The 65,232-nt window shown below is 39.3% G+C and overlaps 3 protein-coding genes across 5 annotated transcripts in view; 1 reads left to right on the forward strand and 2 right to left on the reverse strand.

Moving 5' to 3' along the window:
• The window catches only part of LOC106873055 (uncharacterized), a 10,711-nt gene extending 2,995 nt beyond the window's left edge, over nt 1–7,716 (forward strand). For 2 of the 3 annotated variants that reach the window (XM_014920269.3, XM_089345590.1), the window contains 9 exons: nt 187–238; nt 572–728; nt 1,489–1,591; nt 2,506–2,578; nt 2,774–2,822; nt 3,899–4,020; nt 4,651–5,042; nt 5,535–5,852; nt 6,675–7,716. In XM_014920269.3, coding sequence (XP_014775755.2) covers nt 187–238; nt 572–728; nt 1,489–1,591; nt 2,506–2,578; nt 2,774–2,822; nt 3,899–4,020; nt 4,651–5,042; nt 5,535–5,852; nt 6,675–6,926 — 1,518 coding nt within the window. In that variant the 3' untranslated portion in view covers nt 6,927–7,716. The remainder of the gene's footprint in view (nt 1–186; nt 239–571; nt 729–1,488; nt 1,592–2,505; nt 2,579–2,773; nt 2,823–3,898; nt 4,021–4,650; nt 5,043–5,534; nt 5,853–6,674) is intronic. The other variant, XM_089345591.1, reaches the window with a different exon arrangement.
• A 3,202-nt stretch (nt 7,717–10,918) lies between these two features.
• Nucleotides 10,919–24,601, reverse strand: LOC106873054 (uncharacterized). The gene is made up of 6 exons (XM_089345594.1): nt 24,493–24,601; nt 22,540–22,581; nt 21,358–21,637; nt 20,633–20,803; nt 12,401–12,484; nt 10,919–11,415 (listed from the first exon to the last, which is right to left on the reverse strand). The coding sequence occupies exons 3-6, from the start codon at nt 21,630–21,632 to the stop codon at nt 11,052–11,054; spliced, it is 894 nt and encodes a 297-aa protein (XP_089201720.1). The 5' UTR covers nt 21,633–21,637; nt 22,540–22,581; nt 24,493–24,601; the 3' UTR covers nt 10,919–11,051.
• A 9,377-nt stretch (nt 24,602–33,978) lies between these two features.
• LOC149130273 (uncharacterized) lies at nt 33,979–40,021 on the reverse strand. Its single transcript, XM_089345592.1, has 3 exons — nt 39,843–40,021; nt 36,523–36,952; nt 33,979–35,818 (listed from the first exon to the last, which is right to left on the reverse strand). The coding sequence occupies exons 1-3, from the start codon at nt 39,922–39,924 to the stop codon at nt 34,630–34,632; spliced, it is 1,701 nt and encodes a 566-aa protein (XP_089201718.1). The 5' UTR covers nt 39,925–40,021; the 3' UTR covers nt 33,979–34,629.
• Between the last annotated feature and the right edge of the window lie 25,211 nt (nt 40,022–65,232).

The raw sequence follows: 65,232 nt of genomic DNA on the forward strand, positions 1-65,232 counted from the left end.
CAATATATACAATGCCCAATGCGTCCTTCCTGTTTTAAGTAGGGCTGTTGTGATTTGAGGGAATTTAGCTGCTATTTCTAGCAAGTTAAAGTCATTGCATAGTGGCTCCTTTCCTATGTTGGTTCACTCCTTTTGTTTACTGCTGTTGTTGTTGTAATAATTAATCTTACTGTTGTTCTCTTCTAGAAATACCTGGGTATCTTCAACAGAGGAAGGAAATCGGAGAGGATTGCACGCGGTAATTATCCGCTTCTCAATTTATTGTTGTTGTTGTTGTTGTTGTTATTGTTGAGGCAGTGAAGGCAGAATCGTTAGCACACTGGATTAATTGCTAAGTGGTATTTTCTCTGTCTTCATGCTCTGAACTCGGAACTATGTGGTCAGGAAGCAAGCTTCTTACCACACAGCCACTCCAGCACCTATATATATATATATATATATATATATATATATATATGTATATGTATGTGTGTGTGTATGTGAGTGTGTGTCTGTGTGTGTGTGTGTGTGTGTGTGTGTGTGTGTACATGCAAACCCATGTTTGTTTATTTCTGGCCCTTTCTTTCTTCAGTTTATCCGCCGATACCAAAGTCTGTCCAAGACAAAGCTGACTCTGATCTCAAGAAGATTCTCAACATCACTTCCGACTCACAGGATGTCATCACCATCACAGAGAGCGATGGCAGTGGCCGGCATGGTTACCATGGTAACAGAGAGATGAGTCAGGGGTGAGTTGATACACATACCTCCACCTCACGCTTACACATAGAATCACACATACGTACCTTTTAGTCTTTTACTTGTCTGCGGCCATGCTGGGGCAATGCTTTGCAAAATTTTAGTCAAATGAACCAACCCTGGTACTTACTTTTTTTACTGAACCATTAAGTTGTGGGGATGTAAACATACCAACACCGGTTGCCAAAACAGACTCAGAAGCATGGTGCAGCTTCCCGTCTGGCCAGCTCCTGTCAAACTGTTCAACCCATGGCAGCATGGAAAGCAGACATAGATACACACATATATATGCACGCGTATATGTATCTATGTAGAAAAGGGCCTGTTGTCTCAAGTACAATACTCGTCCCTAAATCTAAGGTGATCCATCGGAGACCATCATGTCTTTTTGTATATCTAGAACCTCATTGCCCAATGAGTCCTTCATTTTCTTCTTTTTAAACAGTAGGATGTCCTTTAGGAGATATTTAGTTGCTATTTCTAACAGGTCTGGCCACCATGTAGAGGCCTCCCTCATTGATTCATACATATATCCATAGATAAGAGAGTAGGGTGTGATTTGAGGGAGATTTGGTTGCTATTTCTAGCAGGTCTAGCTACCATGTAGAGGCCTCCCTCATTGGCTCATACATATATCCATAGATAAGAGAGTAGGGTGTGATTTGAGGGAGATTTGGCTGCTATTTCTAGCAGTTGAATATCTTGCTTCATGCATTCAACTCTTATTCCATTCTTTTGTTGACTTTTCAGTGCCATGACAATCCAGTTTGCCCAGAAAGCCATGACGCCCACCACTGAGGGTGCAACTAATACCTCCAATCATTTACCCGAAGAGAAAAATGATTTACCACAGGTAAATACTATAGTTGTTGTTTAACCCTGGGTCAGTCCTGATCCAGGCAGACCAATGACGTTCCACCTGTAACCACCCCATCTTTTATTCAGGAATAGTGTATCTAGGACTACATTATGCAGTGTGTGTATATATATTTGTGTGTCACAGAATCTCTCAAAACATCAATATTTAAGCATTGCAACATGGTGAGCTGTCAGAATCATTACTGCCTTCCAAATGTTCTGAGTTCAAATTCCACCCAGGCCAACTTTACTTTTCATCCTCTTGGGGTTGACAAAATAAGTACCTGCTTAACACTGGAGTCGATACAATTGATTTACCTCCCTCCCAAAATTGCTGGCTTGGTGCTAAAATTTGAAATCAATATTTAGCCCTTTAGCATTTAAAGTGGCCCTCTCCGGCCCAAATATTCTATCTGTTTTATGTTCACCCCTACCCAACAATATGTACCTATTCTTTAGCAAGACATCTGTTTCTGCCTCTCCGTCACACTCTAACCTTTCGTCATCTGACACAAAACCACCTCCTCCAATGCCCCCTGCCCTCTCAAAGGATCTTTGTGACCCTGCCAGTGCTGGTGCCACTTCAAAAGCATCCAGTCTACACTGTGAAGTGGTTGGTGTTTGGAAGGGCATCCAGCTGTAAAAACCATGCCAAAACTGACCTTGCCTGTGCTTGTGCCATGTCAAAAGCCCTCAGTCGACTCTGCAGAGTGGTTGGGGCTGGGAAGGGAATCCAGCCGAAAACCCTATGCTAAAACAGAAGCCTGGTGCAGTCTTTTAACTAGCCAGCTCCTGTCAAACCATCCAACCCATGCCAGCATGGAAGGCAGACGCTAAACGTTGATGAAGACGACAACACAGGTATATATATGTATGTATGTTTATTAACCTATCTGCTCTAAATTACAGCAAACACCATACAAAGAAGTTGCCCAAGATCTCCTCTCAACACTCCATGAGAAAAAGAAACTTTTCAATCAAGGTAAATCAACGCCATGATACTTCAGAGATTATTTACCATTCTGCCAACAGAGTATGCCTGCTATTTCAAGCAGCATTGAATTAATATATTTTACATTTAACAGAGTAATCAGAATGCTCTAAACAGTTATACATACATATTCAGACATGTATATAAATAAATATATATGAAAGAAGCATTGTTTTATATTTCTAGACCTCCGACTCACCATCTCCACCCAACTGTACAACCTTCTGAGGCAAAGGTTAGTGAAAATCTTTTATCTTTATCAAACTTTCCCATCAATAGTTAACAGTAGTCCCCGTTTTTAAATATAGCTTACGACAGCAACCCTTACATTTGCAGAACTGGAAAGATTCCCATAAAAGAGCTCTAATTATTGTAGCTGTTGTATTAAGGTCATGTGATTATATGGAAGCTCTCTCATGAGTTTACGTGGTCCCTATTTTGAAGGCAGAAGGGAGTTTGTTGAGGAGACATTTTTGCTTCTACATTAAAGTCAAGTGACTACATAGAAGCTCTCTCACTGGGTCCTGTGACCCCTAGTGGCTACTTAGAAGTGCACTCACTTGATTACATGGCCCCTAGCAGCTTCATAAAACTCCCTCACTGATTCATCCGGTCCCTATTTTAAAGCTGATAGGAGTTTTGTTGGGGGTAGAATTCGATTCAGTTGCTATGTTAAGCAGCTCAAACATCTCTGTACAAGTTCCCTCATTAGCAGAAAAGGGATTAAAAGTAGATCCGTCATCATTTAATGTCTGCTTTCCATGCTGGCATGGGGTGGATGGTTTAACTGAAAAACCGGTAAGCTGGAGAGCTGCACCAGGTTCCAATCTGGCATGGTTTTCTACAGCTGGACACCCTTCTGAATGCCAACCACCCCAAGGGTGTAATGGGTGTTATGTGACACCAGCACTGGCCACGACCACGACTTCACTTGGCCTGACTAACCCTTAAATTTGCAAAACTGGAAGGATTCACCTAGAAGCTCTTGTAATTGTGTGTTTGATCCTTATTTTAAAGACGCTATTGAAATTACTGTAAGTTCTGGTGGCTTTGTTGTGATACAACCCCAGGTTGACCCCGGTTCATATAGGTATCACTGCAACAAATATGATCCACAAATCCAGTCTCCTAGATAAACCGTAATTCCACAAAGTCCACTTTGCCATATTTGTATGGGTCTGACCCAAGGAAATCTGCTCCATAGAATATTTCCTGACCCAAACAATCTTAGAACATTGACGGTAGTGGTGGGGGAGATGTTTACCTTTTCGACTTCATATGTGTCTGTCTGTTTGTCTGTTGCCCTGCCAGCATCCAGCGCAGCCCGGTGTCAAAGCGAGAGACTGCGACAAAGTGCAACAGAACAACCAGCGAGACAACACCCCCGTCTGCACTCAACAAAGAGAAATCACTGCCATCTTCCACCCAACATGGTAAGTGAAACGGTGTGTGTGTGTGGGGGGGGGGGAAGAGCCATTGCACAATACACACACACACACATATATATGCATGCATGCACACACACACACACACACACACAGAGCCAATGAGGGAAACCTTTCTGAGTTGGCTACACCTAGAAAAAGCACAACCTGCTATCTTAAGAAAGAGAATTGAATAATGTAGCTACTCTTTTACTCGTTTCAGTCATTTGACTGTGGCCATGCTGGAGCACCGCCTTTAGTTGAACAAATTAACTCCAGAACTTATTCTTTTGCAGAACCGCTAAGTTACGGGGACATAAACACACCAACATCGATAGTCAAGCGATGATTGGCAGACAAACACAGACACGCACAAATATGAACGTATATATATATATATATATATATATATATATATATATATACCAAATCCACTCTCACGGTTTTGGTTGACCCAAAGCTATAGTAGAAGACATATCCCAAGGTGCCACATAGTGGGACTGAACCCAGAACCATGTGGTTGGGAAGCAAGCTTCTTAGCACATGGCCACACCTGTGCCTTACCAAGCAAATCACCTTTTTCTCTTGAATTCCATATATTGGACTGTATTATTTGTTTCTCTGTTGTTATTTATTTAGGGCACAGTAAAACCCCTGCCCAGAAATCCCCCTGCATTGACCAGATTTTACTGAACGCTTGTCCCCAGGACGATGGCAGATATCTGCTGATGAAAAACGACTACGTGATCAAGATCGATGAAAACATGAATGGCAGTAAGAAGAGGATCTATCAGGCCAGCAGCATTTTACCCTCCAGGGACAGACACGAGGATGGCAGCTCAATGCGTAGCACTGGTAATAGCAAGAGTCACTCCTGCTACTTGGACCCCAAGTATGTAAGGACTCAAACCGAATCCTACAAAAGTGTGAAGAGCTCTGTACCCTGGGACAAAGGGCTGAAGTCAGAGTTTAATGTTCAGAAGATTTGGAAGTCGAAAAAGCTTGTCGCAGACGTCGGTTTGGATTATGAGGTAATTATTGTAACGTGTGTCTATGTGTGTGGTTTGGACTATGATATTGTTGGTGTGCGCAGGTGGCCAGTTGGCAGTGTTGTTAGCATGCTGGGTAGAATGTTTGGTGGTGTTTAGTCCAGTTTTGTGTTCTGAGTTCAAATTCCACTGAAGTCTGCTTTGCCCTTCATCCTTTCGGGGTTGATTAAATAAGTACCAATTAAGCACTGGGGTTGATTGTAATTGACTTACCCCTCCCCTGAAATCGTTGGCCCTGTGCCAAAATTCAGAATCATCATTATTATTATTATCAAACAATAGTGAACCGGCAGAATTGTGAGCATGCCAGACATCCTTTTAAGTTGATAAAATAAGTACGAGCTGAGCATTGGGGGGTTGATGTGATCAACTAGTACCCTCAACCCCTAAACTGCTAGCCTTGTGCCAAAATTGGAAATCAGTATTGTGTGTCCCAAGATGGTACTTTATTTTACTTTTTATTTTTTACCCCAGTGTGGTCAGAGTTATGAAGGTATGGAGTCAAGAGAAGGCAGTGGTCACCCTGGACACCAGTGCACAGAGACAGATATTTTCTCTCTCTACCCACAGAAATTCGCAGAAGCAGGCAGCTACCCAGAGCAGAGTGGCGAGGGAGGCAGCTACCCCTGTCACCTGCACCAACCTACAAAGACAGACAGTTACCCACAGCAGAAATCAGAAGTCAGCAGCTACCGTTGTCACGTGCACAAGTCTACAGAGGCAGACAGCTACCTACAGCAGTGTACGAAGACAGATGAACACACACATCCCACTCACATAGGGTGTACAGAGGTAAGCAGCTTCCTGCATTGGTTTGCTAAGGCATGCAGGGATGTAACGAAAAGAAAATTGGACAATGGCTTTGTGGTTTCGAAGCTCTCTTTTACATTTCATGGTTCCAGGTTCAGTCCCACTGCATGACACCTTGGGCAAGTGGCTTCAGCTATAGCCGCAGGCTGACTGAAGCCTTCTGAGCAGATTTAGTAGATGGAAACTGAAAGAAGCCCATTGTGTGTGTGTGTGTAAATATATTGGATCAGCCAATACATCTTTCAAACATCACTTCCACAACCATCATTCATTCTTCAGAGTCCCAGAAAGATGGTTTGTCCCTTCCCCGGCCCACCTAAAAGATCAAGGTGATATCAGGTGGAAAGTAATAGAGCATTCAGGCCCAATATATTAATGGAAGTGACCATTGCGGAGAGGGCCAAAATCCTCAAGGACTATACTAAACCTGGCGTGTTAAATAGTTGTAAAGAGGTTTTTTCTAAATGTGTCCAATTCAAACACTACCTACTGGAAAAAAGGGACCTCCTCGTTTGCTTGTTAGACTTTTCGGGTCTAAAAAAGGGTTGTTTTATCCTTTGGCTCAGGGGAGACAACCCATCCTCATTAACACACTTATTGCAGTGCCCTTCAGGTTTTTAAACCCCAGTAAAAGAACTCAACAGACTGGACCTCTAACCCAGACTTTTGCGATACCCTTAAGGTCAGGAACTTTTCAGCAACCCCCTCGTGTATTTCTGTGTGTATAAGGATTCAGTTGTGTGAACTATAATACATCCATGGGCCTCACTCTGTATAACACAAACATGTCTCTTCCTATTGCAGGGGCCTGACTTCCTACAATATCTCGAACAGACCAGCCAAGGGACCATATCACCAGAGAGCATTGCCACGACAGTCAACTACCAACTCCCGAAATTAAAATGGAACACCACAATATTCAAGGCTCCCACACCAGATTCAGACTTGTCCCCTTTCTGGCTGTCAGAGCCCTCTCTTCCCCCTTTACCTACAAAACCCTCTTTAGACAACGTGGTCAGTCCTCCAGGTAAACTCTACCCGAGGAAGCTGTATTGATGTTGGCCTGGGGTCTGGGCAGATGGTTTGTAAATAAATAAGATTTAAATATGTGGTGGATGGTGGGCAGATATGGAATGTAGGCGAATATGAAATGTGGGCAAGTACAGAATGTGGACAGATATGGAATATTTATAAATATGAAATGTGAGCAAATAAGGAATGTGTTTATGTTCTGAGTTCAAATTCCACTGAGGTTGACTTTGCCTTTCATTCTGGTCCCCCTTCCCAGAAACTGCTGGCTTTGTGCTAAAATGGGAAACCAATATAGATAAACACAGTGGTAGTGCTAAGGGGCACGGCTAGGGTAAATGGTGCCCAGGGCCTCCACCAAAACGCAGCACATGCATTTTGTGAGGTCAAGAAAGAACACTCATTCGGTCAAGTGGTGCGGATGGCAACAAGCATAACAAACGAAGCCTGCAAAGCTTTAAAAAATTTTTGTTAATGGCTTAATTAGAAAATAACGGTGGCCAAAATTGCATGGGCCCCGCTTTCCCCACTTAAACACCCCCCCACACACATTATATATATGTATATATATTCTTTGAGGAATTTGTTTGATTTGTCTTCTCTTTTTCCTTCCTTCCATCTTCCTCTTTCTTTCATATTTTTGCTATTTCTCCTCCATCCTCTCTCTCTCTCACTCATTCAGTTAACCCCTAACACACAGACACCCATGTATATTTACACACACACACAAGACACTGCATTAAAAACTTCAAATTGATTTCTTGACAGTTGTATCTAATCAATAATAAATGTGGATCGTCTTTAATGCATCAGGTTTGATATGGTGTTGTTGTTGCTGTTTAGCCCTAGGCAGACATATACAGGGTGTTTGGGCTAAATTTGATGCTCTTTTGTGTCTCCAGTTTCCAGAAACAGCTTGAGGTGTTGGAGAGAGTAAAGATTCCAGTCATGGTCAAGGAAAACTTAGCTGACGTGGAGGACTGGATGCCATCTGAATATTGGCAAAGAGTCACCTGTATTATGGGGGACAGCAGCCTGAAAAAGTTTGGGAACCACTGGTTTAGCTGACATTTTCTGGGTTTTAAAAATACTTTTAGTTTGCGATGGGATGTTGTTTTCTTTCCCTTTAATGCAAACTGTCAAATTTAGCCAAAATACCCTGTACATATACAAGGGTGCGGAAAAGTTCCTGGCTTTGGGTAAAAGAAAATACATAAAGATGAGTTAATTACCATTTTACTGAACATATTCCCCTTTCAAATTCACACATTTATTGCAGCGGTCCTTCAGTTTTTCTAAGCCCTGTAAAAGAACTCAGACAGCTGGGCCTCCAAGCAGGCCTTTTGCGACACCCTTGAAACCAAGAATTTTCAGCATCCCCTTGTATATGCAAGTAGTATAAGATGTGGGTTCAGAAATCTGTGCAGCTATCACAGTAAGCTCCTCTTACAGACTTGACTATCAGTCCACACAGTAAGCAATTTGCATGAGAATGTAATGTAAAGTATCCGTGTTGCTTAAAATCCAGAAAATCTGAGCAATAAATTAATTATTCTGTGAGGAGTGTATGAAACCATAGAAACCAGGTGGGGCCTCTCGGATGCAATGACCAACACTTTTGGCATGACTGCAATTTTGCTCGCCTCAATGGGTCTTCTTCTCAAAGATGACATAATGCCACAGGTTTTGGTCATTGCCTCTGTGAGGACCAACACTCGAAAGGAACTCGGCCACTTTGCTTCCGTGAGGTCCAACACTCGAAAGGAACTCGGCCACTTTGCTTCCGTGAGGTCCAACACTCGAAAGGAACTCGGCCACTTTGCTTCCGTGAGGTCCAACACTCGAAAGGAACTCGGCCACTTTGCTTCCGTGAGGTCCAACACTCGAAAGGAACTCGGCCACTTTGCTTCCGTGAGCCCCAAAAAACAAATAAAGAGATTTATACAATCAAACAGACTCCATAACGAGCAGGTGTGTTTATTCTTTTATTCGAAGCAGACGCTTCATTTTTATGCTACTCTTAGTTTTATAAGTGACACAATATAGAGTAACTGAATAGATTTAGAACAGACTACATATACACACAGGATAACATATATATATATATATATGTGTGTGTGTGTGTGTGTATATATATATTAAGACAGAGAATATATTTACATGTATAGATATAAATCCACACATACACATCTGTACGTATAAGTATATACATACAGACAGAAGACAGACATGCACACATACGTACATACATAGGATGTATATATTAAATGATTCTACATGAAATATTCAAGTTCTCAACACACAGAAAGAATGTAGAATTAGCTGTTTTTGTGCGTGTGTATATTATTGTGTGGACATCTTTCAGATATATATATCTGGTTATTAGTATACAATATAGTGTGTATATGTACGTGTATGTATGTATGTATATACGCATATATAAACATATATATAGCATATATATATATATATTGTGTATGTGTATATCACTATATCAGTGTATATATATTTGTGTATACATATATATTATATATGTATGCATGTGTGTATATACATGTGTGTGTATGTGTATGTGTATGTATGTATAATATGTGAAACTGAGTGAGAAGAGATGGAGTAAATGAATTGTCACAATGAGCAATGTCCCTTCAACACACTGCTGTAAACCATGTGTGTGTGTGTATGATGTATGTATAAGCAGATATTAGTGTTTGCATATATATATATATATATATATGAATAGTGTGTGTGTGTATGCAATATATGAATATGGAAAAAGACAGAATGACTCATGGCTGTGTATAAATGAGAAATACATTAAGTGAACTGTTCCCAGCTGAAGGTAAACATCCCTCTGACACACAAACAGACATAAGATATGTGTCTAGAGTGAGGCATAGGTAGCTGTCCTTTTAATCTTTTATACTTGTTTCAGTCATTTGACTGCAGCCATGCTGGAGCACCACCTTGAAGGGGTTTAGTTGAATCCCAGGACTTTATTTGGGAAAGAATTACACTTATGTGTATATATATATATATATATATATATATATATATATATATATATAAAGGATTACCAATAAACTGCACTTCATATTCAAGGCTCTGGTGAAGCTGTAATATATTACTCAAGTACTCAGCTCTGAGTCCACAGCATCTTATAGATAGCAGAAAAAGCTGTAAGCCAAAGAAGTTCATAAGACATCTATATATATATATATATATAAATATATATATAATTTAAGTGTGTATCTACACATGTGATGCCTTAGGAAAAAGTGAACTCGTCAACTCCAGGGACTAAAAAGGAACAAGAACCACAGCATGGATCCCTAGAGATTTAAGATCAGGGTCTGTCAGCATGGTGAAACCCTGCCGTCTGTGTGTGCATGTGACAAGAGGTCAACATAGAAGGGCACCCTGGCCACCCTCCAGCTCTAAGCTGGGTCTTGAAGCAGCGACAATCCAATTCAAAGGCACACAGACCCAATTCACTTCTTTTGTATTAGTGAGGTGTCAGTTTTGATGGAGGGGAGGGGAGGTGTGTGAGTGTGAACACTTTTACAGGTCCCAGTTCCTGAACCGTGACCGTGCTGGAGCACTGCGTGCCACTGTCCATCTAATTTTACCCCAACCCTTGGTTCAGAGCTGGTATTCGTTTAATCAAATTGATATATTACAGACGTAACTTCAGCAAACACAAAAAAATACGTGTGTATATATATATATATATAAATATAAACACACATACACATATTTATATACATACATACACATATGTATTACACACATCTCGCTATATACATCTACAATCATTTTTACTCTGTGTGCTTGTGTGTGTGTGTGTATATATGTATATAGTAATCTGTGCCTATATATATGTGTATGTAAATAAGAGATAGCAATGAGTGTGTATACATATGTAGGTGTGTGTATGTGTAAATAATATATAGTAATGCGTGTGTGTACATATAGATATAATATGGGTGTGTGTGTGTTGATAAGACACAGGAGAGAGAGGAGAGAAAAAAAGATACTTTTAAAAATAAAAAAATATTCCCCACCCATGCCCACCACCCCCTACATTCTCTGCTCTCTTCATCCTCCAAGGGAGAGAGAGAGGGAGACAAAGTCATTACCATAGCAACATGCCTAGTCCATATCGTCATCGTCGTCGTCATCATCCCCGCCTCGACCTCGTCGTCCCCGGTCGCTGTTGTCCTCCGATGACCGTTTGGTCATTGGCGGTGGTGATGGCGTGATGCTACGATCTCTGTACGACCTCTCAGGGGACGGCGACCTCTTGTGGTTCATCTTGGGGCCGTCCCCAGCACCCATCATCTCGGCATGCGACAGCATCTTGCTGCCGCCACTGCTGCTGCTGCCCTTCTTCTCCGGGGACGAACTGCGTTGCCGGCTGCGGGAGCGGCGACGGGGTTCCGGGCTGCGACTCACAGACTTCTTCTTGGACGATGACGAGATTCGCTTTGGGGAGCGACTCTGCGACCGAGATGGACTGTGGAGAGAGGAAGACAGAAAAGAAAAGATGCATCAGTAGGTTGGGGAGTGGGGGGACGATAGATGGCAAACAATATGGAGATGGGTCATGTGATGGACACAGGAGAAAGATATTACAAATATATATATATGTGGATGCGCAATGGCCCAGTAGTTAGGGCAGCGGACTCGCGGTCATAGGATCGCAGTTTCGATTCCCAGACCGGCCGTTGTGAGTGTTTATTGAGCGAAAACACCTTAAAGCCCCAGGAGGCTCCGGCAGGGGACGGTGGCGATCCCTGCTGTACTCTTCCACCACAACTTTCTCTCGCTCTTACTTCCTGTTTCTGTTGTGCCTGTAATTCAAAGGGTCAGCCTTGTCACACTCTGTGTCACGCTGAATGTCCCCGAGAACTACGTTAAGGGTACATGTGTCTGTGGAATACTCAGCCACTTGCGAATCAGAGGTGAGAACACAGTAAGCAGGATCCCTCTGGGCCAAACAGTCTGCCTCCCAGTGTCTCAGTAGAGTCGTTGGTTGGGTACAAAATCCGACCAATGGGAACCCATAATCCTGCTGAGAGTCCAGATCCCAAAGGACCTTCCTAAAGGCCCTGGATTGTCCAAGTCTCCCAACTACAGACAAAGGAGGATCAGTGACCTAGGGACCCGAACATTTGTCCTCCTGCTCAGATATCAGCAGGGCCACACACCCCTGTCCAGAAAGTCCACAACACATCCAAGTCTTTCCAAGACTTCAGACTCAAAAGGCTGATGCTTCTGACATAAGTGAAGCTGTCGACACACAAGAAAGAGTTCTCCAAGAAGTCAACGAAAGACTAGATTTTTGCATTGACCCAAGAAACTCTAAGAGCAAGTGGTTTTACTTCCTCAAACAGTGAAAGGAGGACTTGCAGCTTATGACAACAGCCACAAGGCATTTGATTTGGCTCACTTGGCAAACATACACGTGCATTGTTAAAAATAACGTAATGTCCCTCTACCTTCCTCGGTTTCTGTATTTGTCGTTCTTCGGACGTCGGCCACGGGATCGAGATCTTGACCTCGAGTAGGAACGAGAGGAAGACCTAAAAGATGGAAGGACAAAAGGAAGAGAAAAAAAAAAGAACAGGCATATGAGATCTCATTACGTGGAAGTCACGAGAAAAAAAAAAAGACCAATTAGATATTAGATAAAATATGGTAGATACAGGACACACAGACAGACATACACAGAATATAATGCATACTGTACATATATTCATAGAGAAGAATTAGAAATGATAGCTTATGTTAAAATATCACATCTTGTTATATATAATGATGCTAATGTAAGTACATCTATATATATGTAACCAAAACTCATTTTGCATCCAGCTAAAATTATAGGGAAAAAATCTTAAAATTTCCATTTTAATAATGTTACTTTTCTTGTTCGTTTTAAACATTGTCTTTGCTTGAAAGGACCAGTAGCCCCCATCATTCACTGCACCCAACTCTTCATCGACTTCCTGCATTCCTTTTTAAACCTAGCTTCACTTGTCCGCCACATCTGCACCTCCACCATCTCCAGCCTAATTTATGCTGTCTTTTGCTATTATCACAACATTCTTAGGGCAATGGTACCATCAACCGGTTTTCATACCACGTCTGCCTGACTCTGCCCTTCAATCTATCATCCAAACTCCCGCTTTCAAAGTGATCAAAATACCATCTACCATCAAAATTTCATATCAATTTATGTCCCAAACACCAGATTAATTAACAATAAACTTATTTGACTAAATTCTTCATTATTTTCAAAATTAATCAAAACAAAACCTGTGTATTTCAACAGAAATATAACAATATGTCTTTACCCTAAAGACATTTAGAGAGATTTAAGGGGCCAGGAGTACCACAGTGGTGTTCCTTCACTGCTTACTGAGCATGCAGTATAATGTGTATATAACATGGATATAGGTTTCATGTATGTATACAGTAACATGTACAAAGTATATATAATTATACAGTAATACATGTAGCTATGTGTGTGTGTGTGTGCAAAAGCGTTCATATGTATGGGTTAGCAGCAGGGGAAAGTATCAATAATATATTAACCTAACTTATGCTAGCATAGAAAACAAATGTGTGTGTGTGTGTGTGTACAATATCTCTTGATGTCACATGACTGACCAGACTATCAGATGTGTTACACATCACTGGTCACAATGCACTTTGCATAATTTCAGCCACTGAATGATGGTTAGGCAAGTGGGCCAACGTCCCTACCTGATCAGAAGTGGGATTGGAGCATTGTGAAATGGAATATTTTGCTCAACAGCACAACACACCACCCAGCCTGGGAATCAAACCCACCATCTGGTGATCATGAGTACAAAAGCCTAACCACCAGGTCACGCACCTATTTGTTTGCTGAAGGTGCATGGCTCACTGGTTAGAGAGTCATGGCTAGTGAGTTCAATTCCTGGACAGGGCTGTGTCTTGTGTTCTTGAGCAAAATTATATTCCACGTTGTTCTCGTTCACTCATCAGTAGAAATGAGAGGGGACATGACTGGTGCCAAGCTGTATTGGCCCCTTTGCCCCCTTTGCCTTTCCCTTGGACAACATCAGTGGCATGGAGAGGGGAGGCTGGCATGCATGGGCAAACGTTGGTCTTCCACAAACAACCTTGCCTGAACTTGTGCCTCAAGGGGAACTAATCCCATGGCCCTTTATCCTTTACTCAATGTACATACAATGGCATGGCGAAGGGAAGCTGGTCTTCCACAAACCTTGCCTGGACTTGTGCCTTGGAGGGGAACTTTCTAGGTTCAATCCCATGGTCATTCATGACCGAAGTGGGAGGGGGGGGGGGGGTCTTTACTTTTTTATAGATGTTTGAGTGTGAGGTGACTATATGATTGCAAAAGTATGTTCGTGTGTGTGTGTGTAAATGTATGCAACTAAACAGAGATGCACAATGTAAGTATATGTAGCTTCAAAGATATACATGTGTGTGTGTGTGTGTGTGTGTGTATGAACAGTGTTGATGTATACGTAAGTAGTCTCAAGTATGGCAGTGACCACTTAAAATCATAAAGCTATACATGCGCATATATATATATATATGTGTGTGTGTGTGTGTGTATATATACAATAAAGGTATAAACAAAAACCAAGTCTTCATGGCCACAGGTTGCGATAAAAACAATTTAAATTAAATTAGAATTAATAATAATAATAATAATGGTTTCGGATTTTAGCACAGGGTCAACAGTTTTTTGTGGGGAGGGGGTAAGCCAATTACATTGACCCCCGACTGGTACTTATTTTATCGACACTCCCCCCGCAAAGGAGGAAAGGCAAAGTCGACCTTGGCAGAATTTGAACTCACAACGCAAAGACAGATGAAATGCCACTAAGCGTTTTGCCTGGCCTGCTAACGATTCTGCCAGCTCACCGCCTTAATAATAATAATAATAATGATTTTATATTAATAATAACAAAAATATTTTTATATTAATAAGAACAATAATAACTTTTATAATAATAATAATAATAATAATAATTTTATAGTAAAAATTAAATATATATTGTTAACAAAGACGTATGCAGTTCCTGAAAAATTAAGAATATAAATAAAGAAAATTATATGAAAAAAAAAAAATATAAGCACCGTTTGAATAAAGGCATTTTAATTTAATAAGAATTGGCATGAGGAAAATATAAATTTGTCAATTAAAAATGAAGCGTTAATTATTTTAAATATAAAAGACGAGGTTTGTCGATGGAATTTGTTTTGTTTGTGTTTTTAGTCATTTATTTTTTGTCTTTTTTATTTTGTTGATTTTTTTTTTTTTTTGCTTTTAGAGAAAAATAAAAGATAGATTTTGTTATTTTGGAGTTATTAGGAATGGTTTCTTTTACAGAAGGTAGAAATAGGGAGGGAGGTAGGTTGGCGGGGGGGGGGATTTGAGAGGTGTAGGGGAAAGGGGCCGACAGTTTCATCAAAGTTACTAACAGCTCCATGACATCAGGAATGATTAAAACACACAAAAAAAAAAAAAAAGACTGCAGACATTATTTTAAAAAAACATAACCCACTTCATTATTATTAATAATAATAATAATAGTAGAAAACAAAAAACTACAATCCCTTAACATTTGAAATTGCAAGAATTTGGAATATGGAAATTGTAAAGGTCTTTTGCTTGTAAGAATTGGTTGATTGGGAAAAGTAAGGAAAGGTACAGAGAAACGGTTGTGTAGAGATTCTAGAGAAAGTTTGCCTCTTCGGAAAACCAGGAAAGATTATCAGGAGGGTTCTAAGCACTATTGTGGATGTCTAAGGTTACCTAGGTTGTAACCTGCTACCCACATAAATTCTACCAGGAATTAGAACAAACCCAAGTTAAAATCAATAATAATAATAATAATAATAATCCTTTCTAATATAGGCACAAGGCCTGAAATTTTTGGGAGGGAGAGGGGACTAGTTGACTACATCATCCCCAGTTCTCAAATGGTACTTAATTTATTGACCCCATAAGGATGAAAAGCAAAGTAGATTTTGGCAAAATTTGAACTCAGAACCTAGCGGCAGATGAAATACTGCTAAGCTTTTCGCCTGGCAAACTATTCTGCCAGCTCACCACCTTCATAATAATCTTTTCCTCCTAAAAGCACAAAGCCTGAAATTTTGAGGGAGGGGGGACTAGTTGATTACATCGACCTCAGTGCTTCACTGGCACTTAATTTATTGACCCCTAAAGAGATGAAAAACAAAGTCAACCTCGGCAGAATTTGAACTCAAGAACGTAGGCATTTTGCCCAGCATGCTAACGAATCCACCAGTTCACCACTTTATGTAATAATAATAATATCTTATTGAAAATGCCTATAGGAAACCCTTAATGATTACTTTGAACAACAATAAACCTAAGAAATATGAATATAAAAATAAAAGAAAGACTCTTTTCCCCCCCAGATTAATTCTACTTAACTCTTTTCTTGTTTCAGCCACTTGACTGTGGCCATGCTGGAACACCGCCTTTAGTCGAACAAATTGACTCCAAGACTTATTCTTTGTAAACCTAGTGCTTATTCTATCGGTCTCTTTTGCTGAACCAAGATGTAAACAAACATACACACACACACATGTAATATATACGACAGGCTTCTTTTAGTTTGTCTACTAAATCTGCTCACAAGGCTTTGGTCGGCCTGAGGCTATAGTAGAGAACACTTGTCCTCGGTGAAACTAGATAGTTGGAAAGCAAGCCCCTTACCATGCAGCCACTCCTTCACTCCATAGAAATTAAATATAAAACTGTAGGAGTTATAGAGAACCTATGTGTGTGTGTGTGTGTGCGTGTGTACTATTAAATATTTTGAAATCCTGAATAATTTTTTTTGAATGCATTGAATAAAGAAACCTGGTTACATTATCAATTCTATTCCGTTATTATTGTTGTTTGTTTTGATCAATGCAAGCCCCAGTTTTTGTGGTTTATTTCATCTTTTGATTTGCATAGTCCTCAGTGTCTTGGGCACACAACGCAAAAAAAAAAAAAACTATTATTATTATTACTAGTATTAAATAGAGTGACTATAGCCCTATTTTTTATTTTATTTTATTAAGAAAGAACAATGCAGGTAGCTAACGACAAGATATTGTATCTTTACCAATTCTCATTAGTTCAGTCAACAGAAGACAGCAAGATCACCTTACACATGACACTATACTATATATATATATATATATATATATATATATATATATATATATATATATATATATATATATAAAGTAGTTGTATACTGCCAACTTAACGTGACAGTCCCAATAAGGGAATATACTACACATGTGCCCTTCGTAAGGATAAGGGCACAAAAAGTGTGTCAAGGCCTAATAGGAAGCGGTCCAGCTTCCTAGGGCTAAACAGCAGTAGTATATTCCCTTATTGGGACTGTCACGTTAAGTTGGCAGTATACAACTACTTTATCGCATCACTACTGCTTAAGTCTCTCTGAGAGATTTAGAAATTCGTTATTTCTAATATATATATATATATATATATATATATATATATAGTATAGTGGTTTTTAAGACACCAAAATATTCACCACAGGAAATCAAAATAAACAGGCTATACAATTTAAGTCTATCAGCTGTGAGATTTACCAGATTTTTCCCCTTTTTTCCCAAATTCATCATCATCGTTTTAACGTCCGCTTTCCATGCTAGCATGGGTTGGACAATTTGACTGAGGACTGGTGAACCAGATGGCTACACCAGGCTCCAATCTGATTTGGCAGAGTTTCTACAGCTGGATGCCTTTCCTAACGCCAACCACTCAGAGAGTGTAGTGGGTGCTTTTACGTGTCACCCGCACGAAGGCCAGTCAGGCGGTACTGGCAACGGCCACGCTCAAAATGGTGTCTTTTATGTGCCACCCGCACAAGCCAGTCCAGGGGCACTGGCAACGATCTCACTCGAAAATCCTATATATACATATTTTTCATTATTTATAAATTTTATGATTATCATTTCTTAAAATTGATTTCTTATTGGAGAGTCTTTGTTGAAGTGTGTCCATAGTAATGTAAATGTAAAACACAAATATACCAGCTCCATACTTCAGTAGGAAACGAGTACCTACCATTTACATACACAGACATATATATATATACATATAAACCTATAAATTAGATAAACAGTCCTAATTTAGTTATTTCTCTGCAGAATGAAAAACTGATGAAGAACCTTAACTGATTTTCGAGTCTTATTGAACTCTTATCAGAGGTAGATACATCAGTTTGATCAATCCTAGAGAAACAAGCAGCCATTCATAAACGCACACGCACGTATACAAATGGAGATTTGATAAAAAAAGAAAAGTGATCAATTTTGAAAAATACAAAAACAAGAAGTCGTTGAGTTTTAATTAGCTAAGAAAAATTAATTAGCTAGGATGCTAAATGACGAAATATCTAATCGTAGTCATACATACATACGTACATACCTGAAACAACTGCAGCTGGATCGTGCATCACCGACAGTAATCTTTTTTTTGTTTATTTTTTTTTTGTTTGTCTCATTGTGATTAATTTATTTCTCAAAAAGCTTTCCAAAAAACTGACCACCATGCATCCACCACTAGCCATATTATTTCCTTCCAGTTGCCATTTGGGTTCCGGTAACATAACCATCATCATCATCATCATCATCACCACCTTGTACACATTTTTCTATCATATACCATGCTCCACAAAACCATCATGGCACCTTGTCGGGAGAGAGCTTGGAGGACCAGTTTCCTCCTATCACCATCAGTTGCAGCAGCAGCATCAGGAAGACAGCGTTTCCATCACAACATGCCCAAACTAACCACCAGAATCGTTTCGCCGTCATTTTCCTCCATTTTTTTTTCCTTCCATTTACAATCGATTCACATTTTTTTTGTGATATTTTTGATACTTTTCCTCTAGAGACCACCAGACGAGATGAGACGAGAACCAGGCGAAGGGGAGGCCCCCCGCGCACGCCAACAACGGCGGGGGGGCCCCCAGCCAGCCAGCCAGCCAAGCCAAGGGGGGCACCACATACCAGAACAAAAACCAGACCAGACCAGTTTTATATTTGAGACCAAAACCATCACCATCACCAAAAACCATTCACAGAACCATACCATAGCCATTAACCACATCCCTGATAAAAATAGGTAAGACTGTGAAAGAATCGGTTGTCTGCTAACAGCAATATGGTTTGTTAAAAACACACAGAGAACAAAAATAATAAGGAACGGAGAGAAAAGGAAAGAGAGAAAGAGAGAGAATTGTTTTTTTTTTTTTAATACAGGGGGGAGAAAAAATATATCTAAATTAAACAACATAAACAGTATTGAGACAAATCTACATACACACGTGTACGTATATGTGTATGTATATATATAAAAATATATATATGTATATGTACACACACATACACAACATGTGCATATCCTCATCATCAATATATATGCACACACACACACATGTATATATATGTATACATATACACACATATAAACAAATATACGTTTATATATGTATACATGTGTGTGTGTGTGTATATACACATAGATTATATATATGAATACATTTATATATATATATATATATATATATATATATATATATATATATATAATCTTCACAATTCACAGTTGAATAAAAAGAAGGATTTAAAAAAAGTTAATTACAGAGAATAAACAAATTAAACTGAAAAAAATAATTACACACTCACGCATACAGATACACACATAAATTTATACAAACGCCAACGTGCATACAAATATGAATACACAGTCATACACACACACACACACACACATTCATACACATTACAGACACACATATTTACATATGTAAATAAAGAATTTGTATGATTAATTCCTGAAAATTGAAGAAATTATGGAATAATTTTAAAATAAATAAAACAAAATTAAAAAGGAAAAAATATTTTTTTAAATATCGGTTACAAAGAAAAATAGTATAATTATAATAATAATAATAATAATAATAATACCCAATTTGGGAACCACTGGTGTACATTGCTTTGTCTTAGTATAAAAGATGAGCTACAGCAAATATTCTGCTCAATACCACAGATTTGCTTGTCAGTCGTTTGACCTTAACCAGCTGAGCATGTCCCTCGGTGGCTGACGATATGTGCATCTCTATCACGAGCAGAAGTAGTGGGGGAGCATCAGAGCCATGTGTTGAGAGGAATTCTTTGGGGTTTGAATAATTTTACCTCTGGAAACATGGGTGTTTCGTTCAACATCCTTAAACAACCCTTATTCAGGGACCTTTTGAGTGGGACGGGCTAATCGACCTGAAGGAAATTCTAATCGGGCCGCACCTGCAAGGTCATGCACTGTTTAACTTGGTGTGAAGTCACCATGTCACGCACATATGGTTGTGAGGCATGTGCCTGGTGTACCCTTATCAGACGGGTAGTCACGATGGGTATACTGGGCTTCGTATATTTTACCCCAGGGTCACTTTGATGACATGTGCTGCTCTCTCACTCAATAATAATAATAGTAATGATCAAATAGTACGAAAATACTTAAAAAATCAAAAAGTGAAAATGCAATGGAGAAAAATGAAAAGAACATACATACAATGTATGCAATAGAAATACATGTGGATACACATACACACAATGTACACAAAAGGAAAGGAAAATATGATGGTGGTAGATACCTGCTGACGTAGCGGCGTCTGGGGTAGCGTCTGGAGTCGTCACAGTCACGGAAGAAGTGTCCCTTGCGTCCGCACTGGTAGCAACGTAGGTTGGGGTCAAACACACGCCGGCGCCTCCCCCTTGTGCGGGGCCGTGCCAATGAGACGCGGATCCGACCACCACTCAACAATCTGGAGAGGCAACGTCAATGCAGCCATCAAATTGAATTGGTAAATGGAGAGACGTGACCATCAAGATGGAGTGAAGATTCGGCAAGAGGTTTTGAAAGAAAAAAAGGAAAGAAAGAAAAGAAAAAAAATGACAAAATTACTAATGACGAAGTTTTTTTTTTTAATAATCAACAAATCAACATAAATGAAGACATGGCAGCATGATTAAGAAGCTTGTCTTGCAATCTCGTGATCCTGGGTTCAATCCCAGACTACAGATTACTGAATTATCAGAAAGGGTGGGACGATTTGTGAGCTCCTCGTACTGCAGATTTCTGCTGGTGCTTCAGGACAAAAATTCACATGAGTCTCAGCTCGCACAGCAAATTACTCGTACAATGGGGCACTTATACTGTAAGGTCCTACTGTATGTGACTGTCGATAGCAGATATGAAGGGGATCCTGAAGATGTAGCTCAGAGGAGAGGGAGAGACAAGTGGGGGGTGGGGGTGATGCCCACACTGACACACTCCCCCCCCACACACACACACACGAAAACAGTAAACAGCCCTTACTTGCCATCCATCTCTTTGATGGCTGCATCAGCATCTTCGCGATATTTATAAACGATGAAAGCAAAGCAAGGGGGGCTCTTGGCCACCCACACCTCCAGCAGCTTGCCAAACTTCTCAAACACGCACTCCAGCTCCCTCTTTGAGGGATCCTCGCCCAAGTCAGCCACGTGGACCCGGACTCCGTCTTCTGAAGGGCTGCGACTCCGACTACGGCTGTGGCTGTAACTGTAGCTGTACCAACGCCTCTCCTGTGACCGGGAGCGTGAACGGCCCATGGTGGCTGCAAATGAAAGAAAAGCGACAAAAATTATTGCAACAGAAAATTTTTTCCAAAAATATGTAAAAAGCTTGCTTCCCAACCACATGATTTCAAGTTCAGTCCCACTGCATGGCACCATAGTGTCTTCTGCAACAACCTCAGGCTGACCAGAGCTTTGTGAGTAAATTTGGTAGACGGAAACTAGAAGAATCCCATCACATATATATACACACATCATATATTGGCATGGATGAGTGGTAAGAAGTTTGCTTCTGAAGCACATACTTCTTGGCTCTGTCCCATTGCATGGCACCTTAGGCAAGTGTCTTCTACCATAGCCCCAGGCTGACCACAACCTGGAGAGTTGATTTGATATAGAGGGAAACTGAAAGAAGCACGTCCTGTACATATATATCTATGTGCGTGTTCCTTTATGTCTCTGTGCCCAACCACTGCTTGACAACTGGTGTTGGTGTGTTTACATCCCTGTAACTTAGCAGTACCGGGGATGATTCATTAAACTAAAAATTCTCTTAGGCAGTGCTCCAGCATGGTCCCCAGTCAAATGACTGAAACAAATGAAAGGTAACATTGTTTAGTTGTTGGCCAGTCCTGATGGAGTCTTGTAGTATAGCACTGGGCTAACCAAAGCCTGGTGAGTGGACCTGGCAGGTGGAAACTGAAAGGAGTCTACTGGTTATACAAATATAGGTGAAAGTTAATGACAGCAAGGGCATCCAGTTGTTGAAAAATATGCCTCAACGCATTCAATCCAATCCATGCAAGCATGGAAAAGTGGATGTCGAAACAATGCCGGTGATGATTCACAATAGAAGATTAAATGCGAACTCAGTCATGTTTGAAAGATAAACAAATTTATGCAACAGAAATTATAAATCACATTCTATAGACCTCAAACTTACATGTCTGTTTCCCTGTTGATTAGTTTTCCTGTTTATGGTAAGCTGGAAAGAGAAAGCAGTGGCTGTGTTGAGAGAGATGCAGTGGAGGGTTAGGGTTAGGGTTAGCGTTGATGATAATGGAATGGCCAAAATGGAAGGACAGGTGTAAAAAATAAATATCAATCAGCGAATTAGGTTTAAGTTTTATTTGTGAAATGCAGCCGTTTTGAATCTGCTGTAGAAAGTGGTCTATATTTGTGGTGTGGAGGCTCGTGGGGGGTGGGGGTGGGAGTGGAGTCTCGTGGGGTGGGGGTGGGGGCTACGGATGTGGACTGGGTGCCAGAGAGGAGGCAGTTTGGGAACTGCTGATCTAAGAGGATAGGTACGCTGAGTGTTACAACTGGTCGGACCGTCGGGTTCCAAGTCCACAGCTGAGGCTGGATCTGGGGATCCGTATTAGGGTTCCGTTATACCTGGTATTATATGAGAAGAAAGAGCCAATCGAAGGCAGAACAAATATCTCAAGTCATCTAGAATAATCCAATTAGGGTAAGTGTTACAGCAGGGATAACCCGTCATCAGAGACAAGGTATGAAGGTTTTAGAAATATATAAGGGAAAAGTTACAGTTTACAAAGAATAAAATCTATTCAGTTTATAAGGAATACAAGTCATATAATGAACATGCATATGGTTTACACGCGTGCGCCTGTCGAAGTGTATATATATGTATATATATATATAACGAGCTTATATCATCAGCGTATTTCCAAGGAGTTTCCACTCCACGACGTGTCTACATAAGTGTATATATCTCTACGCGCACACAGGCATATATATACACACATATAAAAGCACAGACGCAAGGATGGTTATATACATATCAAGGTCTAAATGTCTTGACATACTTTCTCGCCGATCAAGTAAATTAGTTTTTCCGATTTCGTGCAGATTTTCATAATTGAAAATCCTAGATTAATTAATTACCACAGGTCTGCATTAATTAATATATAATTAAAATGAAATTGTTTTATAAAAGAATTACAATTAACAATCCTCTAAATACCAACGTAGGAAAAGAGGCAAAAGAAACTATACACACACATCTATACACGTACACACGTATATATATATATATACATATACACGTATGTGTGTGTGTGTGTGTATATATATATATACACACAAACATCTATATATACTTCGTATGTGTATTTCGTGTGCAAGATTCTTGATGTGGATACGTGTGTTTAATTGTATCTATATATACGTACACACGCATATATATATACATATACACGTGTGTATATATACATACACACACCAATCATCGAAGGACACATCTTCTACATATACGTAAATATACATTATATATACGTGCACACATATACACTAACAGATATTCGTATATGTATATATGCATACACATCCCATCAACATAGACACATCAATTATATCCATGCATACATTACGTATACACACCGTATAACCATAACACAATCGCCATATATACACACAAACAGCAATCTATATACACTCATCTACCAATCTCTCTCTATGTATATGTATATATACGCATACATTATATGTACACACAAACAGCAATCTATATACACTCATCAATCTCTCTATGTGTATATATACACATACATTATATGTACACATACACACACACACACACACACATATATATATATATATATATATATATATATACACACACACACACACACACACACACGTATTAACATTTAAAATGTCGTCTGATAGGAAACGTAGTCATATATGTGGATATATAAAGAGCTCGTTTTATGGTTTCAAAGGACGAATAAAGACAAATCAATGCTTCAAAAGAAAGTCGAAAGGTTGCATTGTAAAGATGACCATAATAAAAGATCAGATGGTGAAGGAGAGATGCCAAATGAGGGCGGATAAAAAAGAGAAGCAAGAGGCAGAGATCGTTAGCCATACATACTGAACAAGTTCCTTCTTGGTATTAACGATACATACGTCACGACTTTAAGTTTCGTAGCATTCGGCAGTTTCCGGTAAACTTCGGAGACACTCATAGTTGTACACTACACACACACACACACAGATAGATAAGTCTATATATTCTGCGAGAGATAGGCAAATATATATATATATATATAATAATAATAATTAATTTGTGCGTGCACATGTGTATGTGTGTGTGTATGGATCGATGTATGTACGCAAGGATGTGTATGCGTGCATATTATAAAGTGTGGGGGGGGGAGATAACTTTTAAAATTGGCTTCTAATATTTTTTCATCTAATTATAAATGATCGTTGTTTTGCTTGCAAAAACTTTCAGTTATATGCTATAAAAAAAAAACATTAATTAATTTCCAGTATTTAATTTTTTTAAACGTTGTCGTAATATTGTCATCACGCACAAAATGCCAGCTTCTAAATGCTGTTCTCTGATTGGATAAAAATAATCAAATTTTAATCATCTCTAACATTTTTCTGAAATTTTCCTGAAATAAATAAATAATATCGTCAGATTCAGCGTGGATAATTATATCAATACACCAAACACAAAAGTTTTCTGGAGGAGAAACGAAACGTAACGCATCATTCGCCGACTTCGTTTTTGTATGAGTCCGACCCGTTCACCATAAAGACTCGATTTTCTCTCAAATTTAATCTTTTTGGGGGTTTATTTTGGATCCTAAAATTGGTAAGTCTTTTTTTCATCCTTAATCGTACGATATAGAGTTTATAGAATACAAATTCGGAGGAACTTTCCGAGAATGCCAAAAACGGAACGACTTACGACTGGATGAAACGATGACATTCTAAGATGTCTTTTTTTCGTCCAACCTCCGATAATAATGTTCAGCTATTTAACGATGGTATTTTTATGAACCTAAACATGATATTAAAGCCTTCATTTCCTCTAGCAATTTGTCCTGTGTCGCCTTTGATAATAGCAACGTTGTATCTGTTATTCATTCATATATTCCGGTCAATAGACTGTGGCCACGCTGGGGCACCGCCTTGCGGAATGAGTCAATCCCAGTAATTATTATCTTTTTTTATAGTACTTGTTCAGTCTTTGCTGAACTGCGAAGTTACGGGGACGTAAACACACCAACACCTGTTGTCAAAGGGTGATGGAAGCGGTGGTGGGGACAAACACACGCACACACATCCAGCTGATCCAATGACAGTTCTGCAAGTCAAGGCGAAAGATTGCCCCTATATAATACTTAGCTCCTGTGGAGGGCACTTTTGAGGTCTTCGGCCCCACTATCGGGCAGCTAAGAATTTTGCCAGCTGGTTTGCACACTACGGCAGCACCATTGTCTTGTTTATTCTGTGTAACGTCCTTTCTTTTTTTTATTTCAGATGCTTCAGCGTTTGGGTGAACCACTCTGATAGTGTTTCTCCTCTCTAAGAACAATGGGACGTGGAAAAGGCCTTAACAAGGAAGAGAAATCTATCATCATGAAGGAAAGTACCAAAGGCACCTCTCTTCATGTCATTGCGGAGAAGTTAGGCCGTCATGTGGACACGGTTAGACGATTCCTGAAGGACCCTTCACCAAGGAAGAAACGATCCGATTGTGGGACCTCCAAAACTGTGACAGCTAGGGATTTAAGGAATATTGGCCACAAGTTACGTGAGAAACCTGGACAAACAAGCAAAGACATTTTCGCTGCCTCCGGACTCCCTCATGTACCGAAAACCACCAGAAATCGCATCCTTGGGACCATGGCTTCTGTTGTTCAAGAACCCCTGAAACTGCCTCCTTTAATGCCACATCGAAAATCTTTGGTCCATCATTAAACAAGATGTTTATGCCGATGGATGCCAATTTACATCGAAAGATGTCTTATGGGTGACCATCAAAACTGCCACAGAGGCAATCCAACCTGCTACTATTAAGAAATTGACAGATTCCATGATTAATAAGGTTTTTGAAGTTATCCGTTGAAACGGCACTCATGTGGCTAAATAATTCATTATGTCAATAAATGTTATAATACGATCATGGTTTTCTGTTAAATATACTCAATGTATGCTTGATATATATCATCACACTTCATTTTCTGAAAGAAAAAAAACATGTCTAGATGGGCTATTTTCATACAAAAGCTATTAATGTGGTTCACCCCAAAACTGAAGAATCTGAAATGATAAAAAAAAGGACATTACCAAGAATATTGAAAGCATGAGAATGGTGTTGCCATATTGTGGGAAATAGCTGGCAAAAGTCTTATCAAAATCAATTCACAGAAAACTGAGAAATCCTAAATTTCACTTTTAAGCTATTAGCATGGTTCCGGGTGTGTATATATTATATATATATACATGCTTTCCCTGATGAGAAGGTTACAATTTTAATATCAAAGATCCCTATGGAGCACACAGGTTGTAATCCTTTGAAACATATGTAGGAATAAAGTATGCAATTATAACATGCGTTTTCTCCAATCCTTAAATTCTTAAATATACTCAAATACCCAAAATTTCAAGGAGTTCCTGCCTTAAAAACAGGAACTAAACCACAGTTATTTTGTGTTCTTTGCTACATTGGTTTCTATTAACCCATTTATTCTATCAGAAGAATTTTTATTCATTAAGATAGAAGAAATACACATAATTATATATATATATATATGAATAATTAATGAGCTTTTAAAGAGAGTGGAGGATAAAGGGAGGTTTTTATATATGAGGGGGTACTAAAAAGTTCTTAGCTTTACGGGTATCATGAAAGGATAGAGGTGTTACCTTTACAGGGGAGGTAGGACAACTGTTGAAGAGAAAATACGCAAAAAATCCTGATGGTATACAATATATCTTTCTCTTTTTTGCAGATTTAACGCATGATGGCAACTCCTGCAGTGGATTTTGGTAAAGTTGAAGCACGGGCAATCATGAAGTTCCTTTTTTTGCAAGGCAAAGGAGCAGCAGAAATCCATGGCAAGATGAAAAAAGTCTTGAAAGATGGCTGCCCATCTTACTCCACAGTGAAAATCTGGGTGTCACGGTTTCGGACTGGTCATTTCGAGGTCACAGATGAACCCCGGTCAGGACGGCCAGCTTCTGCCACCACAGAGGACAAAACTGATGCTGTGCATGTCATGATTCTCGAGGACCGCCGGATTTCCGATAAAAGCATAGCTGAAAGTCTGGGGATTTCCCGTGAAAGAGTTAGTCACATCATCTACAACATTCTGGATATGAGAAAGCTTTCTACAAAATGGGTCCCGAAATTCCTGAATGCTGATCAGAAGCGCATGAGAGTGGCGGCGTCAAAGGCGATTTTGGACCGGTTTGCGGCAGGAGAGGCTGATTTTATGGCTCGTTTAGTGACCATGGATGAAACTTGGCTTCATCATTACGATCCTCAGACCAAGCAGCAATCAATGGAGTTGCCCCACAGCGATCCACCACCTCCCAAGAAGTTCCGGAGCCAGGAGTCAGCTGGGAAGATTCTGGCTTCAGTGTTTTGGGACAAAGATGGAGTACTCCTCATAAAATACCTGCCTGTGGATTGCACCAGGAACACAGAATACTACATTTCTCTGTTGGATGACCTGCGTGAAGCTTTGCAGCAGAAACGCTCTGGCAAGCTGAGCCGTGGCATCCTCTTTTTGCTGGACAATGCAAAAGTACATGAAGCTCTACGGAAAATACGTAACTTTGGGTTTGAATTGGTAAACCACCCACCTTACTCGCCTGATTTGGTCCCCTCTAACTATCACCTCTTTCCACAACTGAAGAAACATCTCAATGGAACGAAATTTTACTCCGATTCAGAAGTGATCGCTGCTACAGTGGCCTGGTTGGAGGCCCAACCTTCCGAGTTCTTTTTACAAGGCTTAGAAAAACTGAAGGACCACTGCAATAAGTGTGTGAATCTGAAAGGGGAGTATGTTGAATAAAATCATAGTTACCTGATCCTCCTCTATTTTCTTTCACCCAAAACCAGGAATTTTTGCAGCATCTCCATCATACCCAACAGGTTTGAGACTTTTGAACTTCAGCTTGCATTATGGCAGCTTACAATAAGCTAAACTCTGTCCAATCCATACAAGTATGGAAAAGTGGATGTTAAAATGATGATGATGATGATGACACTTAGGCTTCATGCAGTTTCCATCAGCTAAATTCTTTCACATGCCATTGGTTGAATTTAAATCACAAGTATAAAATGAAGGGAGACGAAAAAAATTAAAATTTATAATTTTTATTAAGTTTTTGTTGTTTCTTTTACTTACATATTTCATAAAAATTATTCAAAAAACCGTACAACATTGCAGTTATATAACCTCAATATTATGAAACAGTGAACAGCAAGTCAGAAATAAGATTAGTAGAATGTATATGTTAGACAACAGCTGTTCAGACAAACTTTGCTCTGTTACTGCAGTATTTTTCTTCAACAGCAACACTGGGAAAAAATCCCCCCAAAAAACAATTCAACCTTGCTACGAATTGCCAGCTCTCACTCCAGTAATGAAATAGTCCCACAGAAAACTTATATGTACTTTCACAGCAAGTACATATATATTAAATATATTTGCAGTTTTAATATACTGTATTCAACAAGTTATGTGACTTGGTTACAGAGGGTTAAGGAACTTGCTGAAAAAAGTATTTGGGGGCCACAACCCCGCAATGTCATTCTTGGCTGACACGACCATAAAATGGAACACATTTAGACACCTGGGGGGTCTTTTATTAGACACTGGTCTGAAATGAAATTTGCTGACAATTACAACACCAATATTATGTGTTGTTCAACCAGCAAGGCTAATATATGGTTTGATTTTGGCATACATACAAAAATACATTCTTTCATTACATATATACATGTATGCATGCATACATACATATCTTCATCACATATATACATACATATATCAGGATTAATTTAAGCAATCACCTGAGGATGTCTTACACCGTGGATATATGATTACACAGCATCTCACCAATGCACGAATTAAAGGTGTAAAAATGTGTCGAGACAATTGTAGGGACTTTAAATAAAGAACACCATTCATTTCATTTTCTATCATTCGTGTGTGTGTGTGTGTGTGTGTACACGCATGTACGTATGTGTCTGCTATCAAACATGGAACTGTTAGATTATACTGCTGTATGGTGTGCCATATAAAACTAATTATATATGAATGTTTATATATGTATATATATATAATTAACTATACATAGATATGTGTATACATAAATATAATATATATATATATATATACACACGTGTGTGTGTATATACATACATTTTCACACACGTGTGTGTGTTAGAAAATTCTACAAAACCTCTACACCCAGACTATCTAAATATATACATATATATCCAACATACAAAAATAGACTCTCACATACTAAACTATTTACGTTTATATACATGTGTGTGTATATATATGTATGCTTGTGTGTGTGTGTGTATATAGATATACATGCATATATACATACATGTATTCATGTGTATATCATCCTTTTACTGTGTTCAGTTAGTGGATTGCGACCATGCTGTGGCACCCCCTTCAAAGGTTTCAGTCACTCTCATAGACTACTCCCCCACCCCACCTACATATTTCAACCTAATAATTAGTCTATATTCATCTAATTGCTTAATTGTGCATCTTGGATGAAACACCCGATATGTTTATTGAACTGCCACCAGCGTTTACAATATAAACACATATAAAATAGACATGCACACATTTACATACATGTATAGACAGACCAAGCATGGGATTAGCCGCTGCCCCAAGATGTCCTCTAGGTATCTCCTCCCCATGGGACACAGTGTCGTCACAAAAACATTTTGCAGCCAACATCATGGAAAACAAATCATTTTAGTGTATAATAAATTATTCTGTATGTCTTATGTCTGCACTAGTGTTTATGTTATAAATTCCAGAGTATCATTGTACATTTTAAAAGCTAATACAGGTGTAGATGGCTAGCTCTTCAGAGCCATAGAATATTGTGGTTCCATCCATTCTTCAACACATGCAAAGAGTAATCTTTGAAATATTAATGTGTGGAAGACAAGAAGGGAGGAAGGAGATTTAGTTGGATATTAGAAAGGAGACAGTGAGTGCTGGTGGTGGAAATGAAGATCATATATATATATATATATAGAGAGAGAGAGAGAGAGAGAGAGAACCAAGAAGTATTAATAAAAGAGAAAGAAAAGAAGAGAGGAGTGTGCAGATATTGTCTTTACAAAATATAGAGAGATTAGATAAATCTACACATTGTGCAATACACACACACACACACATACAAGCAAACGTATAGAAACACACATTTGCCTTCCATGGATTCACTGGCTGAACGGGGTCAGGCAGAGAGGAGGACCAGTGTCTGTTTAGGCATCTTGGCTACAGACGGAGGCCCTTCCTAATGTCAACACCTTTACAAAGGGTTACTGCATGGTTTATGTGTGACACCAGAACTGGTGAGATTGTTCTGGATTTGGCAAGACTAAAGAAGCAGCACCACTGAGAAAAATGACATCATCAAAAGATGGAAACCTCTTCATTGTCCTAAAAACAGCACATCCATCCATCTTCTCTGCCCATTATTTCTGGTGGGGAGGGTCCTGAGTCGTCCGGCACTTCCTCTATAAGGTCCTATCAGGAACAACTTTCCAGCTGGATTCTAAAGCGCGACCAACTGAGAAATCTCGTTGATCTCCTTTTGCTGGTTGACTCAGCTTGAAGAATCCATCTTGCAATCTTTCCCGTGGTATCCTAACCCCATCTCTGTAATATCAGAGCTATTGACTTCTCAACGAAGAGAAGTAGTGGCTCCACCTGGAGGAGAGACTCCCTAATCTCTGAGCAACAAACTCTGTTGAATAATGTTGGTCCAGAAATCCTTTGGAGGAATCCCATCTCAGCCCCTTGCATTCGGGGAGCTATGGCTATTCTCTTCTGTCGTCCGGGCAACTATCTTCTATTCCTAAACCTTGAAGATGTGGTGTTGATGAATGCAGAGTGGACGTGTTTGTCAAATATATAGAGATGAGACAGAGAGACAGGGACGAAGGGACACTAACTCCGAACTTCGTGATATCATTCTGAAGGAAACGACAGTCTCTAATGCAAGGGAGAAAACTCTGCCATCCGTCATTTCTGTATTTCAATGGAATCATTTGACGACTGGTCTTTGACAGAAAAATCATCGAGTGTTTAAGAAGCTCAACTGCTGTTGGTTGTTAACCAGTATATATTAAAGTGAAACAAGCAACTTGTATACACACTCTACTTTCGGTTTCCAAATACTATTTTGTCCACCTTGTTTCACCTTACTCTGGTGTATGTATGTATATATTGTGTCTATGTGTATATATGTATATGTGTGTATGTCCATGCACACACACACACACACACATGCATCATTCGTTGTGGTGATGATATTTGTGATGATGATGATGATAATGTTGGCTATATTTCTTTTTAACTAATTGAACTTAGTTGTTCTCAAAAAGGAAATTCAAATTTCAGAAAAACCAACAAAATATTCTTGTGTGTGTGTGTGTGTGTGTATCTGTGTTTGTCCCCCACCACTGCTTGACCGACCAATGTTGGTTTGGTTACAGCCCCCATAACTTCGCGGTTCAGCATAAGAGAGTGATAGAATGAGTAGCAAACTTCAAAAATAAATACTGGAGTCGATTTGTTGAACTAAACCCTTGAAGGCAGTGCCCCAGCATGGCCTTGGTCCAATGACTTAAACATGGAAAGAGATCAAAGCTAAAAACAGTGATACAAAAATAACTTGAAAAAAAAAAAAAAATGGAGAAAAGATTCTTCAAAAAAAAAAAAAAAACTGAAAAGTGAAACATTTGAAATAAAGGAAAAATTAATAATTAAAAAAAGACAAAAGATGTTTTGTGGTTCAGAAGAAGAAAACGTGGAATGGAAACAGAAAGAGTGTGAAAAAATATACAGCAACACTGCAAAAGGGTTAAGGGCTTGGAAAAAAAAAAGGGTGGGTAAAAATGAAAAAAGCAAAGAAGGAATTATAAGGACCAGTTTGTTTCGAAACGGGGGTAAGATTGGTTTGGGTTGGCAGGGTCGAAAATATTTGAAAGAAAATTGATAATAAAAACCTGGGGAAAACTCCTAAAATTTGTTTGTAATTTTGGCAGAAGGTCAGCAAATTTGAGAAAGGGTAGTCAATAAATCCCCTGCAACCCCCCTTGACAAGTGTTTTAGATTATTGAGCTCTCCCCACCCAAGAGGGATGAAAAGCAAAGTTGTTCTTGGTGGAATTTGAACTCAGAATGTAAAATGAGAGAAAGACATGTTGTGAAAGAGTTCTTCCTGACATTGCATCATCATCTAATAAATAGAGTGGGGGAGGGGTATGGAAATGGGTTAAAAATTACAGAAACATGAAAAAGAAAGGTGGTGGTAGGGTTTGGAAAAGTTGAAAAAAAATTTTAAAGGCTAGGGTAAAAAGAAGACGAAAAGGGGCCAGTGTAAAGCTGAGATGGGCAGGTCAAGGAGTAAAGGAGTTTAGGTAACCCCTTTTACTTCAAAACAAAACAAATCTTGGCACCGGTATTGTTGTAGTTGTGTGCTGGTGGTGGTATGTAAGTGGGTGGGTAAGTGATTGTATTGGTCATGTTAGAGGAGAATGGAGGTTAAAATATTGAAGATAATGATATGTATATATATACATATATATATATAAAGGATAGCTGAAGATCAGATACAATTTAGAGGTGGGGGTAAAACATTAGGTATGATAAAGGGAAACCCAACTGAACTACAGCCCACACATGAATGCTAGAGCCCCAACCACTTCCACTACATCTTCCCCACCCACACATCTATCCTTCTTCACAGCCCATCAAATAAACACAAGAACAGTGACGAAACAGTGCTGTCGAGGCTAGTCACAAGGTGAAGTAAAAAGTGGTCATGCAGTGGTAAAAGAAGTGAATAGGACCAATGAAAACAGGTGCTAGGTGGTGGTAAAAACAGAAAACTAATATAAAGGGGGTCGTAAATTGAAGGGTATGGTAGTGGAAAGTGGATAAAATTGCAGGAAAACAGCTGGGATGAAATATTGGTGAAGGTCAAAGGTCAAAGGAATGCATGAAAATACATCGTGCCACATCCATTTTCTCACCCCACCCCAACTTTTTCCAAATTAGACAATGTAAAACTCAGCTGGCTGTTTTTAATTTCTCTCTTGTCAGCTTTTCCCTTGAAGAAACACTGGATTTTCCATCCCCCACGGAAAGTTCACTGTACTCTTTTAGTTCATTATACTATATACATACATATATAAACAATCTAACATTTGTCTTTTTTATAAGCACTGAAATGGATATATATATATATATATATATATATATATATATATATATATATATATATATATATATATATATACACATATTGTTTTGTATATTTTAGAAAAATATCTTATCTTTAAGAAAAGATGAGAGAATATTTATTGTCCTAAAAATATCACAATATAATGATAATCCTAATCAAGATATCAGGGGATACCTGGTTCACCTAGTTTGAGTGGTGGGTTGACCCACTGGCTGTAGACCAGCTATCCTGGACTCCCTCAGCCATTGCACCTGTTGATGAAGTAGTTGGCGGGAGAGAGAGAGAGAAAAGAGTGGGGGCAGGAGGTGACACACGCATTAAGAAACTCAGTTGACCTCAGGTGTTAGTCTGATTATGTTTATGGTAAAGGAGACGTTTGCATCTATATATATATATACACAAACACATACAGGTGTATATATATAGATATATACAGAGAGAGAGATGTCTGGGAGTGTGTATGTATATGTTTGTACATCTGTATATATATAGAATGATGTGAATCCAGCAAGAGACCTAGCAAAACCAGACACCAACGGAATTGTTCCAGTTTTCTGCCTCAAATATAACTCAAGTCACACTGCCAAGTCCACTCACAACATTATCCAGCTAACTACTACCGATCAACTATGCCCAGCTTGCCCATCCCATCCCATTCTCCCCCCCCCCCTAGCAACAGCTCACTCGGCTGAATGAGGTGTCCCCCACCCACCACCACCACCACCACCCCACAATCACAAATGTCACGTGTCGAAGGTTGCTGTCTCGGTCAATGGAGAATATTTTATTTTGTAGTCCCGGCCATCAGCATTGCCGAGCCGGGAGCGAGGGAAGCCTCCAGACCCTCCCCCACTGCCACTCACCCCAGAGCAGCACCACCGCTGCATTGACACATTGACGCAGAAGATGAAAACGACAGCTGACACCGTGGCTAGACAGAACAAGAAGATGACCGTTGGGGTGAGCACAGTTGGCACCAGCTGGCCATAACTCACGTTCAGTACCCACTGGTCATCAAGGTAGCCACTCTCGTTTCCACCACGACCAGCTGTCGGACCAACACCTCCAAACAGAAAGAAGTTGTCATCCAGTGACCACTGGACACTGTCGTAGCGTCCAAGTGGACTCTGATACTGCTGCAGGCGACTCTCTATGTCATTGCGGCTGGAACCTGGCGAGAGACGCGCATATTCCACGCCTCCTCTGGCTCTACTCTTTGTCCAGTTGTTGCTACTGGATGATGACATCAACTTCCAGGTCAAGTTCTGTGTGTCAAAGAGCCAGAGGTCAGAGAGGGGCACATCCACCTCTCTCGCTCTCTCCCTCTTCTGTTTCTGTTGTGCGATATTTTCGTAGGGGCCACTAACCCCATCTCTTCCGACATTCCCTCGCATTTTGTTGCCCTCACCACCAAAAAGCCACAAGTTGCCCTTGGAGTCTGTCCATCCAGCACTTTTACCACGGCAATCCGGGACATTTTTTGATGATAAACAGTTCAAGAATCTTCTCGGGACAGTGTCCGAGCTGCTGGGTCTTGGTGCATCAAATTTTGACCGAGAACCGGATGCAGGAACATTCAAACAGCCAGACAGACAAGACCATGTTGCATTGTCTAGGGAAAACATCCACAGGTCTGATGTGTAACCAGCATTCTTCAGCTTGCGATGGGTGAAGGGGTCGACAGTATTCCCACCAAACATGTAGAGCTCATTGTTATTTCCACGGCCAACCCATGTCGTGGCATCACTGCGTGCCTTTGGCAGATGTGAATGCTTCCCTGGTCCCAATGATGGCAGCATTGGGGACCAAGCAAGGCTTTCTAGTGAGAAGGTCCACATATCAGAGAGCAGCGAGCTCTGATCACGGCCACCAAACATGACCATGCGATCCCTTAAACACCAGACAGCAGAGGACCGTCGAGATGGAGGTGAACTGCAAAAGAGAAAAACACAAGACGATAATAATAATAATAATAATAATAATGATAATAATGATAATGATAATAATGATAATAATAATAATGATAATAATGGTTTTAAATTTCGCTACAAGGGCAGCCATTTGGGGAGAGTGGATGAACCAATTACATTGACCCCAAAAGAATGAAAAGCAAAGTCAACTGGAAGCACAAGGCCTCGAGTTTGGCCGAAGGGATTAAGTTGATTACATCGACCCCAGTGTGTGACTGGTACTAGTTTAATCAACTCCAGCAAAATTTGAACGCAGAACATTTTGGCAGACAAAACACTGCTAAGCATTTCGCCTGGCGTCCTAACAATTCTACGAGCTCACCACTGGTTTCGAGTATTTGATGGCTTATTGAAATTCTATGGATATCTGAGGTTACAGACATCCAAAGAAAATCTACCAGGAATAAGTGGTGGTGGTGGTAGAGACAACTCCATGTAACCATCACCACCACCCCTCCTACCATTATAACAAGACAATGTAAGGGAGTCAACATAGTCATAGGTGATACTAGAAATAGCAGCCAAATCACCATCTGTCATTTAAAAAAGAACAACAAACCAACATTGCTTATTAGCCTCACAAAAATCAACAATGGAATGTCTGGAACAACAATGGCATAAGTTAAAAACCAAACAAAAAAAAAACCCTATTATGTTTGTCCTTACCTTGTTGTATCTTGTTGGACCCTGTTCAGATTAATCCACCGTTTTTGTTTCTGGTAGAACACCCAAGTGTCATTAAGTACTTGCCCACTCTCCTCGGCCCCACCGTAAACAACAAACAGCATTCCTGGGAGCCCACACGAGACAGAACCATAGCGAGGCTTTGGTGCATCGAGAAACGGTGGGGCCCGCGTTGCTCTGCTCTGCCAACCTGAATGGGTGAGTTTCCAGATATTTTCCTTGGTGTGATGAATCCACAAATCATTCAGCAACACGGGGTCACGATCCGACTGAATGTCCCAGAACGTGTGACCACCAAACAGCCAAAGGGTTCCATTGCTGTCTCCCCAGGCAGAGCTGCCTGACCGGGGCCCTGGGTGATAATCCATGTAGCCTTGGTCGATGTAATTTGGTATGTCCCGCCACAACCATTCTAGGAAAGAAAAAAAGGGATAAAAATAACAAAAATGTAGGAGGAGGAGGAGGAGTAAAAAAATCATCATCATCATCATCATTATAATTAAGGTAATGAGCTGGCAGTGTGACCTTGCCTGTGTCACATAAAAAGCACTCAGCTCACTCTGTTGGGTGGTTGGTGTTAGGAAGGGCATCGAGCCATGAGGACCCTGCCGGAACAAACAATAAGGCCTGGTACAGCCTCCTGCCTCGCCAGCTTCATGCCAAACTGTCCAACCCATGCCAGCATGGAAAGCAGGCATTAAACGATGACGATGATGATGATGATGGTACATATAGAAGGAAAAAACAAATATTTGTTTTGGTAGAAGAGATGTCATCTTCAACAGAGTTCCACAATCAACAAAACAAATATGTAATAACAAATGAAATAGTTTAGAGAGAGAGAGAGAGAGAGAAACACTTACCTTCACCAAAATAATGAAATATTTCAGTCTAGTTGTTGACATGAGAATGTTGAACACTAGATTCAACCAGTTTCATAAGTGAGTCACACAAGCATTTGCATAAAATCTGTCCCAGGCATCCAACAGAGACAGCTGCGTATTCAGAAAGTTTGCTTCTGAACGACAAGGCTTCCAGGTCGTACCCCACTGCATGACATTCAAGGTGTATGTCATCTACAATAATCCTGGGTCAACAAAAGCCTTGTGAGTGACTTTCAAAGATGGAAACTGAAAGAATCCTGTCATATATATATATATATATATATATATATATATAATTAATATTTAGGTTAAGTAACAGAGTGACTCAAGGTCAGAGAGTTTTGTGTGTTGGCATTTATAAAACTCTCAGGCCTTGAGTCGCTCTCTTGCTTCATTAAAATATACATGTACTCATATATATATATATATATATATATATATATATATGATGGCCTTCTTTCAGTTTCTGTCTACCAAATCCACTCACAAGGCTTTAGTCGGCCCGAGGCTATAGTAGAAGACACTTGCCCAAGGTGCCACACAGTGGGACTGAACTTGGGACCATGTGGTTGGGAAGCAAGCTACTTACCACACAGCCACTCTTGTGCCTATATCATTATCGTCATCATCGTTTAACATCCGCTTTCCATGCTGGCATGGGGGGGATGGTCTGATAGGTCTGGAGAGCCAGCGGCTGCACCAGGCTCCAATCTGATCTGGCAGAGTTTCTACAGCTGGATGCCCTTCCAAACACCAGCCACTCCAAGAGTGTAGTGGGAGCTTTTTATATGCCACTGGCACAGGAGCCAGTCAGGTGGGCCTGGCATCGATCACATTGGGATAGTACTTTTTATGTGCCACCAGCACGAGGGCCAGTCAGGAAATACTGGTATCTGCCATGTTCAGATGTTGCTTTTTACGTGCCACCAGTCAAACCTTCCAACCCATGCCAGCATGGAAAACGGACACTAAATGATGATGATATAGCATATGTTGTGTAGTGTGATTTGAGGGAGATTTGGCTGCTATTTCTAACAGGTTGAGAATTTTCCCCACAGTCTCAATTTTTTTTTTACTCAATAAGACACACAGCTATTGTTGCTGTTGATGTGGTTTGATCAAGTTATAATCATAGGCATTCCAGTAATGACCATCCTGTTGGTATTTTATCGTTTTCCCACAAATGTTTAATGACAACATCGTCCAATTTGTGGTTTGAGGAAGATTTGGTTGTTATTTCCAACAGATCTGGCAACCATGTATGGGTTCCTACTTTGGTACGACAACAAAAAAGATAGTTATTGTTTAGCCCCAGGCCAGTCCTGATCCCGACAGACCTATGATCAAAGATGTCCCAACTGTGACCATCCCATCTTTTATTCAGGCATAGTGTATCTAGGACTACATTATCTAATGTACAGTAAAGTACAGAAGTTAATATAAGTGGCCAGAATTGTTGTTTAGCCCAAGGTCAGTCCCGATCCAGTAGAGGGACTTATGATCAAAGATGTTCCAGCCATGACCATCCCATCTTTTATTCAGGCATAGTGTATCAAGGACTACAATATCTAATGTATAGTATAGTAGTTAATATTGGTGGCTAGAGTTGTTGGTGTTTAACCGTAGGTCAGCTTAGATCCAGTAAATCTATGACGATCGGTATTCCAGCCGTGACCATCCCACCTTTTGTTGTGGAATACCATATCGAAGACTACATTATCGAATGTGCAGTGTGTTGTTGTAATTTAAGTCGAGGGTAGCCCAGATCCAGTAGACATGGAATCGATGCCTTCCAGCTGTTACCATCCCGTCTTTCATTGTGGCATTGCATATCTAGGACAACATCCTCTAATGTATGCCGCCTTTGTTTCTTGCTTTTGTTTTTTTTTTTGCTTTGTTTTCGTAAGATTGTTACGTGCGATTCGAAAGATATTTATCTGTTATTTATGGCATATCGAGAACAACGGATGAAAACCGGAAAGCCAAGGGAAATCCAAGTCGCTTGAATTAATGATCAAAGGCGTTCCAGATATGCCCACCTTGCCTTCTGACGAACTAGAGGATGTTTATTCAGACGTCTCTTTTTTGATTATTTAAAAAGAAATATATATATAAAAAAAAAAAAATGAATGGTTTTGATCGGAATGCGATTTTGGCTGTTATTTCTAGCAGATCGGACAAAGAAGTGACGAAGAAGAGTAAATTACGGAGTAAAAGTGGAATTGGTGGAGAAGGGAAACAACGGAGGGGATTAAATATTAATTTTGACACATAAAAATATTTCGATAAACGGGAATCAAGGAAAACAAATAAGAAAAACTGATGAAAAATCATTAAAAAAAAGAGGAATTATTTCGTTGAGGTGAGACAACGTTTGGGAGAAGAAATAACGGAATCTATTGAAATCGAGGAACTTACTTTGTGCCACAACCGTTTTACTGTCTCCGACTAAGTGGAGGATGAGGGTTAGAAAGTGAAACATTGCCCGGCTGCTGTCCATGAGAAGGTTTTTCAAAAGATTTCGTTCGGTTTTCCTCAAAAAATCACAAAAATTTGTTCAGGGAAGCCATGTCAAGGAAAGATAACTCAGTTGCTGCTTGCTGTGGATGCTGTTTAACCCTAGGTCATACCTGAATGAGATTGAGTCGGCTTTTGATCAAAATTTGACCAGATTTTATTTCATCAACACCAGAAAAACCAAGATTTAATTTTTTTTCCATTATAATTCCATTGACAATCAGACTGCTTCAAAGCGCCATTGACCGTGTTCCAGTATTTCCCAGCTACTTCATATTATCAACCTCAGAAAGATGAAAAGTTAGTGTTAGTCATCTATTAAAATTCCATTGACATCCAGGAATACTAAATCTGCACCAGTACTTCGCTACTACTTTATTTTATCTATTCTTAAAAGATGGAAGGTATAATTTACCTGTGTTCTCTTTTATAATTCCATTCACATTTACGTTTATTTATTTTATTTTTGTCAACTCCCAACAATGAAAGGTAAAATTAGCTTTAGTCTTCTGTTATAATTCCATGGACAATGAAGATCTTTTATGAGAATATTAAATCAAACCCCAGTATATCACTGCTACTCTGTTTTATTGGCCCCAAATCATTGAAAGAAAATGTTGACCGTGAGCTGAGAAGTTCATAGACTATGAAAGAGTAATGTCAGAGCTGTGAAATCTTGCATGGGTTAATTTCAACTCCTCTTATTGAGGATTGCATTGTTTCTTTCCTGGTAAACTGACATCTCACTATTAAAAGAAGACTTCAAAAGTAACTGGTAGCAAGTTCTCTTGGAAATCAACCAAATTTGGCTTTGCAGTGTTATCAAGTATTTGCAGAAAAAGGGCTTTAGCCCCCCAAAACATTCCTGCTGACATAGTTGCTACATTAGGGGATGGACACTCCAGTTTTTTCAACATCACAAACATGAGCAGCTGAATTTAGGAGGGAGAGGGAGAGTTTTGAAGCTGGCCCAAGGTCTGGACGTTCTGTATCTCTCACTATTGAGAAAAGTATTAATCGTGTTCACCATATATGGTCATGGATGATAGGCGATTGACTACAAATCAAATAGCCAAATATTGTTAACATATTCCATGATAGAGTTGAGAATATTTTGCACAATGATCATGGCATGATGAATATTTCTGTTTGGTAGGTGCCACATCTTCTGACACCTGAACAAAAGCACATGAGGCTGACCACATCACCAGAAAATCTGACATTGTTTCAGTCAGACCCATCTGGCTTCCTTGAACATTTCCTAACCCAAGACGAGTGTTGAGTTCATCACTTTGAGCCAGAGACAAAGAGACAATCCATTAGTGGAAACACTCCTCCTCACATGCTTCAAAGAAGACCAAAGTAGTTTCATTTGCAGGGAAGGTGATGACCTCAGTTTTTGGGGATGCAAAAGGCATTGTGTTTATTAACTTCAAAAGGGTCACACTATCAATGAAAGTTAGGAAAGGCTATGAAGACCAAACGCCCAGGTAAACTGACAAAAAGGATCTTGTTTCACCAAGACAATACTTCAGCACACAGGTCCTTGGCTTCAATGGTTTCTGGGCATGACTCTGGTTTTAACATGGTTCATCGGCTTCCCTATTCTCTTGATTTGGCCCCATCTGACTATCATCTGTTCCTCAACATGAAAAAAAAAAACCCCACTTGGCTGGAAACCATTATCACAGTGATGGTGACGTAATATCTGCTGTTTATAACTTTTTTTTGAGCAACAAGATGAAAGCCTCATCATCACTAGGAACCAAGCACTGCAACACCAATGGAAGGTATGTGTGAACTACAAAGGGATGTACGTTGTAAAATAAACCTCATTTGGTCACATTCCATGAGAGTATGTAACAATATTCTTTGAAGGCATTTAGTTAATTTCAATGGGGAAAATTGATCTCTAAAACGAGTAAATCGTAAAACGAGGTATCACTGTATAACCGATTGTATTGTACATCAGGCCTGAAAATTGGGAGGAGGAGAGCCAGTCAGTTACATCGATCTCCAACACTTATTTCATCACCCCAAAACTCTATGGAGTGGTAAGGGCGGCACTTTTCATCCTATTATAGGATATTGCTGTAAGCAATGTGTTGTATTTTTTTTTTTTGTGGGATCCGGAGGGTGGCAAACCGAAGAGCCGCCCTGGGCGGCACACACATTCTAGCTACGCTAGTGCCCCGAAAGGATGGCTGGCAAAGTCGACCTCGGTGGAATTTGAACTCATAACGTAACAATAGACGAAATACCGGGAAGAAGAAAGAGACGCAAAATCCATTGGAAGTCAGATTGCTGAGCAATAAATTCTGTTGGCCATAACAATGGCTACAACAGCAGTGACAACAATAATAGCTACGAAGTAAAAAAAAAGAAAAGAAAAGGAAGTTATTTGAAAGCGATTTTAATTAATTTAGCCGTGACCTGAAATATGGAGATGGGTGTTTGGGTGTGCGTAGGATCGGGTGACTGTTTATAAGTGTGTGTGTGTGTGTTTGTGTGAGTGCAACTTTATCTCCGTGTGTAAATGTACGTGTCTTTATAGTTTGTGTGTGGAGGAGATGCAAATATCCGTCGATAACATAAACTAATATACATTCGACTACATGTGTGTATATATATATATATGTGTGCGTGTGTGTGTTGATGCGCGTGCGTACTAGTATTTATACTTTCGAAACATGCATACACATATATATATATATATAAACATGTATATATATATATATTTAAACTCACACACATATACATACACACACGTAGCAATCTTATGAAGACTTTCAACCGGAAATCGTCAGCTGAAAGATTACAGCCAGGATCGGTTGAGACCTTGTGGGCGGTGTCGGTCGATTATCCGTTCGGTTTCAAAGTTCGTGTTACACCGTCCCGCTGCCACTCCTAAAATGCAGGGAATAACGTCAAACCCCCTGTCACTTGTAGGGGGACGAAAATTTATTTATTTCACTTCTGGGGATTAAGGAAAGGTTCCTTTTCTCACTTACAGCGAATAATCATTTTACAAATGAAGTCACATCATCCACACGCCTTGTTGGCGTATGTTTAACCCCTAGGGGTTGCAATATGGACGGGAATTATGTACAAGGAACAGGTATGGTTCTGTGATGTCGGAGTTCGCTTCCCGACTGTAGGGTTTCAAGTTCAGTCCCACTGCGCGGTACCTCGAGCAAGTGTCTTCTATTTTAGCCCAGGGCTGATGAAAGCCTTGTCAGTAGATTTAATAAACGGAAACAGAGAATCCCGTTGTGTATGTATATATATTTATATATATATATGAATATATATATATATATATATATATATATATATATATATATATATATATATACAAATATGACCATCCCCACTCTTCTGTTTCCGTTAATTAAAATAACATTCTAAAAAAAAAACGTCTTTTTTGTTTGTTGTTAATTTAATGAGGTTTCTAGTTAAGCGACATCAGTTACCGAGATACTGACCATGATCGACAGAATTCGTTCCATGATTTGCAGAGTTCTCTCCCTTGGTAAGTTGTCTCCCTTGAACCTGATTCCGTCTCCATTCGTTCCTAATGTATGGCACCTTCGACAAATGTCTTCTACTATAGCCTCAGGTCTATATGTATATATATATATATATATATACTTATATATATTTATATGTATGTATAAAGATATGTTTATATATTTATATGTATATATATATTTATATATTTATATGTACGAAGGAACGAACGAACTTACGTAAGTACGTAGGCAGGAAATAACGAACGACCGTACGTAAACAGGCAAGAAATAACGCACGTACGTACGAACGAACGAACGTACGTACGAACGAACGAACGTACGTACGAAGGAAATAACGAAAGAACGTACGAACAAACAAAGGAACGAACGTACGTACGAACGAACGAACGTACGTACGCAGGGAATAACGAAAGAACGTACGAACAAACAAAGGAACGAACGTACGTACGAACGAACGAACGTACGTATTACTTAGGCAGGAAATAACGAAAGAACGTACGAACAAACAAAGGAAAGAAAGAACGAACGAACGTACGTATTACGTAGTCAGGAAATAACGAAAGAACGTACGAACAAACAAAGGAACGAACGAACGAACGTACGAACGAACGTACTTATTACGTAGTCAGAAAATAACGAAAGAACGTACAAACAAACAAAGGAACGAACTAACGAACGAACGAACTAACGAACGAACGTATGTATTACGTAGGCAGGAAATAACGAAAGAACGTATGAACAAACAAAGGAACGAAAGAACGAACGAACGTACTTATTACGTAGTCAGGAAATAACGAAAGAACGTACGAACAAACAAAGGAACGAACGAACTAACGAACGAACGTACTTATTACGTAGTCAGGAAATAACGGAAGAACGTACGAACAAACAAAGGAACGAAAGAACGAACTAACGTACGAACGAACATATGTATTACGTAGTCAGGAAATAACGAAAGAACGTACGAACAAACAAAGGAACGAAAGAACGAACGAACGTATGTATTACGTAGTCAGGAAATAACGAAAGAACGTACGAACAAACAAAGGAACGAACGAACGAACGTACGAATGAACGTACTTATTACATAGTCAGGAAATAACGAAAGAACGTACGGACAAACAAAGGAAGGAACGAACGTATGTATTACGTCGTCAGGAAATAACGAAAGAACGTACGAACAAACAAAGGAACGAACGAACGAACGAACGTACGAACGAACGTACTTATTACATAGTCAGGAAATAACGAAAGAACGTACGTACAAACAAAGGAACGAACGAACGTACGAACGAACGTATGTATTACGTAGGCAGGAAATAACGAAAGAACGAACGAACAAACAAAGGAACGAACGAACGAACGAACGTACTTATTACGTAGTCAGGAAATAACGAAAGAACGTACGAACAAACAAAGGAACGAACGAACGAAGGAACTAACGAACGAACGTACTTATTACGTAGTCAGGAAATAACGAAAGAACGTACGAACAAACAAAGGAACGAACGAACGAACGAACTAACGAACGAACGTATGTATTACGTAGTCAGGAAATAACGAAAGAACGTACGAACAAACAAAGGAACGAACGAACGAACGAACGTACGAACGAACGTACTTATTACGTAGTCAGGAAATAACGAAAGAACGAACGAACAAACAAAGGAACGAACGAACGTACGAACGAACGTACTTATTACGTAGTCATGAAATAACGAAAGAACGTACGAACAAACAAAGGAACGAACGAACGAACGAACGTACGAACGAACGTACTTATTACGTAGTCAGGAAATAACGAAAGAACGTACGAACAAACAAAGGAAGGAACGAACGAACGAACGTATGTATTACGTAGTCAGGAAATAACGAAAGAACGAACGAACAAACAAAGGAACGAACGAACGAACGAACTAACGAACGAACGTACTTATTACGTAGTCAGGAAATAACGAAAGAACGTACGAACAAACAAAGGAACGAACTAACGAACGAACGTACTTATTACGTAGTCAGGAAATAACGAAAGAACGTATGAACAAACAAAGGAAGGAACGAACGAACGAACGTACGAACGAACGTATGTATTACGTAGTCAGGAAATAACGAAAGAACGAACGAACAAACAAAGGAACGAACGAACGAACGAACGTACGAACAAACGTACTTATTACGTAGTCAGGAAATAACGAAAGAACGTACGAACAAACAAAGGAACGAACGAACGAACGAACGAACAAACGAACGAACGTACTTATTACGCAGTCAGGAAATAACGAAAGAACGTACGAACAAACAAAGGAACGAACGAACTAACGAACGAACGTACTTATTACGTAGTCAGGAAATAACGAAAGAACGTACGAACAAACAAAGGAACGAACGAACGTACGAACGAACGTATGTATTACGTAGTCAGGAAATAACGAAAGAACGTACGAACAAACAAAGAAACGAAAGAACGTACGAACAAACAAAGGAAGGAACGAAGGAACGAACGTACGAACGAACCTATGTATTACGTAGTCAGGAAATAACGAAAGAACGTACGAACAAACAAAGGAACGAACGAACGAACTAACGAACGAACGTACGTATTACGTAGTCAGGAAATAACGAAAGAACGTACGAACAAACAAAGGAACGAACGAACGTACGAACGAACGTATGTATTACGTAGTCAGGAAATAACGAAAGAACGTACGAACAAACAAAGGAACGAAAGAACGTACGAACAAACAAAGGAACGTACGAACGAACGTATGTATTACGTAGGCAGGAAATAACGAAAGAACGAACGAACAAACAAAGGAACGAACGAACGAACGAACTAACGAACGAACGTACTTATTACGTAGTCAGGAAATAACGAAAGAACGTACGAACAAACAAAGGAACGAACGAACGAACGAACGTACGAACGAACGTACGAACGAACGTACTTATTACGTAGTCAGGAAATAACGAAAGAACGTACGAACAAACAAAGGAACGAACGAACGAACGAACTAACGAACGAAAGTATGTATTACGTAGGCAGGAAATAACGAAAGAACGTACGAACAAACAAAGGAACGAACGAACGAACTAACGAACGAACGTACGTATTACGTAGTCAGGAAATAACGAAAGAACGTACGAACAAACAAAGGAACGAACGAACTAACGAACGAACGTACTTATTACGTAGTCAGGAAATAACGAAAGAACGTACGAACAAACAAAGGAACGAACGAACGAACGAACTAACGAACGAACGTATGTATTACGTAGTCAGGAAATAACGAAAGAACGTACGAACAAACAAAGGAACGAACGAACGAACGAACGAACGTACGAACGAACGTACTTATTACGTAGTCAGGAAATAACGAAAGAACGAACGAACAAACAAAGGAACGAACGAACGAACGAACGTACGAACGAACGTACTTATTACGTAGTCAGGAAATAACGAAAGAACGTACGAACAAACAAAGGAACGAACGAACGAACGAACGTACAAACGAACGTACTTATTACGTAGTCAGGAAATAACGAAAGAACGTACGAACAAACAAAGGAAGGAACGAACGAACGAACGTACGTATTACGTAGTCAGGAAATAACGAAAGAACGAACGAACAAACAAAGGAACGAACGAACGAACGAACTAACGAACGAACGTACTTATTACGTAGTCAGGAAATAACGAAAGAACGTACGAACAAACAAAGGAACGAACGAATGAACGAACGTACGAACGAACGTACTTATTACGTAGTCAGGAAATAACGAAAGAACGTACGAACAAACAAAGGAACGAACTAACGAACGAACGTACTTATTACGTAGTCAGGAAATAACGAAAGAACGTATGAACAAACAAAGGAAGGAACGAACGAACGAACGTACGAACGAACGTATGTATTACGTAGTCAGGAAATAACGAAAGAACGAACGAACAAACAAAGGAACGAACGAACGTACGAACAAACGTACTTATTACGTAGTCAGGAAATAACGAAAGAACGTACGAACAAACAAAGGAACGAGCGAACGAACGAACGAACGAACTAACGAACGAACGTACTTATTACGCAGTCAAATAAAGGAACGAAATAACGAAATAACGTAGTCAGGAAATAACGAAAGAACGAACGAACAAACAAAGGAACGAACGAACGTACGAACAAACGTACTTATTACGTAGTCAGGAAATAACGAATGAACGTACGAACAAACAAAGGAACGTACGTACGTACGTACGAACGAACGAACGAACGAACGAACGTACGTATTACGTTGGCAGGAAATAACGAAAGAACGTACGAACAAATAAAGGAACGAAATAACGAATGAACGTACGAACAAACAAAGGAACGTATTGCGTAGGCAGGAAATAACGAAAGAACGTACGAACAAACAAAGGAACGAACGAACGAACGAACGTACGAACGAACGAACGAACGTACGTATTGCGTTGGCAGGAAATAACGAAAGAACGTACGAACAAATAAACGAACGTACGTATGTACGTACGAACGAACGAACGAACGTACGAACGAACGAACGTACGTATTACGAAGGCAGGAAATAACGAAAGAACGTTCGAACAAACAAAGGAACGAAAGAACGAACGAACGAACGAAGGTACGAACGAACGAAGGTACGAACGAACAAACGTACGTATTACGTAGGCAGGAAATAACGAAAGAACGTACGAACAAACAAAGGAACGAACGAACGAACGAACGTACGAACGAACGAACGAACGTACGTATTACGTTGGCAGGAAATAACGAATGAACGTACGAACAAACAAAGGAACGTACGTACGTACGAACGAACGAACGAACGAACGAACGTACGTATTACGTTGGCAGGAAATAACGAATGAACGTACGAACAAACAAAGGAACGTACGTACGTACGTACGAACGAACGAACGAACGTACGAACGAACGTACGTATTACGTAGGCAGGAAATAACGAAAGAACGTACGAACAAACAAAGGAACGAAAGAACGAACGAACGTACGAACGAACGTACGTACGAACGAACGAACGAACGAACGTACGAACGAACCTATGTATTACGTAGTCAGGAAATAACGAAAGAACGTACGAACAAACAAAGGAACGAACGAACGAACTAACGAACGAACGTACGTATTACGTAGTCAGGAAATAACGAAAGAACGTACGAACAAACAAAGGAACGAACGAACGTACGAACGAACGAACGAACGAACGAACGTACGTATTACGTAGGCAGGAAATAACGAAAGAACGTACGAACAAACAAAGGAACGAACGAACGAACGTACGAACGAACGAACGAACGTACGTATTACGTTGGCAGGAAATAACGAAAGAACGTACGAACAAATAAAGGAACGAAATAACGAATGAACGTACGAACAAACAAAGGAACGTACGTACGTACGTACGAACGAACGAACGAACGAACGAACGAACGAACGAACGTACGTATTACGTTGGCAGGAAATAACGAAAGAACGTACGAACAAATAAAGGAACGAAGTAACGAATGAACGTACGAACAAACAAAGGAACGTATTGCGTAGGCAGGAAATAACGAAAGAACGTACGAACAAACAAAGGAACGAACGAACGAACGAACGTACGAACGAACGAACGAACGTACGTATTACGTTGGCAGGAAATAACGAAAGAACGTACGAACAAATAAAGGAACGTACGTACGTACGTACGAACGAACGAACGAACGTACGAACGAACGAACGTACGTATTACGTAGGCAGGAAATAACGAAAGAACGTACGAACAAACAAAGGAACGAACGAACGAACGTACGAACGAACGAACGAACGTACGTATTACGTTGGCAGGAAATAACGAATGAACGTACGAACAAACAAAGGAACGTACGTACGTACGAACGAACGAACTTACAAACGAACGAACGTACGTATTACGTAGGCAGGAAATAACGAAAGAACGTACGAACAAACAAAGGAACGAACGAACGAACGAACGAACGTACGAACGAACGTACTTATTACGTAGTCAGGAAATAACGAAAGAACGAACGAACAAACAAAGGAACGAACGAACGAACGAACGTACGAACGAACGTACTTATTACGTAGTCAGGAAATAACGAAAGAACGTACGAACAAACAAAGGAACGAACGAACGAACGAACGTACAAACGAACGTACTTATTACGTAGTCAGGAAATAACGAAAGAACGTACGAACAAACAAAGGAAGGAACGAACGAACGAACGTACGTATTACGTAGTCAGGAAATAACGAAAGAACGAACGAACAAACAAAGGAACGAACGAACGAACGAACTAACGAACGAACGTACTTATTACGTAGTCAGGAAATAACGAAAGAACGTACGAACAAACAAAGGAACGAACGAATGAACGAACGTACGAACGAACGTACTTATTACGTAGTCAGGAAATAACGAAAGAACGTACGAACAAACAAAGGAACGAACTAACGAACGAACGTACTTATTACGTAGTCAGGAAATAACGAAAGAACGTATGAACAAACAAAGGAAGGAACGAACGAACGAACGTACGAACGAACGTATGTATTACGTAGTCAGGAAATAACGAAAGAACGAACGAACAAACAAAGGAACGAACGAACGTACGAACAAACGTACTTATTACGTAGTCAGGAAATAACGAAAGAACGTACGAACAAACAAAGGAACGAGCGAACGAACGAACGAACGAACTAACGAACGAACGTACTTATTACGCAGTCAAATAAAGGAACGAAATAACGAAATAACGTAGTCAGGAAATAACGAAAGAACGAACGAACAAACAAAGGAACGAACGAACGTACGAACAAACGTACTTATTACGTAGTCAGGAAATAACGAATGAACGTACGAACAAACAAAGGAACGTACGTACGTACGTACGAACGAACGAACGAACGAACGAACGTACGTATTACGTTGGCAGGAAATAACGAAAGAACGTACGAACAAATAAAGGAACGAAATAACGAATGAACGTACGAACAAACAAAGGAACGTATTGCGTAGGCAGGAAATAACGAAAGAACGTACGAACAAACAAAGGAACGAACGAACGAACGAACGTACGAACGAACGAACGAACGTACGTATTGCGTTGGCAGGAAATAACGAAAGAACGTACGAACAAATAAACGAACGTACGTATGTACGTACGAACGAACGAACGAACGTACGAACGAACGAACGTACGTATTACGAAGGCAGGAAATAACGAAAGAACGTTCGAACAAACAAAGGAACGAAAGAACGAACGAACGAACGAAGGTACGAACGAACGAAGGTACGAACGAACAAACGTACGTATTACGTAGGCAGGAAATAACGAAAGAACGTACGAACAAACAAAGGAACGAACGAACGAACGAACGTACGAACGAACGAACGAACGTACGTATTACGTTGGCAGGAAATAACGAATGAACGTACGAACAAACAAAGGAACGTACGTACGTACGAACGAACGAACGAACGAACGAACGTACGTATTACGTTGGCAGGAAATAACGAATGAACGTACGAACAAACAAAGGAACGTACGTACGTACGTACGAACGAACGAACGAACGTACGAACGAACGTACGTATTACGTAGGCAGGAAATAACGAAAGAACGTACGAACAAACAAAGGAACGAAAGAACGAACGAACGTACGAACGAACGTACGTACGAACGAACGAACGAACGAACGTACGAACGAACCTATGTATTACGTAGTCAGGAAATAACGAAAGAACGTACGAACAAACAAAGGAACGAACGAACGAACTAACGAACGAACGTACGTATTACGTAGTCAGGAAATAACGAAAGAACGTACGAACAAACAAAGGAACGAACGAACGTACGAACGAACGAACGAACGAACGAACGTACGTATTACGTAGGCAGGAAATAACGAAAGAACGTACGAACAAACAAAGGAACGAACGAACGAACGAACGTACGAACGAACGAACGAACGTACGTATTACGTTGGCAGGAAATAACGAAAGAACGTACGAACAAATAAAGGAACGAAATAACGAATGAACGTACGAACAAACAAAGGAACGTACGTACGTACGTACGAACGAACGAACGAACGAACGAACGAACGAACGAACGTACGTATTACGTTGGCAGGAAATAACGAAAGAACGTACGAACAAATAAAGGAACGAAGTAACGAATGAACGTACGAACAAACAAAGGAACGTATTGCGTAGGCAGGAAATAACGAAAGAACGTACGAACAAACAAAGGAACGAACGAACGAACGAACGTACGAACGAACGAACGAACGTACGTATTACGTTGGCAGGAAATAACGAAAGAACGTACGAACAAATAAAGGAACGTACGTACGTACGTACGAACGAACGAACGAACGTACGAACGAACGAACGTACGTATTACGTAGGCAGGAAATAACGAAAGAACGTACGAACAAACAAAGGAACGAACGAACGAACGTACGAACGAACGAACGAACGTACGTATTACGTTGGCAGGAAATAACGAATGAACGTACGAACAAACAAAGGAACGTACGTACGTACGAACGAACGAACTTACAAACGAACGAACGTACGTATTACGTAGGCAGGAAATAACGAAAGAACGTACGAACAAACAAAGGAACGTACGTACGTACGAACGAACGAACGAACTAACGAACGAACGTACGTATTACGTTGGCAGGAAATAACGAATGAACGTACGAACAAACAAAGGAACGTACGTACGTACGTACGTACGAACGAACGAACGAACGTACGAACGAACGTACGTATTACGTAGGCAGGAAATAACGAAAGAACGTACGAACAAACAAAGGAACGAAAGAACGAACGAACGTACGAACAAACGAACGTACGAACGAACGAACGTACGAACGAACGAACGTACGTATTACGTTGGCAGGAAATAACGAAAGAACGTACGAACAAATAAAGGAACGTACGTACGTACGTACGAACGAACGAACGTACGAACGAACGAACGTACGAACGAACGAACGTACGTATTACGTAGGCAGGAAATAACGAAAGAACGTACGAACAAACAAAGGAAGGAACGAACGAACGAACGTACGAACGAACGAACGAACGAACGAACGAACGAACGAACGTACGTATTACGTAGGCAGGAAATAACGAAAGAACGTACGAACAAACAAAGGAACGAACGAACGAACGAACGTACGAACGAACGAACGAACGTACGTATTACGTTGGCAGGAAATAACGAAAGAACGTACGAACAAATAAAGGAACGAAATAACGAATGAACGTACGAACAAACAAAGGAACGTACGTACGTACGTACGAACGAACGAACGAACGAACGAACGTACGTATTACGTTGGCAGGAAATAACGAAAGAACGTACGAACAAATAAAGGAACGAAATAACGAATGAACGTACGAACAAACAAAGGAACGTATTGCGTAGGCAGGAAATAACGAAAGAACGTACGAACAAACAAAGGAACGAACGAACGAACGAACGTACGAACGAACGAACGAACGTACGTATTACGTTGGCAGGAAATAACGAAAGAACGTACGAACAAATAAACGAACGTACGTACGTACGTACGAACGAACGAACGAACGTACGAACGAACGAACGTACGTATTACGAAGGCAGGAAATAACGAAAGAACGTTCGAACAAACAAAGGAACGAAAGAACGAACGAACGAACGAAGGTACGAACGAACGAAGGTACGAACGAACAAACGTACGTATTACGTAGGCAGGAAATAACGAAAGAACGTACGAACAAACAAAGGAACGAACGAACGAACGAACGTACGAACGAACGAACGAACGTACGTATTACGTTGGCAGGAAATAACGAATGAACGTACGAACAAACAAAGGAACGTACGTACGTACGAACGAACGAACGAACGAACGAACGAACGTACGTATTACGTTGGCAGGAAATAACGAATGAACGTACGAACAAACAAAGGAACGTACGTACGTACGTACGAACGAACGAACGAACGTACGAACGAACGTACGTATTACGTAGGCAGGAAATAACGAAAGAACGTACGAACAAACAAAGGAACGAAAGAACGAACGAACGTACGAACGAACGTACGTACGAACGAACGAACGAACGAACGTACGAACGAACGAACGTACGAACGAACAAACGTACGTATTACGTAGGCAGGAAATAACGAAAGAACGTACGAACAAACAAAGGAACGTACGAACGAACGAACGTACGTATTACGTTGGCAGGAAATAACGAATGAACGTACGAACAAACAAAGGAACGTACGTACGTACGTACGAACGAACGAACGAACGTACGTACGAACGTACGTACGTATTATGTAGGCAGGAAATAACGAAAGAACGTACGAACAAACAAAGGAACGTACGTACGTACGTACGAACTAACGTACGAACGAACGAACGTACGTATTACGTAGGCAGGAAATAACGAAAGAACGTACGAACAAACAAAGGAACGAACGAACGAACGTACGAACGAACGTACGTTCGAACGAAAGTACGTATGTACGTACGTATGTAAGTACGTACGAACGAACGTACCTACGTACGAACGAAGAAACAAAAGAGCGAACGAACCTACGTACGTATGAACAAACGATTGAACGAACGAACGTACGTACGTACGTACGAACGAACGAACGAACGTACGAACGAACGTACGTATTACGTAGGCAGGAAATAACGAAAGAACGTACGAACAAACAAAGGAACGAAAGAATGAACGAACGTACGAACGTACGAACGAACGAACGAAAGAACGTACGAACAAACAAAGGAAGGAACGAACGAACGAACGTACGAACGAACGAACGAACGAACGAACGAACGTACGTATTACGTAGGCAGGAAATAACGAAAGAACGTACGAACAAATAAAGGAACGAAATAACGAATGAACGTACGAACAAACAAAGGAACGTACGTACGTACGTACGAACGAACGAACGAACGAACGAACGAACGTACGTATTACGTTGGCAGGAAATAACGAAAGAACGTACGAACAAATAAAGGAACGAAATAACGAATGAACGTACGAACAAACAAAGGAACGTATTGCGTAGGCAGGAAATAACGAAAGAACGTACGAACAAACAAAGGAACGAACGAACGAACGAACGTACGAACGAACGAACGAACGTACGTATTACGTTGGCAGGAAATAACGAAAGAACGTACGAACAAATAAACGAACGTACGTACGTACGTACGAACGAACGAACGAACGTACGTACGAACGAACGAACGTACGTATTACGTAGGCAGGAAATAACGAAAGAACGTTCGAACAAACAAAGGAACGAAAGAACGAACGAACGTACGAACGAACGAACGTACGAACGAACGAACGAACGTACGAACGAACGAAGGTACGAACGAACAAACGTACGTATTACGTAGGCAGGAAATAACGAAAGAACGTACGAACAAACAAAGGAACGAACGAACGAACGAACGTACGAACGAACGAACGAACGTACGTATTACGTTGGCAGGAAATAACGAATGAACGTACGAACAAACAAAGGAACGTACGTACGTACGAACGAACGAACGTACGTATTACGTAGGCAGGAAATAACGAAAGAACGTACGAACAAACAAAGGAACGTACGTACGTACGAACGAACGAACGAACGAACGAACGAACGTACGCATTACGTTGGCAGGAAATAACGAATGAACGTACGAACAAACAAAGGAACGTACGTACGTACGTAGGAACGAACGAACGAACGTACGAACGAACGAACGAACGAACGAACGAACGTACGAACGAACGAACGTACGAACGAACAAACGTACGTATTACGTAGGCAGGAAATAACGAAAGAACGTACGAACAAACAAAGGAACGAACGAACGAACGAACGTACGTATTACGTTGGCAGGAAATAACGAATGAACGTACGAACAAACAAAGGAACGTACGTACGTACGTACGAACGAACGAACGTACGTATTATGTAGGCAGGAAATAACGAAAGAACGTACGAACAAACAAAGGAACGTACGTACGTACGTACGAACGAACGTACGAACGAACGAACGTACGTATTACGTAGGCAGGAAATAACCAAAGAAAGTACGAACAAACAAAGGAACGAACGAACGAACGAACGTACGAACGAACGTACGTACGAACGAACGTACGTACGAACGAAAGTACGTATGTACGTACGTATGTAAGTACGTACGAACGAACGTACCTACGTACGAACGAAGAAACAAAAGAGCGAATGAACCTACGTACGTATGAACAAACGATTGAACGAACGAACGTACGTACGTACGAACGAATGAACGTAAAGAGTCACATTGAAATTATTAAGTTAAAACTTACTTGGAAATGGATGCATGGCATTCAGTCATATAATAATATAAATAATATATACATATATATATATATATATATATATATATATATATATATATATATATATATATATATATATATATATATATATATATATACATACATATATATATACTCAGACCCTCCACGGCATTGCTTCAGTATGGCTGGAAAAAGCAAAAGAATAAAAGTACAATAATATCACTTTGTTCTGCAAACCCCCTAAATTTCTTCTCCAATATCCCAAAGTCCAACATTTTGCTAATCTTGTCAAGTTACCATTTTAGTTTTAGTCTGGGAAAATCAAAATTTGCCAATATATTTCTCTAAACTATTTTCTTGACAAAGAATTCTACTCAAACTTTCAATTTAAATAAACTAATTTTTGCCATTTTTTAAAAAATATTTTGAAGCAAATGAGTTTTTTTTTTTAGTACATTTATTTTAATGTCTTCCTGTGTCTTTGTCCTTGGCACGTTTTTTTTTTACATGTCTTGTAGATAAATATTAAATATTCATATAAAATATTCACGGACATAAACATTATATCCAATTTTATTTATGGTCGTTATTATATTTTACAACATTGTACCAAAAATTTAATATTAAACGAGCTAAGATATTGAAACTGGCATTTTTTAATCAATGTTACTAAAATGTAGGCATCCATTTTTAAAATTACAAAAATGTATTTCTTTTAAATACGATTTTGTGTGAAACAAGGTTTTGGGGTCACTGTAGCGTAAGGGACTAAAAAAGAAGGAAAAGAAAGGGCCAATAAATTCAAAAGGTGTCGATTGAAAGAAATCTTGAAGGATTGGCTTAACTTAGATCAGAGTAAAACAAGATGATGGTTGCGAGTTCCAATGAGCAGAAGTTTGTGGAAAGAAGCTTTATGAATAAAAAGAGTTATGATCGAGAGAATGTTCAACAGAGAAACAATGCAGCTGGGAAGGAAGATCTTGGTAGGGGATATTAGATGACCCCAAGGTTTATTAGAGCAATAATGACTGGGAAAATACTTATGGGAAAAGACAAACCGAAGGAATGTTTTGATGGTGAGCAAAATACTCCAACCTCGTTGAAAGAAGAGGATCCATTGTTTTAATTTGGTTCTGAATTGAAAAACAAGATGATGGCGGCAGGGATTTCCAGAGAGCAGCTGTTTGTGGAAAGAAGCTTTATGAATAAAAGGAGTTATGATTGAGAGAATATGAATAAAAGGAGTTATGATTGAGAGAATATTCAACTGAGAAGTGATGTGTCTAGGATGAGAATCAAGTGAGATGTTTAAAGATTTTAGGGTTAGGGTAAGAAACGAGAGAGTGACCAGAGCAACGAGCCTGGGAAATACTTATCGAAAAGAGAGAAGAAAGATGAACTTTGATGATGAACTGAAGATACCAACCCAGAAGAAAGAAGAGGATTCTCCGCGTTAACAACTCATTTGCTAATTAGAAGAGAAGACGATGGCAGTGAGTTGCAGAGAGAAACGATGAGTCTGGGACGAGAACCGGGTGACCTGTTTAAAGACTTTGGCCCAGGGAGTTATTATTAGATGAGGAAGTTCATGAGAGAAACGACCAAGGAAAATATTTATAGAAAAGAGACAACAAAGACAGATTTCAATGATGAACCAAAGACTGCAACCGAGTAGAAAGAGTGTGGGGGGGGGGGCATTATATGAAGAACGTGATTAGGAAATAAAAAAATGAAATAATGGTAGGGAATTTCAGGGAGTAGAGAGGTCGAGGAAAGAATCTGTAAGAAGCAAAAGACTTCTGGCTGACAGGAAAGTGAATAGAGAAACGATGAAATGTGGATAACACATTATTAGGGGTTGATAAGAAGATACGGGGATGAGAAAGTTCAATGGGCAACACCACAAAACACTTATCAAAGGTGCCACGCGACAGAACTGAAACCAGAACCATGTAGTTGGCAAGAAATCTTCTTACCACGCAGCCATCCTTGCCCCTATCTGCTATTTATGTTCTATGGCGTGGTTTCATTTAATAGAACTGGTTTCTTCGTTTATTATCGCTTCGGCGTTGCATGACTGGCCAAGTGCGAACGCATTAGAGTTTTTCAATGTGCCTTTAGCCTCAGTTAATTTCGTTAGCTTGTGTGTGTTACAATATCTTTTCTGTGTGGTGCAGCTGTAAATTACTTTTAGATAATTCCTATTGAATAATTTTCTGTAGCGATGGTAAATGGGGAAAGAGTTTATCAGCAATAGGAAACTTCTTGAAGTCTTTGATTTTGTGTTTAAGGACAAGTCACTCTGTGCTTGTGTTTGTATGTAGGTATTAAGAAAGGAGTGCGTATGTGTGTAGATTCATAATGGTTTTTAAAATGGGTACGTTGTGTATTCAGTGTAATAGATTATTTGATGTATGTGCTTGTGTGTATATATACACACACATATATGTACACATACACACACATATATGGAATCAGAAAATACACACATATGTACAAGTATGTGTGTATATATATACGTGTACATACGTTCATATATATATATATATATATATATATATATATATATATATATATACATACACACACAAATGTATATGTATTTATAGAGATGTATCTGCATACATACATACATAAATATATACATACATACACACGCACATATATATATATATATATATATATATATATATGAACGTATGTATATATATGAACGTATGTATATATATGAACGTATGTATATATATATATATATATTTGCGAAATAACCGCACTCACTCACTATTCAATGAGTACACTGTACAATGTAATAATTTTATTTACAATATATATATATATATATATATATATATATATATATATATATATATATATATATATATACACTAAAGACATATACACACACGTTTATATTTATTTACTGTCACATCCACATACACATACATACACACATAGATATGTTCTGTTTCTATTTCTGTCTCTCTACACACACACTCTCTCTCTCTTTATTTCCTCCTTAGACGCAAATACACACACACACACACGTGCAAACACACTCGTCGATGTCAACGTTGCAAGGTATTTAAGAGTTTAGTCATTGAAAAAGCGCCATTTTTTTTTTTTTTTTTAGCGAAACCCATTTAATTACATCGGTGAATTTTTACCTCAGCGTAGAATTGGAATTCACTACAAGAAGAAGAAGAAGAAGAAGGACGAAGAAGGACGAAGAAGAAGAAGAAGAAGAAGGCAAACAAGTCTTTAACGACAACAAAACTAATGATAATAAAAAAAAAAAAAGAAATAAGATGAACAACAACAACAACAACAAAATGTATCTTCCTTTTATCAAGAGAAAGACTTGAAAACACAAAACCATTTTGATTTTCTGTTAACGCTGTTGGCTTCAAAGTGGCGACAAAGACCTCGTTTTTCGACGTCAGTGATCGGTAGAGAAGGGTGGAGGGTGGGGATGGAGGTCTTGGAGGTTCCGGTTTGTGTGTGTGTGTGTGTGTAGGGGGTTATTCTTAAACTGTGGCTGCGATGATGGTAATGGTGGTGGTGATGGAGATGGAGGTGACGGCGAATGGTTGATAAATACGATTGTGACGGCGGCGGTGACAGCGGACATAGTTAGATAAGGCTACGATGGTGGTGGTGGTGGCAATAGTGGTAGTTGTGGTGGTGGTGATAGTGGTTGTGGTGGTGGTGGTGGTGGTGGTTGTAGTGGTGGTGGTGATGTTACTGTTGTTTTTGTTAGTGGTAGTGGTTAGTGCACTGCTATAGTATTGTGATAAGTAGGGGTGTAGTGGTGGTGGTCACATATGGAATGTGAAGCAATGTTAGCAGCAGTGGTGGTGGCAGTAGTGTTGTGGGGATGGTGGGGGGTCGCGGCAGGGGCGATTCTTGAATGTAGCAAGGATGGTATGGGTGATGGTGGCCATGGTTATAACATATAAGACACGGTAATGGTGGTAGTACCAGTGGTACTTAGAGATGTAGTAGCGGTGGTAGTTTAAGAAGAAGCAATGGTGTTGGTGGTAGTTGTGGCAGTGGTGTTGGTTGATAATTGTAGTAGCTGCGGTTTTAGTTGTTTAACCCCAGGCCAGTCCTGATCCAATTGAGAGACCTATGATCAAAGATGCTCCAGCCACGACCATGCCCTCTTTTGTATCTAAGACAACTCCAATGAATCCATTTAATTTTCACCAAAGATATTTTGCAACCTGAAAGAAATTCCGTTCATATTGCTTTATCTGGTTGAGCAACCGACAATAAAGCTGTGTCGTTGGTTCATTACTTTGAGCATTTAGCTCCAGGTCAGTTCGGATCCACAAAGTTGATAATCTAAAGTATTCTACTCGTAACAATCCCCAAAGGGGGTAAACCCCCACCCCCCAAAAAACCCCAAAAAAACAATCACAGTAACAGATTGTAAAAGTGCGAAAAAGATGGAAAAATTTGGAATTTAAAAGACTTTTTGAAGACAAAAAAAGCAACAAAAACTCACAAATAGCTTTTTTTGCACTCATTCTTCTTCTTCTCTCCTCCACCTACTTCTCCTTCCTTTCATTCTTGTTCTTGTTCTTGTTCTTCTTCTCTCCTCCTCCTATTTCTCCCTTTCATTCTTGTTCTTGTTCTTCTTCTTCTTCTTCCTCTTCTTTCCTCCTCCTACTTCTCCTTCCTTTCATTCTTCTTCTTTGTCGTTGTCTTCTTCTTCTCCTCCTCCTCCTCCTCCTCCTCCTACTTCTCCTCCTACTTCTCCTCTTCCTGCACAAATTAAAATGTGCAACAACGTATGCAAGTGTGATTTAGAAGCTGTTGCATGCCATGGCAGCGGTGGTGGTGGTGGTGGTGGTGGTGGTGGTGGTGGTGCTGACGCTGACGGTGGTTGCGGTTGTGGTGATGGCACCAGTGTGCCAACGGTGCTGGCCACAGCCATGATTTTCAAGTGGTTGTCAAGTATTGCTGCAAAATTGTACAACAACAACAACAACAACAACAACAAGAACAGACATGAGTGCAATTACGTTGTGTCATGTTGGGTGCATATATACATGTCCATATACATACATACGCTTGTGATGTAATTAACGCATCAGAATTTGGTTTTTATTATATATATATATATATATATATATATATATATATATATATATATATATACACACACACATATATATATATACATACATATATGTATACATATATGTGTGTGCATACATATATGTTTATGTGTATATTTATATGTACGCATGTATATATGTGTATATGTATGTATATGTGTACATAAGTATACATACATATGTATGTATGTTTATGTGTATATGCACATGTCTATATGCACGTGTGTATATATATATATATGCATATGTAAATATGTATACACCTATGTGCAAATGTTTGCATGTACAGATGTATACGCGCACACACACACATATATGTATATGTATATATATGTGTATATACGTGTATATATATATATATATATATATATATATATATACCCTTACATAAACGTATGTATATATGTGTATATACACACATACACATATATGCATGCGTATATGTATTATTTCGTGGTTACATATTAGTTAAAGCGCTCTTTATGCTTGGCAATGTCTGTTTTCTTTTTTTCTCATTAAAATTGTTGGTATTTTTTCTCATTTTTCTGCAAATTCAATTATCCTTTATTTATTCATTGATTTCATGTGTCAAACCCATGACACATTGGTGAGATCTCTGTGCATATGTATATATATATATATATATATATATATATATATATACGTGTGTGTATTTATATATATTTACATACATGCATACATATATATATATATATATATATGTATATGTGTGTGTATATATATATATATATATGTATTTCTGGACGCCGACGAAGGGAAATAATATATATATATATATATATATATATATATATATATATATATATATATATATACACATATATATATACATATATATATATATATACATATATATATATATACATATATATATATACACACACATATATATATATAGATGCAGACACACACACACACACACACACACACACACACACACACACACACACACACACACACACACACACACACACACACACATATATATATCGTATTGAATTCAAAGAACAGTTAAAAAAACTGAGAGAAAAAAGGGAGTAAAGAAATGAACATGTGGACGTGCACAAAAAATTTGATAATTTGATGCTCGGTGAAAGGAAAGAGTTGTTGATGTTTCGGGGTGTAGCTCTTCGTCGGAAAGAGGTAAGTCCAAAGAGAAAGAAGGGAAAAAATAAGAAAACATCACCAACAATCCACCTGTGGTTTTGTATGTATTTGCGCGACTGTGAATGCAGGAATGTGCCTGTATATGTGTAAGTATACATGGATATATACATATATGTTTTTGTGTGTAATGTATGTGTAAGTGTAGAGACATGTATGTGTGTAAATGTATGTTTGTGTGTAAGGACGTGTGTATATGTGTATGTGTATATAGAGGCAAATGTATATCGATGCTTGTAAGAGTATGTGTGTATGCATTTCAGTGTGTGTGTGTGTGTGTGTATGTATTTGTGTGTGAGTGATGACAGCTGTAAGTCATCAACCTACGACAGCTGGTTAGTGTTAAGCAGTTAATCAGAAACCTCACCTCTCACTCCATCCATGACCTCCTTCCCTCGTTAAGCCAGTCTACTACCATACTTCTCTCTCTCTCTCTCTCTCTCCCTCCCCCCTGCCCGTTATGTCCAAGACGGTGGCGGCGGTGGTGGTGTTCATTGTGGTGGTAATGATGATGACACGGGTAATGCTGCCTCCAACGCTGGTGGGGATGATAACGATGATGTTGATGATGAAGATGATGATATTGGAAGTGGTAATAGTGGTGGTGGTGGTGGTAGGAGGTAGGAGGTAGAGAGAGGGAGAGAGCCCCCCCCCCGGTTAACTCCCTGCATGTGTCTATGTATGTATGTGTGCGTTTCTGTAAGCGTGTGTGTGGATATACATATATATATGTATATGTATATATATATCTATATATATACATGTTATAGATATGTGTATATATGTATATATATATCTATATATATACATGTTATAGATATGTGTATATATGTATATATATATGTATATATATATATATATATATATATATGTATGTATGTATGCATATATAATATGTTTGTGTGTGCATTATAATGTTAATGAACTTATTGCATACACTATTCAAGTGTATATGTATATGTGTATATATATATGTATATTTGTGTGTGTGTGTGTGTGTGTGTCTATATATATATATATATATATATATATATATATATATATATATATATATATATACATATATATATATATATACATATATATATATATATATATATGTATGTATGTATGTATGTATGTATGTGTGAGAATGTGTTTTGTCTGGTTGACATTTTTGTCTGTCTATTAAAGTTCCTGTTTATCTCTTTGATGCAATATCTATCTCGCTGTTGTCTGTATGTGTCTATATATATATATATATATATATATATATATATGTATATATATATGTATGTTTATGTGGACATATATCTGTAAGTGTATATGCATGTGTGTATGTATATATATATGTGTCTGTTTATATAATATGTGTGTATGTGAGTATGTATATATGTATTTGTCTATCTGTCGGTTTGTCTGTTTCACTGCTCATCTATCTATCTAGTCTATATGTCAGTATATGTGTGTGTGTGTGTGTGTGTGTGTGTGTGTGTGTGTGTGTGTGTATGTGTGTGTGTGTGTGTGTGTCAGTATTTACACACATACACATGTATATATACATGTATATGAAATCACCATCCCGCCACATGGAGGCATCGAAAATACTCATATCCAGTTCCCTCCATGGTGTCGTTGTTGAACAAACCAAAACTTTAAAATACGCGTGTTTTCTTTTTTTCTTAGGAGTTCATTCTGTATTCAACAACAACTCACTTAATTGTTATAAAATGACCGAAAAATAACCGCATCCCTTCCTACGCCTCCCCCATCGGTGCATTCACTTAAGTAGAATGGAATTACAGAGGAACCATCTCTACCAAAAGCTGACTTTATTTCCCGATAAAACAATTACTCCAACAAGCAACATTTGATGAATGCAAGAACATCGTTGACGACGGCAATTTTATTCCCCAAAGTGGGAACTGCAAACGAATAATCATAGACGGTTATTTTGTGAGAACACACACGCTTTTACATTGTACGACAATAGCTACACACCTATCGATATTGGGTTGCATCAGAGCCAGTTTCCGAATCTACATCTAGCTACCTGTGACCGTAGAAAACAGACGTTATAATGGCTAAAATTTGATTGTTAATTAAATGTTCCAGAAAAGATTATTTCGTTTTTAAAATTCCCGTAGCGACAAAGCTCTCATTAAACTAGTTTTGATATCAAAAACGATTGAATTGACGTTGGCAGAGATCAATGATGCTAACGATCAATGTTTGTAAAATGTCAGTGAAGCAAGTCTCATTGTGTGTGGCAAATAAATGTCTCATTATATTCCCCTTTTCACAATTGTTAAACAAAATCTCTTGGATACTACACAAGTTGTTACATCTACCGATATTGTGTCGTATCTCAGGAAGTCTGAGCATCTACAATCTAGCTAGGTGTGGCTGTAGAGAACAGCCGTCATAATGGTTAAAGTTTTATTAAATGTCTCAAAAAGATTATTTCGGGTTTAAAATTCCCGCAGCGACAAAGCTCTCATTAAACTAGTTCTGACATCAAAAACGAATTGATGTTGATAGAGATCTATGCTGTTAACGATGAATATTTGCAGAATGCAAGTGAAGCATCATTGTGGCAAATAAATGTCTTTTCATATTCCCTTCTCACAACTGTTCAGTGGTGGCTCATGTATAGGCACTGCGTAACTGCAGAACCCCCTATTTGCCCTCGATATTATCGATAACATTCAATATAATGAGTCCTTTTTTTCTTTAATTCGTTATTCATACTTATATATTATATAATCCTTAAACTTAATGTCAGTTGACATCCCCTAGTTTATGAAGAAAAATACAAAACTCCTTCCATAGAACCGTGCTCTTCACAGCTCCAGTGACACAGTGTTCGGCTGTAGTGTGCATGCTCACATGTCCGAGATAGGAAGCTTCATGCTAGGGAGGGAGAGCACAGTGGTTTACGCAGTGTAGACCCTAGTGCACCGGTAAAAGGTAGGGTTTCTTTTTGACTCCACGTGTGTTGTGCCTAAAAACGTGTTTATATTCTTGAATGCGATAAAATGTAGAATTAGATTATTATCCTGCTTCCAG

The sequence above is a fragment of the Octopus bimaculoides genome, chromosome 29 (assembly GCF_046866305.1).
Source record: "Octopus bimaculoides isolate indiv1 chromosome 29, ASM4686630v1, whole genome shotgun sequence".
Taxonomy (NCBI): Eukaryota; Metazoa; Mollusca; class Cephalopoda; order Octopoda; family Octopodidae; genus Octopus; species Octopus bimaculoides.

Bases quoted from the DNA above. Each gene is read 5' to 3' on its own strand.
- LOC106873054 (XM_089345594.1), bottom strand. From the start codon at position 21,632: ATGGGCCGTTCACGCTCCCGGTCACAGGAGAGGCGTTGGTACAGCTAC. The intron at 12,485-20,632 runs GTATCTACCACC...TCCATCTTTTAG, and splicing joins AGACGCCGCTACGTCAGCAG to GTCTTCCTCTCGTTCCTACT. The intron at 11,416-12,400 runs GTAGAGGGACAT...CTCTCTCCACAG, and splicing joins AAATACAGAAACCGAGGAAG to TCCATCTCGGTCGCAGAGTC.
- LOC149130273 (XM_089345592.1), bottom strand. From the start codon at position 39,924: ATGGACAGCAGCCGGGCAATGTTTCACTTTCTAACCCTCATCCTCCAC. The intron at 36,953-39,842 runs GTAAGTTCCTCG...TTTCTTTCCTAG, and splicing joins TAAAACGGTTGTGGCACAAA to AATGGTTGTGGCGGGACATA. The intron at 35,819-36,522 runs GTAAGGACAAAC...TCTCTTTTGCAG, and splicing joins GTCCAACAAGATACAACAAG to TTCACCTCCATCTCGACGGT.